The sequence below is a fragment of the Stegastes partitus genome, unplaced genomic scaffold, assembly GCF_000690725.1.
Source record: "Stegastes partitus isolate 25-593 unplaced genomic scaffold, Stegastes_partitus-1.0.2 Scaffold2078, whole genome shotgun sequence".
In the NCBI taxonomy this organism is placed as follows: domain Eukaryota; kingdom Metazoa; phylum Chordata; class Actinopteri; family Pomacentridae; genus Stegastes; species Stegastes partitus.
Window position 1 is genome coordinate 18,640 of NW_007579809.1, and position 70,389 is coordinate 89,028.

General features: G+C 41.7%; 6 protein-coding genes across 6 annotated transcripts; 3 read left to right on the forward strand and 3 right to left on the reverse strand.

Annotated features, from left to right (window-relative positions):
• Positions 1-10,080: 10,080 nt before the first annotated feature.
• On the reverse strand, positions 10,081-19,238 carry klf5a (Kruppel like factor 5a). Its single transcript, XM_008303836.1, has 4 exons — positions 18,873-19,238; positions 16,652-17,780; positions 15,312-15,371; positions 10,081-12,378 (listed from the first exon to the last, which is right to left on the reverse strand). The coding sequence occupies exons 1-4, from the start codon at positions 19,035-19,037 to the stop codon at positions 12,200-12,202; spliced, it is 1,533 nt and encodes a 510-aa protein (XP_008302058.1). The 5' UTR covers positions 19,038-19,238; the 3' UTR covers positions 10,081-12,199.
• Positions 19,239-21,219: 1,981 nt separating this feature from the next.
• Positions 21,220-40,391, reverse strand: pibf1 (progesterone immunomodulatory binding factor 1). Its single transcript, XM_008303837.1, has 18 exons — positions 39,847-40,391; positions 39,317-39,417; positions 37,861-38,059; positions 37,638-37,757; positions 36,424-36,557; positions 35,538-35,646; positions 35,315-35,434; positions 35,150-35,211; positions 34,773-34,898; positions 34,236-34,334; positions 30,222-30,387; positions 28,954-29,104; positions 28,504-28,594; positions 27,534-27,636; positions 25,300-25,430; positions 23,648-23,732; positions 21,714-21,893; positions 21,220-21,407 (listed from the first exon to the last, which is right to left on the reverse strand). Exons 1-18 carry the CDS (start codon positions 40,111-40,113, stop codon positions 21,354-21,356), a joined length of 2,298 nt encoding a protein of 765 aa, XP_008302059.1. The 5' UTR covers positions 40,114-40,391; the 3' UTR covers positions 21,220-21,353.
• A 495-nt stretch (positions 40,392-40,886) lies between these two features.
• Positions 40,887-48,828, forward strand: dis3 (DIS3 exosome endoribonuclease and 3'-5' exoribonuclease). Its single transcript, XM_008303839.1, has 21 exons — positions 40,887-41,166; positions 41,484-41,641; positions 41,790-41,986; positions 42,096-42,169; positions 42,320-42,487; positions 42,676-42,840; positions 43,102-43,215; positions 43,375-43,512; positions 43,710-43,856; positions 43,967-44,083; positions 44,175-44,276; positions 44,702-44,766; positions 44,939-45,023; positions 45,204-45,331; positions 45,479-45,565; positions 45,705-45,861; positions 46,833-47,047; positions 47,211-47,379; positions 47,489-47,647; positions 48,238-48,360; positions 48,453-48,828. Exons 1-21 carry the CDS (start codon positions 40,948-40,950, stop codon positions 48,519-48,521), a joined length of 2,856 nt encoding a protein of 951 aa, XP_008302061.1. The 5' UTR covers positions 40,887-40,947; the 3' UTR covers positions 48,522-48,828.
• A 127-nt stretch (positions 48,829-48,955) lies between these two features.
• bora (bora aurora kinase A activator) lies at positions 48,956-53,593 on the reverse strand. Its single transcript, XM_008303840.1, has 12 exons — positions 53,516-53,593; positions 53,094-53,248; positions 52,682-52,788; positions 52,485-52,530; positions 52,307-52,385; positions 52,124-52,168; positions 51,961-52,017; positions 51,604-51,869; positions 51,051-51,213; positions 50,331-50,911; positions 50,035-50,175; positions 48,956-49,862 (listed from the first exon to the last, which is right to left on the reverse strand). The coding sequence occupies exons 2-12, from the start codon at positions 53,241-53,243 to the stop codon at positions 49,842-49,844; spliced, it is 1,656 nt and encodes a 551-aa protein (XP_008302062.1). The 5' UTR covers positions 53,244-53,248; positions 53,516-53,593; the 3' UTR covers positions 48,956-49,841.
• A 73-nt stretch (positions 53,594-53,666) lies between these two features.
• On the forward strand, positions 53,667-57,165 carry mzt1 (mitotic spindle organizing protein 1). Its single transcript, XM_008303841.1, has 3 exons — positions 53,667-53,964; positions 54,109-54,254; positions 56,607-57,165. The coding sequence occupies exons 1-3, from the start codon at positions 53,913-53,915 to the stop codon at positions 56,628-56,630; spliced, it is 222 nt and encodes a 73-aa protein (XP_008302063.1). The 5' UTR covers positions 53,667-53,912; the 3' UTR covers positions 56,631-57,165.
• Positions 57,166-64,862: 7,697 nt separating this feature from the next.
• On the forward strand, positions 64,863-65,495 carry LOC103373835 (dachshund homolog 1-like; the record flags this gene model as incomplete). Its single annotated transcript, XM_008303842.1, has 1 exon — positions 64,863-65,495. A coding segment is annotated over exon 1 (584 nt), but the record flags the coding sequence as incomplete, so codon positions are not given.
• Positions 65,496-70,389: the final 4,894 nt, after the last annotated feature.

The window sequence follows — 70,389 nt, forward strand, 5'->3', positions numbered from 1 at the left end:
TAAAATCTGATTTCACACTCTCCGTTGCACTTCTATAAATATCACCTGTCAGTATACCACCTCCTGCTCTACTATGTAAGCAAACCAAAGGTGATATTATGTAAAACATTAGTCATCTGAAATATAAAAGTACGACTACAATGGTGTTTTGTGCGAAGACGCTTTCTCAAGTTTATAACCTCTGTCTCCACAATGTCTGGAGTCTCCACCCATCCTATGTGTGCAAGGTTATGACATTCTCAGCCCACCCTCTTTTAATCAAGCTCTTAAAACCCAGCACGCACACACCTCCACTGTATGCCATTATGTCGCAATCAGTGGTCCTAATGATTATATTTATTGTTTTTCTACTGATACCTTTGCGCTGTTGCGTCACGAGGTGTGCATGTCCTCTAACATTGGGCTCAAGCATCCCCCCTTTTTTCGCGAAATCACTTCCATCGACGTCTTTTTGTTTGGTTGGTTATGCATTTATTTCTCAAAGAAAGGAGCTGATTCTTGTTGATGTACAATGATTAACCACGGGTCCCCTTGTCTTCTTTTTTTTTCTTTTTTTTTTTTTACACACTGGCTGCTGCCCTGTTGCGACACAATTACACGTGCCCCGAGAGGAGGACTGTTTGGAAAATGTCAGCCACGTATTTTTGACATGAATTACGATTTCACCAACGAAAGGCCTTTGCGCTTTAGAAAGCCCGTGCAGATAAGGCCGCTCGTGGACTTTTGACACGGGCAGGGATGATGCTAATTAGTCCTCCATAATAATGAGTTCTTCCTTGCACAAAGGTGTCGAGAAAAACTCTCCGCAGGCTGCATGTAGTCTTTTTTTTTTCCAGTTAAGTGTCAGGAGTGTGTGTGAGGGGATCTAACACTTCTGTGCCATGTTTCCTGGTGGTTTAGTCATGCATGACTCACTATCCTTTAAATAGATAGATAGATAGATAGATAGATAGATAGATAGATAGATAGATAGATAGATAGATAGATAGATAGATAGATAGATGCTTTCTCATGGAAACAATGGCTCCCAGCTGTAGTGTTCATGTGCGTGTGCTGAGGGAGCCTCTTCTCTCCCACTCAGGTCACATCTAAACAACAGGACAGGGTCAAGACCGTACAGATTAAACTGTTACCATTATGATGTTAGTGGGACTCGGGGGCGGAATCATGACCAGCAGTTATGAATACCAGGTTTCATAGAAAATACTTAAAATGACGCACAGCTGCCAAAGGAAGAAAGGGGAGAGAAAAGACGAGGGAGGAGGAGGAGGAGGCCGAGAGGTAGGGGATGTGTGATTCTTAGCATCTCCCCATGTGTGTGTGCGCGTCCGAGCCATGTGTTCAGCGACTGTGTGTAGGTGTTAGGGGATATTTTGGCGGCAGCAGGGGGATTCAGGCATGAGAGAGGCCTACATCATATAATAGGATAATGTTTTATCGCAATCGGAAGAAAGGGGGAGGGAAAGGGGCGGCAGGGAGGGTTAATGAAAAGGGGTGAAAGGGGCTGATTATTTTCATACGCAGATGTGCCACGGTTGTCCACCCACAAGACTTCACAACCAGTCGGACGTGCCTTCAGCTAATGCACGCACACACGCTTTAGGATTAAGTACACGGGGTATCTGGTCAGACAGGTTAGGACAAGCTGAAGGAACTTCTTGTCATTATGTAACATCTATTCACGGTGAGAATTATGTGCTTATCCTTTAGCTACAAGAGGCTGCATGTCTGCAAGCGTGCATGCTGCCAGTTGACGTTCTTTCCATAGTTTGATTGTAAATCCATGTAATTAAAGCTGAATGGGTTGATCATGAATTTGTACCCATACAGCGTCTTGGTGGACAAAGTGGCATTGCCACAGTCGGATACCGGACACTCCCTCCAACTGTCAATACTCTTCCAGGCCAGAGCTATAAATAAAATTTTTTAAAAAGTGCTCTTGGTCAACTGGTCTGGTTAATGGAGGACTTTTAAAAGTTTCTGTAACAGGAATGTTAATACTTTAAAACCTCTTTTGTACCTTCTTTTAATCACTGGACAAACGTTTTTGTGGTCACACCCCCTTAAAAATGAATTTGTCCATTTACACACAGGTCAAACAGGTCTTTCAGTTTCGCCAGTCCAACCAAAGCATCATTGTTCTTGGTTTATTTCAGTTTGTTGTGTCTGAAAAATGTGGCATATAATGTTAAAGCATTTCTATATTGTGTTTGACATTTTCCTCACTATGCCTTCGCCCTAAGTCAGCTGGAATAGACTCCAGCTCCCCCTTGATCCTACAGAGGTCAAAGTGATGTATAGATAATGGATGGATGGATTTTACACTTTATTTAAATATTTTCTTAAAAAACAAACAAACAAACAAACAAAGAAAACGGACATAAAAGGAAAATAACCATACTTGTAATTATGAATCTGACAGCAGCCCAATGATGTATGGAGTCCCACAAGGATCAATTCTTGGGCCCCTCTTCTTTAATCTATACATGCTTCCACTTTTTAAAATTTCCTATAACTTAGGTTGACTTATCACAGTTACGCCAATGACACCCACATCTACCTGGCATTCTAATCAGATGACTATGGTTGTAAAGACATGCTTTGTCTTGAGGATATGAACAAATAGACGCAACAAAACGTCCCTCAACTGAACAAAAACAACAAAACACTGAAATAATTATATTTGGCAATAAAACAGGACTGTGAGTCCAGGACACTAAAAACCAATATCCAGGCCAAGAATGTCAGTATAATCATTAATGAGGGTCTAAATTTTCCCAGCCATATCAAAGCTGTAATTAAATCCTCATTCTGGTATCCTAAAAACCTACTGAAAAACTCTGTGTCCAAGCCAGACTTAGAAAAAGTAATTTATGCTTTCATTACCTTAACCTAAGACCATTAGACATTTGTAACTCATTCAAAATGCTGCCTGTGGAATACTGACAAACACCAAGAGGAACTTATGACTCTAATTCTTGTATCTCTGCACCGTCATCCAGGAACTGGTCAGTTTGTGGGTGTCAGAGATACGACTAGACAACGTGAAAATGGGGTTTAGTCATCATGCTCCCCTTGGAACTTTCAAGAGAAAGTGGAATACTGTTCACTTTTTCCTCTGCTTTTAAGCAAACATTGTTATTAGACAGTCTGGTTGAAAGTGCCTGTACATTTATTAAACTTGTCTGCACATTTATTCACCTAATTTTAATGTTTTTTTATCTTATACTTTGTCTCTCACATGCTCTATTTTTCTCATTTCTTTTCTTTTTCAGCTGTTTTAGTTAGTTTCAGGTATTCTACAAATCGGCGAGCACTTCACCCAACTTGTCTGTACTGTTTTTCATTAATTTAATTTATTTTTAATACATGTTTTATTTTATTTCTTTTCTCTTTCTCTCTTTTTTTTCCCACCTTTGTCCATACAGCACTTTGAATACCCTCTGGATATGGTAAGGTATGATATAAATAAACTTCCTTGCCTGCTTACTTTTCTGTAATCTTTTTTTGCAAGCTGTTTAAATGGTTCCAAACCAAGTATTTGTGGAGCTGAAAACGATTTGAGTCCGTGTCACGTTAGTATTTGAATGACAGCACAAACCAGAATAACCAGTTTGAGCTAGAAAAGGGTGCTAAAGCAAACTGAAAAGCAACTCATGCAGGCAACGTGAAGCATTTCATAAAACATTAAAATCACTGTGAACTCATATGAGACACTTTGTCATCTCATTGTGCATTTCGCAAGCAGCGTTTCTCTATTTACTGATAAATCCTCCCACGTGTTTTGCTTCTATACGTCAAGATAAATACTTTCTGTTTCTGGGAAAACAATGGATCATCTCTGGTGAGAACTCTCAGCAACAAAGCCACATTTTTTTAACCTCTCCCATAAAATTACTTTGGTTTTCCCACTAATATCTCTTTGGTGTGCAGTTGTGAATAATGCCTGACCGAGCATATGTTTCAACTGAAACACATCAAATTATAAATGTCAGGTTGTCTCAACAGTACTGCCTCACTGGGACTCTAAATTTAAAAATGAAGTTTGTCTTCCAAAGAAGAATGATTGGTATTAATAAAAAGGACTTAACAATGGCACTGTTGTATTTTAAAAGCGTCTGTGGGGTTTTGTTATGACAAGAACTTCAGGTTTTCCCCACTGAGATTTACTCTGAGACAGAACAATTAATTCCTCTCAATGAAAACAAAAACAAACAATACAAAGCCCAACAAGTCGCAGCTTCGAGTCATCATCTACTGTATGCTCATACTGACAAGTCACTGACCCGCTACTGCATATCGTTTCCCTCACACCCTTCCATTTATGAATATTTGAAGCTTTACACATTGCAAATGTGTGATCGCATGTTTCTGATTAATCAACTGCAGAACTGAAGAGGGTATAGTATTGCATTGTGGGGTGGGAACACACAGCCACATATGCCTGAGAAGGTCAAGATGGGATTAGTTATTTGACACTTATAAAGCATGATAACTTGCTGGAATAAAATACAACCATGTGCACCAAGATGGAGATATTAATACCTAAAATGACGATTTTGGTCAGTATTCTTTCTGTCCAGTCATGCCATTGGTGTATTTTGAAATGGAACAAAGTGGTAGCTAGTAATCGGAGAAAAAATGGTAATATATTACAAATGTGATGCCCATCTGCTTTGTCACAATCGTGACAAAAAGCAGCTACTTTCTGGGACACCACACAGAATCAGAAAACAGAAAGTACTGCTTTTGTTCATAAAATATATCTGTAAAAAAAAAATCTCATTATTACACAATGAAGCATGGGACCACATGAATGTTTTAATACAACTTTTCCGATGCATATGTTGGTTTGTTTTCAATGTCAGAGAATCTAAATGTTCTAAACAGGAGACTGAAATATTTATTTAAGTTTCAACCGCTTTGATGATTTGAGTGACTGAGTTGAGGCTTCACATTTACACCTGACCAGTGGAGGAAAAGGTACTTCAATAAAAGTGAAAAATACCACTCTTTTACAGGTTAGTAAGCAAGTCCTGCATTTAAAGGGCTGCTTAAGTAAAAGTACAAAAGTATAAGCTTCAAAATATAGTTAACGTGCCAAAGATAAAACTACTCATAATGTAGAATACAGTGGATATAATTTCACTATAATATATTGGATAATAATTGATGCTGCGTCTGGTAAAAGAAGCAATTTGAGTTGAATTGTTTTAAATATTGTTGGATAGTTTGTGAATTTCTGCTTAAGCTAGAATAAGAATACAATTTATTTTTGAAGCACTTTTCAAAATGCAAGTTACAAAATGCTTCATGAGGCAGCTAAATAAAACATGCAAGTCATAAAATCATCAATTTAAAAGACGTGTATCGAAAGCATTACGGTATTGGAAAAGGTGAAAACATTCTGTAAAAAAATAAACGAAAAATGTAAAGTCAAATAAGATCAGTAAGGACTAGATAAGTATGTACCAGTATATATGGTGCTAAAAGGTCAGAGGTATGGCTGGAAGAGAGGCTTTAATACATCATCATTTATTTGTTGATCACACTTGGTCATATTAACGTAAATCTGCAGAACAACTAAAGACATCAAACACATTTAGTGAAGTAAAATGTACAATACATTTCCCTCTGAAATGTAATGGGAATGTATAAAGCAGCAATAACTGGAAATGAATTATCTCAAAACCATATTGAAAGCCAGCGATTGAGTAAATATACCGAGTTACATTCCATCATCAGCTGACTGTCATGTTGGACTGAACCAGTGAGCTTCCAGTTATGAGACGGAATGACTAACCAAATGGTGACCACATGTGCTTCATCATCTCTAATCTATGAAACCATAAAACATGTGAGAAAACAAGTAGAAACTGTGAGCTGTTTGGTCAGGGAGGCGTCCAGAACAGTCGAGAAGTTTACAGCGAGCAAACAGCTTTGATTAAGTGTACGTATGTGGACGATTATATATATAGTCAGCTTTTCTTTTTCCATAAAACATGATAAGAACACACAATGAGGTCCCTACTTCTACACATCATGTGTGAAAGCAAAAGGGTTTTGTTGTATCCTCTAAAGGCCCACTCAGGGTGTCACTCTGAGTGTTTTGCAGGTGCGAAGATATTTGCCTGATATGAAGCGAAGCCTAATGGGTTTGTCCTTTGAACTCATTTTGCATGCTGTAGAACTCACCCGGGGGGGACGACAGCATACGGTGACTCACTGCTGTCGTAATAGATTTGTGACAAAATAGATAAATTATTACCAGAATATTCATCTGAACACTTTTATCAGATGCTGTGGTTCTTGCTGCAGGTTTATCGTTTGTAGGATTTGTCATCTTTTTCTTATTAGTCATTGTGGAGTGATGTTGAAACTCCTTGACAACTGATACCACATTGTTATGTTTCAAACAGTGACGCAGTAACAAAAATGTTAACTTGAGGAGCTGGATTAATAAAACAACTCGTGATTCAGACTAAAACAAGGCTTCACCTTTCAGAGCAGCAGCTGAAACATCAGGGGTATTTTGCTGTCAAGGTATTTTATTTAAGAAAGAGGTTATTTAATCACTACAGTCATAAAAAAAAAAAACCCAACAACTCTGGTTTGCCGAGAGTGTATTTCAGCTGTCTGCTGACCTCTTTCATGTAATGTGTGATTGGTGAAGCAGTTCTGATTCAGTATTGATCATCAGCCTCCACATGATAATGTTGATGTCACGGAGGGATGAATCTGTTGGACCAAGAAAGAGCTATAGGCCTGTCAAAAGCAGGCTGAGTTGCAATTTTGTTTTCAATGTTTGGTCCGGTCCAACACTGTTTATACGTTTGGGAGGGGTGGTTATATTGTCCTAATCAATCAGTAATGATTCCAACCTGGCATCCGTGCAATTTACACTCAGTTCAGACGGAGAGATTGCAACTTCTAGGAGCAGTTTGTCTAAGAAAATATGCACATTTAGGAATTTTTACTTCTGCAACGCTGTGACAACCTGTAAGTTTGCTGTGTCTGATTCACGCTTGTCACCCTGTTTATTCACTGCACTACCTTGCATCTCGGAAAACAGCTGTCAGTGAGGACAACGCTGGACGGGTTTGAATCCCTGAAATTCAAACCATCGGGTACAGAGCACATGTCAAACTAACTCCATAAGCCAACTTCATTTGCTTCAAATAAAGTTTAAGGGTTGCCATCCTGGACTACAAGCTGATCCCATGACAGTTGCTATGTGGTTGTTCCAATACAAGTATACTAACATCAACCATGTAAGCGTTATGTCAACAGGAATAATGAAGGCTCTTTGCAACGTACAGTTCTGCCCTTTTGTGTTTCCCTTAGTCACTGTAATGTCGGAAAAACCTGTTCATTCCACCGTGTGTGACTGTACCGCGTATACGACACCGAGTCAGATTGGTAAAGGATAGGTTGACAGTTTTTAAAGCCCCGGTGCCCACATGAACTTTGAAATAGGTTTTCCTTGCTGTCGGTATTTCCCTTATCATACTGCTCAATAAAAAAATCACCGTTTCTAATATAATTTCAGGTGTGTCTGCCAAACCCTTTCAGAACAATCTTGTCGCCTTTTATTACTGTCATCCCACAGAACAGCATCTGAGGAAACACAAAGAGGGAGTTTTATATTTAAAAACTGCTCCCACGGACGATATAGTTTGTCTGGTGTCGAAGCTTCATGTTAACATTTTTGTTGTCCAGCATTGAAAACACATTAAGAAGGGACTTTTCAATCCATTGTAAACATGAGGAATGATTACACAAACAGTTTTTTTCCTGAAGCTGAAACTTTGCAGAACTATCCTTTAAACACAAAACTCATTCCGATATCTTGGGTTTTGATCTCTGGGATCGCCGCTAGAATTTAACAATCACTGTGAATATCGAGGCTGTTTTTATTGTCTCCCAAGATAGAAAACTGGTCCAGCAGCTGGCGTCTACTTGTTAAAGGGGGTTACAGTGAAACTAGACACAGGGGCCCTCTGAAAGAAAAGGCTGTGATTAGGTAAAACATTCAGGAGCCACCTGCAGGCCCTTATCATTTTGCTGAATTTGCTTCATTGGTGGATGCTGACTAAAAGCGATCCTGTTGGGTTTCAGGAGAGGAGTGGGGCCTTGATGCCCTGTTTAGCCCAGTTAACAATTCTCCTTGAGTTGCACTGAGTTAAGTGGGACAATGTGACACTCATACACACACACAGTGATGCAGCGATGTGCCCTGGAAGGTGCAGGTCTAACCATCAGAAGCAATTTGTGTCTCATAACTCAGGACAGGTATGATGCAACTCTCGGATTGTCTTTACCCTCAGGCACTTGTGTAAGTCCTCGTGGTTTCTCTGTAAGAGACTGGAAGTTGCAGTCCGCACACAGAGAGCCACTACAAGACCGGGCTCGGAGATTTGATTTCAAATCCGTACAAATTTTCTTGAACCACCGAGCAGTTCACCTGAGGCAAACATTTCTGAAAACGAACGTAACGTCTTGTAACGAAACCCTCCTCAATTCCCGATATTATCTTTAACTTCGCGTCAGCTGTTCTGCTATCGCTTCGATCTCTGATAACAGCGTGTTCTATTCTGAGAATATTGCGAAGGGGGTTGATTTTGGAGGGGAGTTTGCAATATGTGTGTGCTTAAAGTGTGTCTGTGTCTATCTGGGCTCCCCGTGGTCATTCTATTGGTCTTCTGAGTGGGTGGTCTGTTCCAAGAGAGGAGCACTGGAAACATTATACCAACATACACACACATGCAAACACACACACACACACACACACACGCTTAGACACACACAAAGGGAAACTGGGAATCACACCAACGCAGCACAGCGGAGGGTGGAGCAGGCAGGAGCCTTCTTCCAGATGTGTGACATTAATTTAGTTGATCCAAAACATGAACCGGTAGCTCCCACTCACTCATCACCACTGTGTGTGTCTGTGTGTGTGTGACATTTATTCTAGTTTTTTAATAATCACATACTCAGTAAGCACCTGCAACCCCACATTTTCATATGTTCTGTGTAATCTGAAGGCTTGGCAAGAGACAGAATTGATATTTTTCTTTTTTTAAAAAAACGGTGAAATAAAATTTCTCCTCCTGAGTTCAAGGTGGAGGAAAAGATGGAGCACTTAACGGGAGAAGAGGTGCATGATTCAAAAGGAGGAAAAAGCCGAGGAGTGGAGCAGGTTATGAGAACAGTCTCCACTCTGACCCGCAGAGCAGCGCCCCTGGACTTTCATACAATACTTTCCACCGGGGAGGAGAAGGGGGATACGGTGCATGGAAAGACAAAGAGCAGAAAAGGAAAAGAAAAAAAAAACGAGAGAGAAAAAATGAAATTAAATAAGAAGCGCGGAGGAGGAGGAGAAAGGAGAGGAGATGTAGGAGGACGGAAGTGGTTGATTGGTTCCCCCCAGAGATCCTTTTGTTTAGATTGTTCTGCATTTCACTTCTCTCACTCTCTCCCCTTCCACCTCCCTCTTCTCTGACATCTGAGGTAGATTACAACAGAGACCCCGGGTCACATTTATGACTTAAACCAAGAACATATGGTGTGTGTGTGTGCGTGTTTGTACGTCCATTTCGATGCAGTGGGATTCCCCTCCGGTCCCCGAGTGGTGGTCAGATTTATTTTCTTGTCCATTGTCTCTTGCTGGGATATCAAAGGACTATTGTTTGTTGATCAGCAAGGGTGCTGCAGGTTACTTGCAGGTCCCGGACGAGAGCAGCGCTTCGCCTCTCCTCCACATCTTCTTATCTCCTTCTGCTCCAGCTAAAATTTTTAAAGCATGTCGGGCCCCACCGCAGAAAAATCCCAGACACAAGAGGATCAGCGCTTCCACAAAAACCTTGTTTAGATTTGAAGAGATTAAGTGCGGTTATGTCTCGTTTGTTTTATTCAGGCCCTGACGAGGCTTGTTGTTAACGTCCCACAGGCTCCCAATTCGAACGGCGTGGCTTGGCTTTGATATAAAACTCTTAACCGTTACCACACATTTGCATGGCTGTCACACAGATAAGCAGGTAAAATAAAGTGAAACCTCATTAATTCCAGCACAAGAGCACATCTGTAAAAGTGTCAGTTGACTTTATTAGCATCGGCTTCACTCAGTTGAAGAAAAACAACTTTTGTCTTTGGAACGTTTACCATGGAAGAAAAAAAAAAAACAACAAAAACAAAAAGGATCTACAAAATAAGTTGTTGGAAGGACAATATATAAAACAATGGCATCAAAATAGATTTGACAAGAAAACAAAACCAAAGAAAAAAAAAATAAAGGCTCAAATATTTTTGGGATGCGGGGCATTTTCCTCTTTTTTTCTTTTTTCTTTCTTTGCCCTGTCGTTTACAAAATAATAACAAAAGAGGAAAATAAACAAAAAAAATATGTATTTACAGTGCATATATTTACATTAAGGCATTTTTTTTGCTGGGGAGAAAGACGGTTGATCTGATACAACCCCCACTTCTACACAATTAAATAAATAGTCAGATTTACCATGATACATTACAGTGCTATATTATCTTTATGCTACCTGCAGTGAATGAACAAATACAGTTATAGGTGAAGGCTGAATTACACCATCAAATGGACGTTCGGGGTATTAAAGGAAAGGTTCACGCTGTTTCCGAAACACTCACGTCCATATGTACATTAAAAGAGTTTGTGTGCCTATAGAGTGATTTTAAATTCAAGTGATGAGGGACAAAAAATCCATGTTCTGTGGGAAAAAAAACAACAACTTCTAAACTTCAACCAAGGTTGCTGTGATAATAAAACCACATGGATATCTTCCAAAAGTGAAGTGAACCTGTCCTTTAACAAAAAAAAAAACACACGTCCATGTTTGATTGAGCCGAGTAAACTGTGTACAGAGTCAGAGAGTTGGAAACCCCTCAGAGAATGGACTGTCACTTTAGTTAATAAGAAAAAAAAAAAATTCTACACGATGTCCGTGAAGTGGCCGGAGCCGAGCTGTTACCGTGATATTTTTTTTTCTTCTTTTTTCTCAACGTGAGTCTAGAGATTTCAGTAGATTAAGAAATAAAAACAGCACCATGTGTGTGTTTAACCGTCTACGCTGATCACAGCTCTGCTACCACACAACGAAAACACATGAACCAGAGAAGGAGGCACTTAATAAGGTGTTGACGACGACGACGGCGGCGGCGATGCTTTGGTTCAAAGAAAAAAAAAATAAAAAATCGAGATGTACCGTAGCAGTATTCTGAAAAGTTCACATGTGTGCATCAAATACGGTCTGTTTTTTTTTTTAACATGAATGAATTCTAGGATATCTATGGGTTCTGCTTACATTTCTGTGGTTGGAAAGCCATCAAAGGACAACCTGAATAATTCATCGCCTAATTGCTGCTCTTTAGCATCCATCCACCTCCCTTTGTTTCTCCTCAGACCTCCTCTCTCTAAAATCAAAAATCTTTCTCTCTCTCTCCATCTCCACCCCTCTCTCGTTGTTTTTTTTTTTTTTTCCCCTCCCTGCTCTATCTTCCCTTTGTCTCTCCAGAGTATAAATGCCTTCAATTTTTAATATCTGAACAGCAGTGATTTGTGTGGCGAGATCCAGTCCAGTAGTGATAATGATCGCTCCAGTGGTGAATGAGATACGTGGGCCCGTAAAAAGGCTGAGATTTAGATTCCCAATTTTAGTGCAAACCTAAGGATTTGGTAAAAAAAAATCTGGATTTTCCAGTTATATAAACAAAACAAACAAACCAATGAGTAAACAAAGATTTGGCTTGACTAGTTTTGCAAACAAAAGCTTCTCCTGTATAAAAAAAAAATGAAGTCAGTTCTACATATGTTAGAATAAAGACAAAAGATGTTGTTTTTATTCCAGTCACACAAGAGTCCAAATGGACTGGAAACACATTTTGAAGCTACCATTTATTTTTTTTGTTCTTTTTTGTTCTTCTTGTTCAAAGAAATCTTAACCTGGAGGTACCAGGAACTTTTTCTGGTCACTATATTCCTACTTTACAACCTCCATATTGTCCCCCCATGTGGGTTAAGAGCGACACGTTTGTTCGGCTACCGTTCGGCACCAGGAGGAGCCGCTCAGCGACGGGCAGCTTCTAAACGTTGTACTTGCGGGAGACGGAGTGAGTGCTTTATGTGTGACAAGATAGTGCTTGTATACGTCTGCGGCGATGTGTGCAAATGGCGCTAGTTCTGGTGTCTCTTCATGTGCAGGGCGAGGTGGTCGGACCGGGAGAAGGAGCGCGAGCAGACGGCGCACTGGAAGGGTTTGGCGCCCGTGTGTTTCCGGTAGTGGCGGGTCAGCTCGTCCGAACGAGCGAAGCGCCAGTCGCAGCTGTCCCACGTACACCTGTACGGCTTCTCACCTGCGGGACGAAGACAAAACAGCGTCAGCAAACAGTAGTGCGGAGCTGCAATTCTTGCTCAATCACATGACAGAGTGGAGTTGTGTCAATACCCGAGTGCTGATAGTGCTAAGGACGCTGATTACCATGAAAAAAAACGTAGGCTAATGCCCTGACTTAGATGATTCATGCAGTTGGGCGGAGGAACTGGGAAAACAAGCTCTACTGACAACTCCAGTCGTCCAACAACAAATACAGTCATAACACTGTCACACACAGGCATTCATCAAGCGCTGAAACACCTATGCTGCACAAGTTTCTCACGGCGACTGATCTGTATTGTCTGCCTTCGCTTCTGGGCATTTTACTTTGATGGATGTGACGTGTTTGTCTGTCACTCTTTCATTCCAGCTGCAGCCTCGGGCGCTTTGTGAAACCTAGCGTGACCTCTCGCCTTCAGGGCCACGGCCTTGCAGGTCTCGGGCCGGCGACTCGGCCACCGGTCCAATCCCACCGGGGGGCCTTGAGGAACTGATCTTTTGTGGTCTATCTGTGCGTCGACCAAATGCAAATTACAGAGGAGGTGAGGGGGAATTTCATTTGTGGCACCTGGATTTAACGACGCCATTCTAAAAATGAAACTGTACAAGTACATTAAACTTCAAAGGCAAGACCTTACAGGAACCACAGTGACATAACTGGTACATATTCCATGGTTCTTTGTGGACGCTTAAAAATGTCAACTATGGAAAGAACCTGAGTCTTTCTTAGCTGCTGTAGATTCAATTTAGTTGTATTCGTATAGCAGCAGATGACAACAGAAGTCATCTCAGGGCACTTCACATAGTCACGCTAAGAACTTATATTATAGAGAGAACCCCAAGAAATCAGCATTTAGTGATAGTGGGAGGAAAAAAAACACCCTTTTTAAAACCTCCAGCAGAACCAGGATCAGTGAGGGCGACCATCTGCCTCCACTGGTTAGGGTGAGGGTAAAGATCCCCCCTTTTAGCTTCATCTTTCTTTGGTTTTGCTCATTTTTTGTTGCATTTTAGAAGATAAATAAGATCAAATCCCACTCTAATGAACACTTTCTATTTTCTTTTCCATATAACTGATGAAAAGTGACTGTCAGCGATTGTGTTCTCAGAGATAACCACAGTGAGATCTGAAACAGAAACCGTGATTTCTATTTGAATGTTGCTTCTTCTTCTTCTCCCCCTCCTTGCCTTGAACATGTCTTTACATATTCAGAATGATCAAGACGTGAAATGGTCCCCATTACCCAGCTTCTACTGGCTTGAAAGAAATTAGCTTATTGGGTTTGAAAAGGATGAAGCTAATAATAATAATGATTGGAAAAATTTTCAACATATAACTCTGTTCACCTCCAATTAATTAGAGCAGTCGCACGAGAGAGATTTAATAAAACACGCAAAGTGCGCCTTTGTCATCTAGGTGAGCTTTAAACAAGCACAGCAGCGTTGTTAAAACAGCCACAGCAAACCTGTTGCCGAATTAACCGCAGCGTCGCCAAACTTAGAAACACACACACACACACACACACACACACACACACACACCTGAAACTGAACACAATGAGGAGAGACAATGAAAAGACGGTGAGAGAAAAAACAACAATAGAGCGAAGTGAGCGTTCACTTCTCACAATACACCCACAAACGCATCCATACATACACACACACACACACACACACACACACACACACACACACAAATAGACACAGTAACAATCAGGGTAATGGATGTTGATGGAGATTAGAGTGGGAACTCCCACTGGGACCCAAACGCATTAGGAATCATCTCATACAGATTACTGACAGGTGTGTGCTGAAGTGTCTGTGTGTGTGTGTGAGTGAGTGTGTGTGTGTGAGTGGGTAAGTGTGCATTCAAGCAGCTGAATCAGAGAAACAGAATGAGTAACAGGCAGTGGGGAGGTGGTGGGGGGTTCCAGGGAGGGTTGAAGGTGGGAGGATGGCACAAAAAAAAAGCAGAGTAGAGGATGATTAGACGAAATGAAAGGAGTAGAAAAAAGGAGGAAAATAACTAAGCAAGGCTGTCAAAAGCAGGAAGGATAAGCAGTTGCTGCTACACAACTTCTTTTACATGTCGTGCTCTCATCTTGCGGTCTGTAATAACTGCAATAACCACAATCAGCCTGCAGCACGAATGACGCCAGATCTAATTGTCTTGTCATGTTCCCAATGCTAAAATGCGAGGCACGCACACCCACACCGATGTTCTGAACAAGGAGCTCAGATTCACAAACAGAACACATTCTGGGTAAGAGCGAGTTGAGTGTGTGTCCAGATGAGTGAGGAATGCGTAGATATCAACAGAAGCCATGTTTTGTTAGCTGGAGTGAGGTGGGGCCCAACACCTAAGCACTTGTTTGTTGACTTTTTTCTCATCCAAAACCAATACCCGAAACGTAAATGTGCAACAAGCATGTACACGGAATAAAACCAGAGAATTAAACTGAAAGTCCGCACGGTGTTGATTAAAGCGGAGGGATCAGAAAACGAGACGAGCAAGATGTTTGGATCCGCGCAGGAACATTTTGAGTATATTTATAGCGGCAAACAAGTCAAACTAGTGTCGGTAGAAGCGTATTGAAGCATTCGAACAATTTCCGAACGGGCAAAGGAATCCTGGGAAAGACGGCACCACACGTCTCGCGCCCACCGCATAGTCTGAGAGTCATCCCCTGGCAGAAGTGTGTCACTTCCACCTGTTTTGATGGAATAGTATATTGGGCAGAGGATGGGAATGGGGTAGGATACTTTTACACACACATGCCAAGAACACAACACTCTGCCTAGCAACATGGTGCCAGTGCAGATACTGAAACACGAGTCCTGTGGGCAGCGTGGCTCTTTTGACGGGTCTTTTTTTTTTTTAAAAAGCGGGCATTAATTAGAGGAACACCTTACCCGTGTGAGTCCTGAGGTGGGCTTTCAGATGGGACGACTTGGTGTAGACCTTCTTGCAGCCTAACGACAGACAGACAGATAAACACAAACAGACGGCTTAATCCAAATAATTCACATGTGTCAGATATGTATTTAGCCAATAAGCCGAGCTGTGGTATGCGAGATATTTGGACTAATGAAGAACAGAAGCAGTCTGGAATGAAATATAGTAAATGTTTGTTTTTGTGGAAACTCAAAAAAGTGGTATCCTGTTCATCGAAACGTGTTAAAAAAGCAGTCGGATTTGGTATCATTCAACCGCAAGCCACTAATTGCACAGAATCCTGCTCGTCAGTCTGACGTTAAAAGTTAAGATAGTTTCGACAGTTTGCTCGTGATATTTCACACAGTGTCAAAAAGGTCATTAGGGTTTTTTTTTTCTTCTTTTAAGACGTTCTTCAGATTTGTTATGACTTTAAATAAGGAAATGATAGAATTTCATGTATTGCCAGGATTAAACTGTGAGCAGCTGCAGCAGTGTGACTAATATACACTTGGGTGAAATGTGAATCTGTGGATATGATGGATCTGCTTCATCTGACTTTAAAGAAGTTAGACGTGCGCTAACATGCTGCGGGAGTCTCTGCTTAAGCCTATTTTACATGCTGCCACAGGCTAGTTGACATTACATGTCCTACAAGTAGCTGCACATCATGCAGCTACAGCGTGTGTGTGTGTGTGTGTGTGTGCGAGTGTGTGTGTGTTCAAGCCAGTTAAAAAAATAAATACTTTAATCGGAGCGAGCGATCTCAAAGGTAACTGTATGCAAATGTGTGTGTGGGAAAAAAAGATCAAATGACTCCAGGAGAACATCTATCAACCCCACACACACACACATACACACACAGACACACACACACGGAGACAGGTTCATTCCACAATCATACCAGCGATGACTTTAAAGCCACAACATTGTGTGAGAGCTCGCGGTTCAGAGTGCCACGGCTGCATGAGGTGCCATAATAAATGCAAAGTACTTTTTAGCCAGATAGCTAATTGAAAGGCAGAGACGGACTGCATGGCCAAAATATTCTAATTTCAGTACAGCATGTTCTGTGCCGTGGCTGTAGCACACATCGTGACCCGGAGGCCTGGGGGAAGTCATTCAGAGCGCAACATATAATTTCCCAAAAATGCACGGGTGTCTTAAAATAAAGCTGGTTTTCATAAAGCTGACCTTTGTGAGTGACCAGACAATCACCTGACCACAGTTCAGTGAGAAAAAAAAATAAAACAAACACAACTACGGTGACGGCACACAGTGAGCACACACAGCGGGAGACGTGTGGTAATCTTCTAACCTGGGTAATCACAGTGGTGGATCCGTCGTTTCTCTAAGTCCGGGTTGTTCCTCCGGTTGTAGCGGACAGGCACGGCGTTCTGTGCTGGGGTCGGGGTTGTTGCGGGTGCTTGGGGAAGGACTGCCGGTTGGCCTGGGACCGACGTGGGACCTGCAGTGTGGGGCAACGCTAAGCTGCCTGGTCCCGGGCCGGGTCCGAGTCCAGGGGTGCTACCTGCCAGCTTGGAGGCAATAGTGGCTGCATATGAGGGAGGAGGGGACATGGTGTGGAGCAGCTCCTTCTGCCTGTCGGGGCTGCCGGGCTCCGAGCTCGGCGGAGAGGGCGGCAGGTATGGCGCCTGCTGCTGGAGGAAGTGAGGGCGCGCCTGAGAGTGAGGATGCGTGTAGACCCCACCGGCCAGGCCGCGGTAGGCAGACTTGGCAGTTTGCTCTTGTTGAGATGCCGAAGACGCTACTGGCAAATCGTGGAAAGGCGAGTGGATTGCGGTCGTGGAAGTGTGTTGTATCTGCTGCTGTTGATGGTGGTGATGCTGATGCTGGGCCTCCATGCCATTGCCGTGGTGATGATCCAAGCCGGAGTTTAGGAGCTGAAACAGCGAGCCGCCGTTGTCGTGGTGGTGGAGGGCGTGCTGCTCGAACTGCGGCGACATTTCCTGTTTGACAAACACTTCTGGCACCGAGTCGCCGCCGCGGCCGCCTCCCGACTGGTTGAAAACACTGGTGAAGTCCGGTAACCCTGTTAACGACATGTTTATGGCTGAGGTTTCCATGGCGATGCTGCCAGGGCCGTGCCCAGATGTGCTGCAGCTACTCGTGGGCGTAGAGTTGGGGCAGTGAGGCTCTAGGTTGGGGGAGAAACACGAGGAGGCGGATTCTGTTTTGATGTGGGGGAGACCTGCGTGGTTCTGGTGCTGAGGGGGCCGCGCTTGCTGGGAGAAGCCCATCCTCAGGTAGGCGACGTCGGGGAGGTAAAGATTCATGTTGAGGGTGTAGGGAGCCCCGGTGAGATCATCGGTGAAGAAGTGATCCACGGCAGACGTGCTGTCTCTGTGCGACTTCTGCTGGCTGTCTGCAGGAGGCGGAAGGTGGAGAGGCTGAGGCGAGAGGTACCGGTCCATCTCACACTTGGCCTGTGCACGGAAAAGTTAGAAAAAGACCAGTTTAGGAACAGAAAAGTGAAGCAAAGTTGGATTACATGAAATGCACCCCGCTCTGACTCCCCTTCGTGCTTCTCATGAGCAAGCACGAAACTATTCCGGAGCACTATTTTGAGAAGACAAAGGTTTGATAGGGGAGTCACTGCTGAAACATTTATCAAGTAGTCATCAATAGGCGGTTGCCACATTCCCTTTCTGCCTGCAAGGCTGAACTCAAAAACCTGCCAGCTGTGAGGCCAACGGTCCAGGATCAGATGTTCTGGTGTAAATAGAGAACCTAATACGTGCTCTCATGCAAACACGAGGAAATCTGCACATGGGCGCTTGTGATAAGACTTAAAAGAAGCAGCCCGATCAAACCGGGAGCGAACAACTCATGCCTAATTCATTTTATTGTCCAACTCCTGCGAATCTGGAGGTAAAAGTTGGAGGAGCCCTGCAGCAGAGGATGAAACAGCAACATGAAAGGGAATGGGGAAACACCCATGCCTCCCTGTCCGCTGCAGCAGCAGCAGCAACAGCAGCAGCAGCAACAGCAGCAGCAGTCTGGGGATGGGCTGCTATTTGAGGCTCCTGATCCTACCAGCTGTTATATAGACCTCTCACTGCTGCTGCACAAGTTTGCTGCTAACCGGGGAAGAGAGAAGGGGGGTGAAGCAGGGAGAGAGGGAGGGAGGGAGGGAGGACAGAGTTGCCGGGACCTTTTCTAGTCCGAAGTCAGTTGTTGTCAGCGTGGTATGATGGTGAGAGTGGACGCCAAGAAGAGATCCAACAACTGGTGGCCAACTGGCTGCTACAGAAAACATGCAGTGAATGCGTTTGCAGGCGGATCAGCTCGACTACGCGTCCAGCTGGTCGCAGTCTGCTCGCTTATTACCGAAAATAGTGCAAAAAAACAAAAGTGATGATTAAGGGGGTCGATAGGAGGAGGAGGAGGAGGAGGAGAGGGGGAAATCTGGAGGCCAGCAAAAAAAAAAAAAAATCAAGCAGGGTTTACAACCAATCTGCCACGCCCATTCAAAGAAACACATCACTAAAAATGTGTGATTTCTAGCCGGGGTTTACCTGCGTGTAGTCACTTTGTCCGCTCTTGTCCGCGTCGGGGATCTTGCAGTCCAAGCCGAACAGCGCCGAGTCCTCCAGGGGGAATCCGGCGGCCAGAGTCGCCTTCTGCAGCGGGTAGAAGGGGTCCTCCTGCACGCCGCCGCTCATCGTGAGTGTTGCGGCCATGAAGCTCCGACGCAGCGCCGCAAATGATCGCTCGTCGGTTGTTTATGCAAAAAATAAAATAAAAAATAAAAAAAAAAATAAAAAAAGAGGGGAGGATGCTACAGAGAGAGGAGCGGAGCCGACGAGGTGTAGTGTGGTGGAGCGATTAAAGTGTGCCTGTCGGCTACATCTCCTTCCACTTGTTTCATCCCTCCCGGCCCACAGACAGTTTTCTATCTCCCGTCGTAGGGCGGAGCGGGCTCAGTGTAAATACAGAGCGACGCGCCGCCCACCGAACCTTTAAAGCGCTTTGATCATTCATTCACTGGCCACCGCCCTACGCTCCATCCAAACACATTAACAACACTGTCGTAAAGCGTGCAGGACCGGCCAGACCGCAGCACAGCGCGCTGAAGGTTACACTCGGGCACCAGCCTGCTTAAGCGTTTTTTTTTTTTCTTTCCCCCTCTTCCTTTTTTATTTGTTGTTTTTGTTTTGGTGTTTAAATTTGAAAAAACAATGCATGAATCTGGAATTTGCTCCAATAGGAAGAAAGCATAAAAATAAATAAATAAATAAATAAAATCCTCATATATTGAATTATATGCATGTGTAATCCAGCCTCTAAAGTCAGCCTTAATCTAATCCAATTATCTACAAGATCTACTATTACATCATCATTTCTGATTTGAATATGCTTTGTGTTAATAATTACACTTAAGCAACTGTGATAATTATTATTAATACTGTAATAATTAGCAAGATAAATGTACTGGAGCAGAAGTATTAAGCAGATTAGGATGGAATTACTCAAGTTAAAGTATTTCTAAACTGTAATGAAGTACTCGAGTACATGTAGGTACAATATTTTAGAGTAAATAGTTAAGTTCTGAGAAATTATATAACAATAATTTAGTAAAATGTGTTAGATTAGTGTAGAGGAGCAGCAGATTAGGATGGAGTTACTCAAGTAAAAGTATTTCTAAACTGTAATGAAGTACTCGAGTACATGTAGGTACAATATTTTAGAGTAAATATTTAAGTTCTGGGAAATTATATAATAATAATTTAGTAAAAGGTGTCAGATTAATGTAGAGGAGCAGCAGATTAGGATGGAGTTACTCAAGTTAAAGTATTTCTACACTGTAGTGAAGTACTTGAGTAAATGTACGTATATTTTTAGAATTAATATTTTTAATCTTCATTTTTATTACACAGTCGTATATTATGGAGAGTCTTCTAATTCCATAAAATTGGGAAGTTCCAATAGATACCTCTTAAAATCAGAATGAAAAAACTGGATTCTATGTTTCTCAAAATCTAATCCAAACTATTTATTCCACTCCCATCGCTTCATTAAGGCCCATTTCTTCAAACACCACACCTCCAGTTTGTCACGCAAACCTCCAGTTAGACATTTTGAATCTCAAGTTCAGGCTGAGATGATTTATTTCCTCTTCCAGAGCCGCAGACGACTTAATACCACAATTTTCCCATTTTGCCTTTAATGACAAGTCAGCAGAACTTCCTCTGCAAAATTGGTGGAATGCCCCTTTAAAATGTGATCCTGGGGTATTTTAAACTGTTTAAGTTAAAAGCCCTCCCTCGGTTATGAACTGGATGCTGCACAGCGGTCTTTCTGCGCGGTATGAAGTCCTGTCACGCCAAGTCAATATCATTTATATCCCGTATGCCAAAAATCACACATTTATCGCACAAAGTACAGTTTATGAAGTAAAACACCCTGTGCTGTGGCAACTTGCAGGTAGATAATGTAGGCTTATTTAGAGGGTAAAAAAACACGCTAAAAAGAGGCAAACCGGCAGCTTCACAGCAGTCCTCTGGCCGAGTTTAATATGACACCAATAAGAACACGGTCTGAAATGATGAAGGTATGCCTACTATGTCTATATTTAAAGCCAAAGGAGCCTGAGCTCGCGCAAATCAAAGGCGGAGGTTCCTGCAGTGTTGTTTGTCTGTAACGACCAGTATCTGCAAACCTGGAAAAGATGAGGAAATAATGATAGACAGACCTAATAAAATAGACCACTGCCAAGAAAGAGGAATTTTTGGGCAGTCAGTTAGCGAGGAATGTGTACCCTGTGGAAGGGAGGTAATACCTCTGATTTCTGGACCAGGACAGAGAGAATTTATCCTCTGAACAATATTTAACCAAGCGTGAAAATAAAACAAAACACTCATATTCTGTTTGTGCTTTTATATTTGAAAAGGTAACATCTAAAAAGAGATGTCATTTACAAGTTTAAAGTACAAAAGCCTTGATAAAAAAACGACAATATTAAAGTCCTGAGTGAGCACCGGCAGTTACACAAACGTTCATTTGGGTTTCTGCCTCGACTTTTGGTACCAATCTGGAACTTCTTTATTGGTCTGTAAACAAAAGAGACAAAGAGGAAAAAATGATGTTAGAAAAAGTATGAAGTGGGTGACAGGAGGAGCTTTTGTTCTTTCTTGAAGATAATTTAACCTATTTGACTTTCTCATGATTCCAGCATATATATCACAACATATCTTTGCTCAGCTGACTGCGATGAAAAGCTCAAATCAAACTAAACGACAAAAAAAAGCAATTTATCATTTCCTGCCAGCCTCTAGCGCTCCTTTGTCTGAACCTCTGTCCGAGCAGGTTAAGGTTGGTGTGACTCATAAAAGGGTGTTCCCGAGTCAGACACTTACAAACACGGTGGGTTTAGGTTTGTTGGGCGATTCTTCTTCTGCGATCCTGCTGATACGTTTGGACTGCTGTTTTCCTGAACCGGCGCTCCTGATACCGGTTTTATCTGTTTCCAGCAGGTTCAGAGCGTCTCCCTGTCCGGATCGCATGCTGATCAGGACCTGTTTCATCACCGCTAACTCCTGGAGAATCACACGGTTCATAAAAATAGAGATATGGAAGCACGGGGAAAACAATAAATCAAGTTTCTTTAAAACATCTTGCGTGAGTCAAAGTGCTGCACATGGGAAAAAAATATGAACAAAAAGCAAGAGAGAATAAAGAAATCAATTTGTAACAAAAATAAAAAAAAACAAACAAACTTGTAAGATCATTTTTTTTAAATAATTAGAAAAAATTAAATATTAAGACCATTTAGAGCAAAGTAAATTCCCCGAAAACATGAACTTCCTGACATGTTTCTTTAAAATGTCAGTGGAGGAGGTACAGTTGATGAAAAGAGGAAGTCTTTGGAATCCCTGGATAACAAAAGAACTGGTAGTGCTAAAAGGGACAGAATTCAGCTGCCTAACAAGTTCGTTTTTGACTTAAGTTAGGGTGTTGGTGTGGTTATATTTAAAAATGAAATATTGATATCAAGACAATAATACATATATGATAATATTAGAAGGAATCCAGCACCAGTGACAATCTGGTCACACTCTGAAGCAGGAGCAACACACAGTACAGGTACAGACTGTCTCCCTACATTCATATTTGTAATTTATTTGACAAAAAACACGACAAAACACACAAGACAGTTAAAGATGAACTTGACTGATAACATTATTTAAAACCAACATTTCCACAATATCACTCTCATGAATTTTTTTTTTACTCCCATGTTTTTGTAGTAAATATCTGATACTGTTAAAACTCTAAACAGAATGAATGAATGAATGAAAAATACTTTCTTCATCCCAGAAGGGAAATTCAATTCAACAGGGCTGAATATGAATTTCTATAATAAATGTGTATTCTATCTTATCTCTTTTAGCAATTGTAAAAGATCTGCTTCAAAACATTTGTTTTCAAGAATTCCTATTGCTGATTTCTGGCGACATATTTGTCCTGAAACTCGGGCCGAGGCAGCTGACCTCTTGATGTCCAACTATGAGACGGCTTGTAATAAGTTTCAACGAGCTCAAGGGTCTGCGGGGGGGAGCAGCGGCGGGGCAGAGGGGAGGACTCTGGGCCATTTCACGGTTCTATTTATCACCTCTGAGGACATGAGCCCCGGCATGTCAGGAACACGCACGAGCACACACGCATACACAAGAGCTCGCACACGCAGCCTGGTGGCATCTCAAACAGCCAAGCGGAGGAACAGCTGTCTATGACAGGGCACATACTTCATACAGCAAACGGCTGGTTTGGGGGGGAAACACTCTGACGCGCACGCACACGCGAGCACGGACAGTCTTAAAGGAAATATATCAGCACGGTGTAACAACTTGTCTGGTGTGAATATGAAAAAATGACTGGTTCAGTTTAGCAATTAGGTGATAAACAGACAATTGAGCATCAACCAATTTCAGAATTGATTAATCTTTTGTCATTTTTTTAGGGAAAACATCAAATAATAAAAAGATGAGTGATGTCAATTGTGAGAACTATTTTCTGTCTTTAATTATAATCAAATATGTTTGTCATCTTGAGCTCTGGAATATTAAGACAGACATTTTAAACCGTTATCTAATGTTTTATAGCTGTAACTGATGATTCATTGAATTCATTTACAACAAATCAAGCAATCTGAAGATGTCTTCCTGCGCTTTCTGAGACTAAATGAGTATTTGAGAAAATAATCAGCAGGTTATTTGATAGGGACGACAATCATTACACAGATCCTAAACATAGGGAACACTTTAACGTCAAACATCCAAACTGTGTGTACCTCTCGATGGTTGAGGAGTCGCTCCAGATCAGCAGCCATGTTGTTTTTCACTTGCTCCAGAGCACTTCGCTCTTTCCTCAGAGAACTGGGGTCACATCCGAGAACAGGTAAGGACAGAAGAGATCAGATCTTGAGGTAATACAAAACATAACTACTAAATTCCTTGGTGTTCAGTGTGTTTTACTTTCGTTCCGCCTTACTCGTGTCACGTTCGATATTGTACTAACTTTTTAATGCTTTACCGTCTTGGCCAGGTCTCACTCGAAAAAGAGATTTTAATCTCAAGGGACTTCCTGGTTAACTAAAATAAAAATCCCTACAGTTATTATTATAACAGAATTTCCTCATAGCAGTTTTTTTGTGAAACTCATTAACATACTTGTGACTTTAAGTAACAGTATTCAAAGCTTGGAGAAATAATGTACTGTTCTTGACGTAGCAGATGTGAACTGTTTTTTATTTTGCTTTCGGGCGGGGTCAGGTGAAGGTGGACACGGGATTCAATGTAAAGGTGTGGTGTACTCTGTATTTTGAATGTTATTTCACTTGTCTGACTTGACTGATGTGGAAAAAAAAACAAACAAAATGTGGCTTATTTCTATATGACCAACAGTCTGAAAGGTAGCAGTTTGGTTTCCCAACACTGAGAGTATGAATCACTTGCATATAATCATCAACAGCCATGCAATAAATTGAAAACATATGAGTCACGATTTTCTAAAATATTCAAAAATAAAATCCTTTAACAAGTGTGTGAGGCTTAAATCTTTCTTCAGTCTATCCAAATGTTCTTTCCTGAGGCTGTGTAACATACAAGCAGGAGCTTGTAATGGGGGTGCTTTAAAGCAAATCACCTTGCAGATCTTGAAATAACAGATAGCTTCACTGCTATTCACTGAGGACTCTCTGGGGAAAAAGAAAAAAAAGGCTTAAACTTCTTTTGGCCTTTGCTGAGATCCTGATGTTTGCCAATTTAAGCTGCGTGAATTTTGAATATCAACAAAATGTCAATACAAATAATAAACCGCAGACGTAAGCAAAGATGAAAAACGAGACTTTAGTACGTAAAGTGAGAATCTCCTGTGAGCTGCTGACATACAGATCGTCCCGTGCAGCCACAGGAAAACTTCAATATCTCTGTCAGATGGGGAGGTTTGAGAAGCTTGACAGCATTCAAAGGATTCCCCCCCCATCCCTCTCCCGCTTGCCCCAGGTGAATGCTCACTGGTAGTGAGCAGCAAGAGAAAACCTGCAGTCTGTCAGTTTGCATATTTGTCAGGCTAAAATCCAGAGGGCGACAATAGGGCTTCACAGTAGGTCAGTGTCAGGTAGCTGGAGGTGTGCTGATGGAACAGCTCACTTCTTGGGCAGAGATAAAGTCATGTGTGCATGCCAGAAACAAAAAGAGGGACAGAAGATGACAAAGGTAGATAAGGACAAAGTAGAGACACCCAAGGGTGGAGAGGGATGGCTGCGTGCTACCGTCACGAGTAAATTGCAGGATACAAAATGGAACAACTGAAATAAACAAAGAAAGTTTGGCAAGCAACACAGAAGGCTTAATTGCATTTAATTAAGCAGGTCGTTGATTTTCTTCTATTGCGTTCCAGTTTTGTGTAGTGTTTTCTTTCTGTGTGTGTGTGTTTGTTTACCTGACATCGTCCTCAAGTGAGGTGACTCGCTCCTTCAGCATGCTGATTTGGGAATCCCTTTGTCTCACCGTCTCGATCAGATAGCTATAAGGCTGCTGCGTCTGCTGTAACAGTTGGTTGGCTGCCAACAGCTGAGGAACAACACATGTACTTCATGTACTTTATACAGCAATTATGAAACTATTAATTTCATGCTGACCTGGATTCTTTTCCCTTCGCTAAATTATACATCTGCCAGTCAGGCTGACATTTTCCACACGTACGTGACTCATAAAAATTGGGGTGAGTTTTGTTTGGTGCAGCACCGAGAGGTACACACCTGTCATCCTGAAACTGAACAAGACTTTAATATTTGCGTGTAAAGGCTGATGAGGAACACTCTGAAACACATTTTCATGCGGTTAAAAATATGAAATAGTGCAAATCTGGCAATATTTGTGAATGACAACTAGAGTCAGTGGGTCCTTATCTCTGAAGTCATCAGGGGCAGCTTGAGGAGCCATAAATACGAGCTTTTATGAAGGCCTATCTAAGCTGTATCCTTTTTTGTTAAAAGCATATACAATATTGCTCAGCCAGTATCATGCTTAAAATCTGCTAAACGTAAGATAAAGTTCGGGTGTTACACATTAAACCGCTTTTACAGCCAGCCAGTAGTAAGTCGAACTGGGTGGGAGGGGAAGGACAATAGTTAGTTAGTCAGGGCATTTGTGTGGGTGGTTAAGTGGTTAACACCCTTGTCTTTCTAGTGAAAAGGAAGTATAATTTTTCACCCTTTGCTTTCATACTCAGTGAATCATGAGGTATTCCCAACGAGTGCCAGTCAATCACGGCTGACAGTTGAATGGCTGGCTTATTTAGTCTCAAATGTGACCACCTTCTCTACTCCGGCTTGCACAACCTCTCCTCTCATTGACATTATAATAAGGAGCGCGAGGAGAAGCAAGCGCACTGGCTGCCAGAGCTGCCATTCTCATGCCATCGAATCTTACTGGATGGCTGTCGGCATCGTTGCGTGAGGGGCAGACACGTGACGGCGCAAAGTCGTATGTGGACAAAATACACACGCCCGAAATTAAACTCGCTGTAAAGCACATGCATGTACATGGTGTGCCAAACACAACAAAAGCACAATGATTGGCGCAGTGAGTTGTTTGGAGAGTGAAGAGCATGGCCGTCATGGTTTTTGGCATTATTTCACGTTGTGTCAACAAGTGTGACAGGTACTAAAACTAACTTCATGCTGTTCTCATACGAGTCTGCGGTGTGTGTGCTGTCTGCTTTCGAACAACCTGTCATTTTCCTGGCACGTCTTCAAAAGCAGACTTAAGGATTCGACGGGGCCATTGTTAAACTTGGGGGACACCCTCGCCTTTGAGCCTTGCAGTGGGTTTGATGGTATCTACTGCTGTGTGAAAGTTTCACACAGGTGACGATGCTTTCAACAAAACAATGCCAAAGATGCATTCATCTACTACGTTCACTCAGACAGCAGTAAACGGATAACAATCTAAGTTAATCTATATTTTTAAACCAGCATCATCCCTGCTATGTAGATCTGCTTGCATTTTTTCATGGCACACAGCAGGCAGGTTGTTTTAAGGATCTTGCAGAGCTTACCGCAGTTTTTCTGTGGATTAAGGCTGTCTCAGTTGCTTCTGTCTCTTCATGTAATCCCAAACTGACTCAACAACATTAACCTCGTTGCTCTGAGGCGCCCATACATTTGTATTTCTAGTCACAGGCAAGAGTGCTTTATTACCCTGCCTGTGACATAGGGGTTATTATCATGCTGCAGCTTGTAACGTCTCTAAGGTTTATGCACAGGACTGTATGCGGTGACGGGTTTCACAAGCTGCCTTCATGTCACTCATTTTGAGAAAAGTCACTCGGCTATATTTCAGAGGATGTGCTCCCACCGCTGACCTTCACCGTAGATGGTGTGAGAAGGTAAAGGATGGATGATGGCTCTACAATAATGACTCTATTATGTCATGAGGGAGAGCTAAAAGCCAGTTGAAATAAATCATTATGACTTTGATAGAAGCTGTGGAATAACCGTAACCTGAGTTGCTGTAGGACAACTGTGATGGTGGGAAAACAAATGTGATAGCAGGTGCTGACATGCACTACTTGGAGTTTTTGTTTAAAGTGAACACTAATTAAATTCGGCGTACTAATGATGGTCCCCGGGCAGACACACACCCGAAGATTGTGCGTCTGTGTGTTCGTACCTCCTCGGATATCTGTCCTCTCTGTGACTTGTGTGTATCCAGCTCTCTCCTCAGTGACGTATTCTGCCTCTCGAGCTGCAGCACCCTGCGGGCCAGGTGAACGCTGCACAACAGCAAGCACAGTTATGGAAACCCCAAAACATGAAAACACCAACAAGTTTACACTAGTATGTATTTCACCGTTGTGGGTTCAATTTAGGTTCTTGGTGCACATTCAAAATTCAAATCAAAGACCGAATATATACACTGACTATTACACACGGTTTGATCCAACTGCAGGGGTTCGTATTTAATAATAATACATTTTATTTAGAGGCGCCTTTCTCGGCACTCAAAGACACCGTACAAACATTACACAAAAAATAAATAAAATCACAAAATTAAACAGAACAATAAGCTTCAGGTGGAGTAGGCAGTCCTAAACAGATGAGTTTTAAGTTGGGGGAGTGAATGGATGTTTCTGAGTTGGGATGGTAGTGAGACGGGCAGAGGAGACGGACAGGTGTATGGAGGAGGAGGATCTGAGGGAGTGGGAGGGAATGTGAACATGGAGGAGGTCAGAGAGGTATTGAGGCGGGGGGGAAGAGGTTGTGAATGGTCTTAAATGTTAACAGGAGGATTTTGAATTGGATGCGGAACTGAACCGGAGGCCAGTGGAGCTGTTGGAGGACAGGAGTGATGTGGCGGATCGAGGGGCTTCGGGTTAAAGATGTTTGTGACAATATTACAGCATGAAGGGTAGAAATTCCCCAACATAAGAATTGAAGAAGAAGAAGAATGCAAGTTGGTACAAACTGCAGGTTTCAAAAAACTGAAAACTGTGTTATGTAGGATGGTGAGAAAAGCTGAATATTCAAATACAGAAAATACCATTACATTTTGTTAAGTCTTCTGTGCACCAAGACGCTTTTTTTAACATCACCACTCAGAATGTGCCCTCTCCTTAAAATGTGAAGGTGATCTCATGTACCTCTGCTTTAGTCTCCTCTTGGCCGTTGTGGGAACATTGGCTCCGTAGCCGTACGAGAACAGAACTCTCTCTGCCTCCTCTTCATTTTCAACTGGCAAAAAAAACAGAATCACAAGTACATATAGTAAACATATGGCAACATATGGTTGATTTTTATCGGTCTTGCTCATGCCAGGCATTGAGAAATATGCAAATCCACTCAATAAAAACTGTAGTAAAACTCTGTGGCTTCACTTTACATTCTTTGTCAATCTTAGAAAAAATTTGGCTACATTCTGAATCCAATATAATACTATCTGTCATTTTAATTGCACACATTATCCGATGCCAGACTCCAGTTCAATGCATCTGAAAGAGATCGATGTCTGTTTGTTTATGCTTCTGTCATTCTGACTTCGCAGTAATGTGTTTAGTGTACTGGCTGCTACAGAGCTACTGCTGCCTTCTTACTTTCAGCAGCCTGCATGGTGATCTGGTCCAACTCTTGCTCGAGCTTTTCGTACGTCTCCAGTCGAGATGCCTGCTCGGCATTCTGAGCTTGCAGCTCCGTCACCCGCTTCTCCGATGACGTTTGTAGCCTGTAAAACTCCTGAGTGAGGAGCTGGGGGACGGGGGGGAGAGGAAGAAGAGAGGGGGGAGATAGAGAGGACTGAGTCATTTTCAAGTTGTACAAACATACAACCCTGAGCAAATGATACACTACATTTATGTAGGTACTGCATTTTATTCCTGATCATTTAATACTTGATTACTTTATTTTGCATTTACTAGAAAACAGGTTTTCTCTACCATTCACCACTCCTCATTTTCACACATATACTGGACAAATGCAGATATATATAAAAGAAGAGGCAGACAAAAGATAGAGAAAGTAGGACAAAAAGAAAGATTTAATATAAAAAAAAAAACCCACAAATTTTACTACTGTCTTTCCTCGTCTTTGCAATTTTAATGAAGAGTGGACTCGAGCCTTAAGAGTTTCATTTTAGAAATGAAATCCTCAAACAAATTCAAAGCTCCCCTCTAGTCATGTTTTAAGACAGAGAAATACTCTGCTTTAAATAATTTGATATCTTTTACGCACATACACCTCAAATACACAAGAAATACACACTCAAATCAGAGTACAAAGAAGTGGGAAAAAATCAAGTGGGTGGGTTATTCTCTTTGATGAACATGAAACAGGCCTCCACAGGGTGCAATGAATCTTGATTTAAGAATGCTGGGAGGTGTAAGTAATTATAATCATTTATACAAATGGCCTTCATCGTCCAAGTAAAGCATTTATCTTGTCAAATGCAGCAAAACATCATCTAGTATTCGACCACTAATTGCACCTGTATAAGAGCAGAACCTCAAGCACTGTGTACACTACGACATTTGTATAATTAACGAATATGCAATAAAAAATACGTCAAAACATGACGATAAACCACATTACGTGACAACATTGCACCACATTTTCGTTTTCTTTTCCAGTAATAATACTGATTATTGCTAAGCGATGAAAATGTTTACAGTAGGGTTAACTGGGATTTCTTATTCTGTTAATGGAAAAAGTGCAGAAATTGTATTATTTCCATTAAACCATCTGCATGCTGGATAATCAAGTTGTCTAGGCTTCAAACTCAGGAGCAATGTCCACACAAAGCGAGACTGGATCATAATACACTGGTATCTCACTGCGCATCGTCTCGCCTTTTTTTAAATCTCAGTACCTCCAGTTTCTTCTGCTGTTTCTCACACTCCACTTGACATTGGGCCAGTGTCTTCGCTGTCTCATCCTTGACCATATGGGCGCGCTCAGCTTCGAAGGAGTGCAGTTTGGCCTGGTTGGACAGTTCTGCTACCCGGCTGTCGGTACCCAGCTGGAGCTGACGAAACCTAGAAGACGGATGGACGGAGACAAACAGACAGTCACTGCTCAGCTCACTGAATACGAATGCAAGTATACGTGCACTTAAAAAGTCAGATTCTGTGTTGAGGTGCAGATATGCGCAGTAGGACTGGACCCGAATAGCCGAATAGCCGACTATTCGTTCGCTGTGCTGGAATCCGGATATCAATTTTGATCTCCGAATATCCCCCTCCTCCAGTGGAACGAATACTCACCAGCCACCCCCTCCCAACTATTCGTCACTGCTTGGGCCGAATATCCGGAGAAAACAGAAAATGCCATTCGGACCAGCCCTAATGCACAGATAATAAATTAACTGTGTACACCTCACACAAAGGGTAAACTCGGATGTAGGCCACCGGTTGAGCTCAAACATGTCTGGTGGTTTTAAACAAATGTTGCAATCCAATTACACATGACGATAATTCGCTCGATAACTTGCTTGTTTGGAAACCGACAAGCAAGCGATTATTTGGTGAGCCTTGCGCAACGAACAGTTTATGAGTTTTTACGCTCAAAGTGTTCCGTGGCACCGTACAGTTTGGCAAGTACAATATTATTCTAAGCCACCAAGCAGGAAAGCCAAGTGCTAAATCATTTCGTTACAGAGGAGTATTTCCCAACGGCGCTCGCAGCAGTGTTTGGTCTTGTTAGATCTTCAGTGAGTCTAGTTGGCAGCAACAGAAAGGATTTTCTATTTAAGAGTTTACTACCTGAAAAAGGAGAAAGAAGGACACAGAACATTTTCTATAATGTTTTATATGATGCATACGTAATATAAAGACGACTGGAAGCGTCTTGTTTTCTAGAAAGAAACGATTGAGCAAACCTTCTGTGTGCTCAAATCAGAAATCCAATCAAACACTGACAGAGGTGCTGGATCATTTTAATAATAGCTTAATCTTCCAAGTAATTTATCAGGTAGAAACATGCCAAATATTTGTTAATACCTTCTTGCCAAATATGAAAATGTTCTACTTTGCTTTGTTTCACATCATCTTACATTTATTATCTTTGGCTTTTGGATTTTTAAAAAATTATCCAAAGTTTATGCTCTTGGAATTTGTGAATGGCTTCTTTTTGGGGGGTTGCGGGGCTCTTTAAATATTTTAAAGACTAAAAAATGAATTGTTTAATTTCAAACATAATAAACTGATCAAGAGATGATGAAAATAAGAGTTTGCTGCAGCTCTAAAACTACAAGGACAGGCAACGGTTTCCGAGCCCAGTGCTCCTCAGACAGCTTTCAAGCGTGCACACAGACTATCAAGCCATGGAGGTTGGTTGGATAATATTAATAACTCTCGATTACAGCTGACCTGATAAGATTTCATCATCCATAGTGCGCAGGCCTGAGCTATGCGCTCAGTGACAGACATGTACACATGGCCGACATTTTATGCCTTCTTTTATTAATGGTGGCTGCAATCTAAAAGCAAAGAAGCAACATTTTCCTCAGAAGAATGCGACTTATTTTTCCAGAGGGCTGTAGTCGGCCATGGTCTCTCTCTGTCCTTTCAAATGCCAGATTTAATGGCAACATTTACAGCTACAGCAGGTGAGAGAACCTGACTCTGAGGCTCCCCGAGGCAATTTTGTCACAGCAAGTTTAGGTCTGCTGGGGAGGTGAAAACGGAAAACTGTACTCAACACTTTGCCTTTGTTTTGGACAATTTGATCGCCGTAAATGGCCTCTTTAGCCAGTAATCTGAAATAGAGCGCCGAGATTCAAGCTGGCCCTCTATACTTCAATCATCTGACGCCATTTCAAGCTTGTCCCCCTCATTCTTTGCCCCAAAAATAGGGGCATGCGTGGGGTTAGGGGTTAAGGGCTTGAGGCTAGCATCTGTCGTTGCTGGCTTGCGATGCGACGCGGAGAGGGAATGTGATCGCTGCAGAGAGAGAGTGCAAGAGAGAGTGAAGTGTGTGTGTGTGTGAGTGTGTATGGAAAGACCAACAGCTGGTAGTTTGGATCTAGAGAAATGACTGGCATGTAGTAGTAACCCAGGACAGGGACACTACTACTGCTGCTGTTGCTGCTGCTGTGTGTGCGTGTTTCTGTCTGCCCGACGCAGACACAATAAAAAAAAAGTTAAAATCAAAAATGCTTCAGATTATTGAAACAAGAGAGAAAAATGAACAGATGTTGAGGAAACACATTTCTCTACGTCATTAATTTCTAAACTTAAAACATGCATTGATTCGAACCGTGTGTGTGTGACTAAACAAATCGGATGCAAATGCACAGATTTGCTCATAATGACACACGTGTACGTAAGCAGGAGAACTGAAATGCCTCCTCCAATAGGAAATAAAACGAAGTCTTAAAGTATTTGTGTGGGTGCAGCAGGGCTCACAATCTATCTGTTGCAATTTCCATGTAAGATTTGAAACTTCCGACAAGGCCTTGACCCAGAGGCACCTTTGGAGGCTATACCGAGATGGGCATTGTTGCCTGGAGCTGAGATGAAGACACAAATCACGAAGTGTGGAATCGGAAAATAACTAAAAAGCTAAATTAATTTTAAATACATATTTAAACTCTGGGAAAAAAAAGTAAAAAACTGAATACCACAATATACTCTATTTAAAATCATTCACCACAGTGTGATGAGTTTTCCTCAGCATATAAACTATCTATAGCATCTTGTCTCTCGTTTTGCTTTCAACCCGAAGTATTTCACTCCTGAGACGCAGACAGCCAGGACAGTGTTACCTATTAGGACTAAGCTGACTTTAGGTGAACTCTGACTTCCAAGCGACCTTCTGATCCCTCGGTTACAGCAAAGAGTTCATGTGATCTTTAGTAAGAGACGGTGAACCACAACCGCCAAAGTCCTGCCGCGCCCACAACATTCGCTAATGACAGCCTGCCACTGGCTCACACATCAGCGTCAGAGCAAGAACAAGCTCACAGCTTTCAGGGAAACACAAAGGAATTCAAGTGGAATAAAAACTTAAAGGTTATAATGACACACACATAAACAGCTTAGTCCCAAAAGCAGCAGTGATGCTTTATTAATCACTCTAGTCTTGCTTTGGCCACCCCCACGCAGACACACACACACACACGACATACCAGCAGTCGGCCAACAAAGACAAGGAATGAATTTAAAATATGATGCTGGTAACTGTGACGACAGATAATTGTACCAACTGTCCTCGGTTGCCCTCAGGTGAGGTGTCTTAATTTTCCATTACAAATTCCAAGTAACCTACTTTTGAGTGAAGCAGTTGCAGCTGTTGAACACGAGGGAGTGCACCGTGTCACATACTGGTGATGAAACGCTCTTCCTCAAATAAAAGCAGCTGCCAGTAGTCATAAAACAACTACGCACAAGTAATTAAGTACTGTACTTATTTAGGTTTTTAGATCATTTTTAGATACTTGGCCATTTGTGGTATTGCTAATTTCACTTAAGTAAGTAATTAAAATACTTCTTTTATGTTGTTTACAGTCTCCAATCATGAACCACATTACCAAAAACAGATTCTCAGTAACTTCTAGTGGGTATCTGGCACATGGGTAGACGTATTTGCCCCGTTCTTTTTTAGGTACCTGTTGCTTTGTTCTTCCTCCAAACCAATATAATACAGGCTGACAGAATTTTGTTCATCATAACAAAATAAACCTGATTTATCTGACGCACAGCTGAATACCACTAAAGTGAGAAACATGCTATTGTAAAATAGATGACCTAATCTTTGATTGACAACTTTATTGTGTGAAAAAAAGCCAAGTGCCTCTGTGTCATGGCTCAGTGCATATCAATGAAGCATTGCGTAAACTGTGTGTAACAAATTTGTATGTGTGTGTGATGAGTGGGAAACTCACTGTTCCAGCAGTTGGTCATATCTGGACTGAGAGTCTCTCTCGGCAGCTACTGCTCTGTCCTTCTCCAGCACCGCGTTGTCTCTGGCCTCGCGTAGATTCCTGGTCGAATACAAACACGGCAAAGAAAAAAAACATCCCTATTCCAAGCAATTGCCATATTCTGTGATGCAGTACATTTAAAAAAAAAAAAAAAAACTTTGAAGGTCTGTTCGTAATCCTTTTATTATGAGGCTGCTATAAAACACAAGCTCTTCCTCCTCTTAGATATTTACATATGTGTGATTTAATTTAGCAGCTCCCCTATTACTAATGATGAAGTAAAACAGAAAAAGATAGTTTAGACATTAACTTTACTAATTCTAGTAGGTGCACAGTTCCCATCTTCCCTAACAGAGTGCCACAATTTGTAAATATACACATGAATGCTAAAATCTTGCCTGAAAATCTGTCTAATACTTGATATGCTATCTTCAGAATGTGTGCCTTCCTCTGATTTTCAAACATTTTCTCACAAGTTATATAAAACAAGCTTTCTACCTGTTCTCCCTCTCGTACATCTCCCTGGAGGTTCTCTGCAGGTTGTCTATCTCCTGGCTGGTTTTCAACCTGATGTTCTCCAACTCCTCTCTCAGCTTGGCCTCGTACTCTGACTTGTAGTGGTCTCTGTGGTGGGAAGAAGATGAAAAAATAATATGAACAGAGTTAAGGAAGGAACATTTTCTTTAGATGTTTTCTTCACACGGGTCAGCTCACAGGAGAGATCATAATGCAGCTGGCAGATCTTCATGTACAGCAAGACAAAACTTTGTGATTTTTGAGGGCCGTTGTTCGGCGTCAAACTGACATTTTCAAGTCTTTCAAATTTAAAACACTAGAACATTTGCCGCTGATGGTTGGGGTAAAACAAAACTAACCTGGATGCTACATATCTTTCGTAGGCGTCCTCTCTGGCTTTCTTAGTGTCTTCTAATTGTACCTGGACCACAAAAACAAGAAGTGAGAGCGCAATAGATGAAACATTCCTGTTACTGAATGCCTTTTTTATTAGATGAGCATCCTAGTTATTGAACTGTATGGACCTGCAGCCTCTCAAGGCGGTCTTCTTCGTGTGCACAGCGGATACTGAGCTCCATGTTCTGCCGGTGTAGGTACTCCTTGTCCTTCTGCAGGAGAGTAGCTGATTGCTGCAATGTCGCCACCTGGGGGACAAGAAGAGAAAATGTAAAAGAAATAATAAGAAATGTTAATGAGGATTATGAAGAATGAATACAGTGAGTGGGTTTGTAGGTAAGTGTGATGCACCTCTTTGCTGAGTGTGTTTCGTTCTCTGGTCACTGCAGCGTGGCTCAAGTCAACAGTCTCATATCTCCTCTTTAACTCCTTCAGCTCTGCTTCGAAGTTGTCACGCTCTCTATAAATCACAACAGAACAGGTTAAAATACTTGTAGCACACAAAACCCAAAGCAAAACCAGCTGAGTTCAGTAGGTCACCTACGACTCTGGTCACACAGTAAAACTAGTCGGAAACCAATTCCAAAGAAGAATACAGTAACACAGGATTGGTTCTATAGGTTTGTTTTAGAAATCTGAATCTGTGTTTATACACTGCAGCTTCATAGTGGAAATGCTCCTCCATTGCAATGGCTGCTTATTTCGCTCTTCTTTGTGTTATTTAACATATAGAAAACCACCATGGACACATTAACAAGGGAAAAATAATGCGATTTTCACCAGAGGAGGTATTTGAAAATAAGAAAAATTAAAGTCATTATGTTCCATTTGGGGCTGCAAGGTGGCGCAGTTGATTAGCACTGTTGCCTCGCAGCAAGAAGGTCGCTGGTTCGCTTCCCGGTGGGGGCACTGCAATTTTTCTGCGTGGAGTTTGCATGTTCTCCCCGTGCAGTGTGGGTTCTCTCCAGGTTCTCCGGCTTCCTCCCACACAGTCCAAACACATGTTGAAATTCTAAATTTTCTGCACAAACAAAAACTGACCANCAAAGGCTTGTGACTGCCTATTTTTCCTTCACAGTCATTATGTAATAAACACGTTTTGTGGTCCATAAAGTGTTTGATGCAAGAATCAAATAGGAAAAAAAAAACTGTCCATACATTGATTGACCCGTACTTTAAGTCGCCAGATCAACAGAGGAGTCACCCTTTTCCTTCTGCCACACAAACACACACACACCGTTTAATGTTTGGGTAGTTCTCTCTGCGATAGTCTCCCTCTTGGATCTGCTGTTTGGTATCAGCCAGCTCTAAAGTCAGTCTCTGGCACCTCAACTCCAGATCTGTACGTAACCGCCGCTCCTCCTCGTAACTCTGTGGATAATCAGAGGAAACAATGGCAACATTATACAGAGTGGAGTGTGTTATTAAATGCTACACAAACACCTTACATTCTCCCAGACAGACATTCAACAAGAATCACTGCCTAGTAAACGTCCATCAGCATCTTGCTCCATGCTGGCCTTAACAGCCTTACACAGCTCCTACAGATTCTCAGGTAGCAAAATCAGGCCCTATTCTGGCATCCATCTTGTGCTGATGGGCAATTTCTCTGCTGGACATTTCCACGTGAAAAAGGAAAGTGGTGACAACCGAGGAAAGCACCTGTTCAGCAACATTGTTAAGATGCTCTATGGCAATCAAACGAGGCTCATTTATCCTCAAAGTGTCCCACGAAGAAATCATTCTCGGTGCTATTATACCGCCAGCAGCCTGTGCCTGTATTTATGTGATTTTTCTTCACCATATTCTCACCCTGCCTTCAGCGTGTTGCATCATTATCTCATCAATGTGTCGTTTATGCCTGCAGGGTAACTGCTGACGATATTGACAGGATGGATTTTGTTGCAATTCACACTACTCTCAGCCTAAACACCGCAGGCTGTGAAAATGACCATTTCAAGGACGCTGTAAGTGACACTCTTAGCATGAAGACAACATGCTTTAGATGGTTTAAGCCACGTGTCCATTTCACATTTTCCCATGTAGCTTGAAGGTGACCGACCTTCTGAACCCTCCGCATTCTTCGTGTCTACGCTTTGTGAATAAATGACCTCAACCTGAAAGTGTTTGTTCAAAGCGTTTTTGTTCTTGAGTGTTTGAAGACAACTGACCGGTATGCCGGACTTGTTATACTACAAACACGTGAAAAGGTGACAAAGTGCAGCGCCTTGTAGATATGCTCCACAAACAACTTCGACAGGTCTGTTTACTTAGACTGTACACACTTTATGATTTGAACAGCGATGAAAGAGTGACAGACAGAAATGGTAATAAAGTAAATAATAATGCTAGACGTGTAGACGATAATGTCAAAACACATGAATAAGAAAAGATGAGGGATGATGAGAAGAACATGAAAGTGCAGTACAAGGTTGTGCATGTGTGCTGTACCTCCATCAAAGCCTTCGTCTTGGCCCTGTGTAAATCCAGCTCCTCGGTCGCATTACCATTTTTCACGCTGAGATCAGTCAGCTGAGCCCGCAGAGGAGTCACCGCCTCATAGAAACGCATCTAAACATACAACACAAAGAAAAGTCACCGTGTCCCCTGATGCAGAGGATCTCTAGTGATGATTAAAAAAGGGGGGTTGGAGTGAAGAGAGAGCTCAACTTACAGCTACGTATTCCTGTATGGAGATTTTGTCCTCAGGGAGGTCGCGGAGCTCCTGGTACCTGTCCTGGGAGATGTCCAGATCCCTGAGAGACCTCCGCAGCTCTCCGGCCTTCTCACACAGCTGGCGGTTAGTCTCCTCCAGCTGCTGCTGCCTGAGCAGGATGGCCTCCATCTCTTGCTTACGGAGAGCCTGCTGCTTCCTGGTGATGACAATCCACATTAAAAAAAAGAGTTCACATTTTGATTGACAGGACAGATAGTACTGGTATAGTTTTTGTAGTTAAACATTTTTCTTTCATGCTCATAATATATATACATCACTGCATGTGCTTTCCCTGTTTACACATGCAGTATATATGAATAGGCAGGGCTACCACTCATTATCAATCATTGGATCATTAGTAGCAGTCGACTTCTTTTATTTGCAATATAAGCTTCATTTCAATACTTATTGCATAATAGATATAAAACATGTGATGGAGCATTACCACATGAAATGCCATCAAAGGAGTGACAGCTCTATAGGGAGGACAGCAAGAATTTGTAAAACCATTGAAATAACATTTTAAACTGTTAAGATGTGCTGCATAACATCTATCTTCAATTGCAGCTTTTGCAAATTGCTAATTTTATTGCTTCAAATTACAATTTTGATTTGAAAATGAATGATTATTTCTTGTTCAGACATTTTCTGACTCTACCTTCCTCACTGAGTGTGCGCATTCTTCATTGGATATGACTTTGTGTTTAGTCAGATGCGCGTTAAAAGTGGTTGAGCGTGATGACTGTCTAAACACTACATGACTATAAAGCTGAACAAAATTACTGAAATTAAAAAAACGTGGGCTGCAGGGTGGCTCAGTGGTTAGAAGCAGCTAGAAGATCGCTGGTTCGCGTCCCAGTGAGAACACCCTGGATCTTTCTGCGTGGAGTTTGCATGTTCTCCCTGTGCAGCGTGGGTTCTCTCTGGGTTCTCTGGCTTCCTCCACACAGTCCAAAAACTGTTAATTAAAGGTTAATTGGTGGTTCTAAATGTGCTTGGTTGTCTGTCTCTAAGTGTAGCCCTGTGATAGACTGGTGACCTGTCCAGGGTGTCCCCTGCCTTCACCCTAAGTCAGCTGGGATAGACTCCAGCCACCCGCAACCCTAGTGAGGATTAAGCAGTGTACAGATAATGGATGGATGGATATCAAATGAGAGCCATTCTAGTTTTGCTTAAATCGTTTAGGTCTGTTCACTTTTGTGCAATTTTGCATGTTTTTCAAATAACTGCACACTTTCACAGTCTTGCAAATGACTACTTTTCTTTGGGAACATTTATTGATATTTCAAGACAACAACAGAAACCACATCAGATGGAACTGTGTCAAACTAAAGCCGATAAATCAGCAGTAACTCTGGAATCTCAGCTTTAGTTTGTTACAGGATTCTGTCCAGCAGGAGTCCTCCTTTCTCACCTGTTCTCCTCCTGAGCAAGTTTCAGCTGGCTGTCCAGCCTCAGGGACAGCACTTGTTTCTGGTGTAGGGTGTCATTCAGCCTCTCCTCCAGCTCCTCAATCTAAAACATGAGACATTTCACATCAACATACACATGCATGGAAACAATCACAAGATCATTACTGCAACAGTGATATGGCAGCCTCTGTTTCTCCTAATGTTACTGATATAAACTAACAGGACAACCTGGGACTAAGGTACACCCAAATATTCACATCAACACTGTCCATCGTTGATTAAACTCAGACTGTGCAGCATCCCTGTCTTCTACAATAACATACAAAACTGTCCTTTCAAGTTATCCTTGAAATACTTTAACCACAGAAAGAAAAACAATCCAGATTAGGAAGCACAAAGATTCAATTAAAAAACTGTTTCGCAGGTGGAGTAGTTAAGGTTTTTTTGCATCATCATGTGCAACATTTGATTGAAATCAGTATTTTAACTTTTTACCCAGTGTGTTTGTGCTTAGTAAGTTCATCTCTCCTACCTTGGACATATGGTCGGCCTTCATGTTGTCTATGATGAGATTCTTCTGAGAAAGCTCGATTTTCAGCAGCTGGAGGTTGTGCAGCAGCTCCTTCCTCTCGATCAGCTGACGGGTCACCTTCTGGGAGCCGTCCCGCTGCTCGTCGGATGAGGACACATCCTCGGTGGTGGGCACGGTGGTCTCCAGGCTGATGTCCTCAGACTCCAGGTCCAAGGAGCTGGAGACGTTGGCAGCTGTCGGCTTCAGGTGCAGCCTCTTCGGAGGCATTTTGTACCGGTTGCTGGTCCTGGACTTTGAGTCCTCCTAACTACTATTAAGTGGCAAGCCAAGCAACCGGTTACTGCAGCATTTTATTTTATAGTAAATCAACAGTTAATCGAAGACATCGCGATATGTGGCACTTAAATGTTACTTTGCAGCCAGAAGAAGCGAAAACAAACCCCGATCGAGCACGTTTTCTAGCTAAATCGTTTAAAAATGGCCACCAACGCACTCCTACCTAAGTAAAAATGATATAAAAACCCAGTGTCGCGTTAAAGTGACAAGAGTACACGGTGAATTGTTTTTATTTTCAAGGGTCCCGCTCCCAGCAGCCTGCTAACCGCCCAACGGCTTGCCTGCTATGTGGCGTTAGCTACAGCGCCCTCTATGCCAACACAGGTGCAGTACAATCAACGCCCTCTCCACTACAGATCATTACGACGCAGGTTCATGCAGTACCACCTCCGAACACAAGAGGCGCTGTAGCTTTTATGAACATGTCCATTCAGTCCTTCTTCTGCTGTCATCTGCTTTGTTTTCATCAAACAACTAGATGGTCAACCAAAAGTAACTCAAAACGTTATTAGCATTTTACTTGAAAGACGAAAAATAGCACTGTATGTTTTTAGCCACAAGTTACGATTTTTTTTTGCTAGGAGTTACTATATAGGAAATATATACATGTTCTAATATCTATATGCAACTTTGCTAGTTTTATAACACTCGTGGAAAGTTCTGTCGGCCCACTAATTTAGCTTACACATGGGCAGCTAACTGCGAGCCCAGTGGAGGCGGAATAAAAACACCGGGATTTAACTTTTTGAGGCTTTTATCGCCATCATGTTAAAATCTAAAACCTTCGTTAAAAAGACCCGGTCGGGTGGGGTGATGAAGATAGTTCGTGAGCATTATCTGAGAGATGATATTTGGTGTGGAAGTGAAGCTTGCACTGAATGCCAACAGGAGTCCACGGTGTTGCAGAAAGACGCATGTATTGAGAGCAATCTCTGCTCCTATCCACATTATCTGATCCCTGACACGAACGTGGTGCTGCATCAGGTAATTTTTTTGCGTGTAACTCAAACATGAGGGGTGTTTGTACCACCAAGAGGTCTAATGATGTCTTGATGATATTCATATACAAATGAATGACACATCTTCTAGTTATTTTGATGTTAAAAGTTTCCCTTTTGACACAGCCATGCATTCTACTTTCTTTGTCTTTTCATGACTGGCATATTAACCAGTTGCAAGAGAGATCTAACTAATAGTGATTCCTGTTACTCCAATTGTATCATCCCTAAATGCACATCCATCCAGTGGAGCTGTGAACCTGTCTGATTCTGTCCACCTTGTGCTTCTAACTTGTCCTGCAGATTGACGTGCTGGAAGATCCTGTGATTCGTAATGTGATTATCCTTCAGACTGTACTGCAGGAGGTTCGCCACCGCAGTGCACCAATCTATAAACGCCTGAAGGACATCATACATGAGAAGGAGAAACACTTCTACACCTTTACCAGTGAGCACCACAGGTACAAGGACACTGGAGACTTTTGTTTTACTGCATCACAACATCCTAATTGCACAGTTGTAATATGTAAAAACATGTTGTTCCTTTATGGTGCACATCCGTTTCCATTTTTGCATACACATTTGTTCTTATAATTTCTCTTTCTTCAGAGAGACGTTCATTGAACGTGAACCAGGCGAGAGTGCCAATGACCGCAACGACCGTGCAATCCGCGTGGCAGCCAAATGGTACAGCGAGCACCTGAAGCCATTGGAGGCAGAGACAGATGGGCTGAAGGTGGTCCTCCTCACCAATGACCAAGGGAACAAGCAGAAAGCAGAGGAGAGTGGCCTGCTGGTGTACAAATGTAATGAATCAATCTTTAGCAGGAGAAAGGCTCCTGTTGGATACAATCATACTTTCAAATGCATCACTTTTACCACTTTGTCACAAGTATTTATTCACTTCTTTTCTAGTTGAAGAGTACATCAAGGGTCTGATAGCGAATTCTGAGCTTGTGGATCGTCTGGCTTTGTCCAATGATGACAAGGTAAACACTTTGTAGTAGTTATGTATATAAATGAATGCTATGTCTGGTTTTGGATAAAAATGGAAGATTGCTTCAAATTTGTCCTCACATCTATGGGACATCATTCTCTGTCTTTTCTCCTTACCTTGCTTTTCGTCTTTCCTCCCTCAGAATGAGGTCACTAGTAGCAAAGTGTTGTTTCCAGAGCACCTTCCTCTGTCAAGGATCCAAGCAGGAATTAAGAGTGGCTCATTCGTCCAGGGCACCTTCAGGGCCAGCAGGGACAACTATCTGGAGGCCACAGTCTTTGTCCAGGGAGAGGGGGAAGACAGCACAGAGGTGTGTGTTCTTTTGATTCAGACGATACAATGTTGCAGAGATCAGATATTCAAAATCTGGAGAGACAGGGACATTCCAGGCCTCCTTGGGATTTGTAAGATAATTACGACAAGTTAATTGACTGTCAAAAATAGTAAAGTCCATGCATATGCTGAAAGCTTTGTACTGTCCTTTTGGCTTGCTGCCAGATTCTCATCCAGGGTCTTCAGAACCTCAACAGAGCAGTGCACCAGGATGTGGTTGCTGTACAGCTGTTGCCGCGGAATCAGTGGGTAGCACCCTCCTCAGTCGTTCTTCAGGACGAAGGCACAGCGAAGGATGACGACGTTGAAGAGGAGGAGGAGGAGAAAGCGGTGAATTTGTGTTTTACTTAAGAGTAATTAAACAGCCTCTGTCTGTGCTTACATTTGGAGATGTCTATGCTGTATCAGTCCTTATAGCTGGAATTAAATTCAGAAGTGTGTTTAGTAGTGTGTGTTTAGGCAGTATCTGGTTGCTGTGTTTCAAAGAGAGAAAGCTTGTAATTTTTAACTTTGCAAATTAATGACAGCTCTGATTTGGGTTTTGTGGCTACAGTGTCCTAATGACCTAATTGTTCCTGTGTGTATGAGCAGCTGAGGATATCAGCAGCTGAGGCAGCCAGGAAGACCACAGGGAAAGTAGTGGGAATCATCAAAAGGAACTGGAGACCATTCTGTGGCATGCTCAATGTCTCCCAGATCAAAGAGGTAAGTTTACTTTATATTCATGGTTTGAAAATATGAAGCTGTCCTCAAAATGAGTATGCATGTTTGCACAATCTATATACCTCATACTGTAAAAACTGTCCAGCAATTTGTTCTCTCAGCATCACCACTGACAGTCCCTTTTCTTTCCTTTTTTTCCAGTCCACCCGCCATCTTTTCACTCCAGCAGACCGCCGCATCCCACGCATTCGCATCGAAACACGACAGTCCTCCACACTGGCAGGCCAGAGGATCATTGTGGCCATCGATGGCTGGCCCAAAGACTCCAGATATCCAAATGTGAGTTGGAATTTTCAGATTTTCAGGTCTTTGAAGCTTTGCATATCCTACTCTGAGTGGCTACATCACCACTCGCCATAGTTTGACAGAAAACTAATCTGTTTGTGTTTTCTACATTTATATGAAGTCACCGTGTTGTAGCTGGACAAACTTACACATGCAGGGAATTTATTAATTTTTTTATTTCTTTTTGTTAGGGTCACTTTGTTCGCAGTCTGGGAGGTGCAGGGGAGAAGGACACAGAGCAGGAGGTTCTGCTACTGGAGCATGACGTTCCACACCAGGCCTTCTCTCAGGCTGTGCTCAGTTTCCTTCCCAAAATGCCGTGGGCCATCACACCAGAGGTAACTGGTTTTCTTGAGACACACTGTTATAGTTTCATTTATAAGTCTATAATCTGAAAGTACATACATATAGGCCTGTGTATAAATTAGCGTGAATGTGTGCGATATAGGACATGGTGAAGAGAGAGGACCTGAGGCAGTTGACAGTGTGCAGTGTGGATCCTCCGGGATGTACAGATATAGATGATGCCCTGCACTGTAGAGAGCTGGAAAACGGAAACCTTGAGGTACGTGTATTGATACCGTTAAGTAACAGTGTTTAGTTATTTGTGTCTGTATTACACTTGAGTCTGTGAACATGTTATTTTTATGCTGTAGGTGGGCGTCCACATCGCAGATGTCAGTCACTTCATCAGGCCTGGCAATGCTCTGGACAAAGAGGCTGCCAACCGGGGCACCACTGTGTACTTGTGTGGCAAAGTAAGAACGTCACACTAACAAGTTTGCATCATTGTGTTGTCACAGTTTGAACGTTGCTACAAGCATGCTCCAAGAGAGAACAACAGCAAAATGAATAAAACATAAAGCCATGTCTCTGTTCCATTAGCATTATGATTTTTACATGGAAAAAGTTGTGAACAAAGAATCTGTTTAGAATATACGTGATGGTTTAAGACTTCTGCCTTATTTTTAGCGTTTTGACTCTATTCCAGTCCTCTCTTTATCTCAACATAAAATGTCTAAAGGTGCCAAAAACATGTGATGACAGTTTGAATGTTTGTGAAGTCTGTCTTTGGATTTGATCACAATTTATGAGAAGATATTTGGATATAATGGAAATTTTCACATAGATGAACGCATATCAATTCTAACTCTACCAAATTGTTTAATATTCTCTCCAACAGAGGATAGACATGGTTCCTGAACTGCTCAGCTCCAATCTTTGTTCTCTACGCTCCAACGTGGAGAGGTGAGGGATGAATACACACACAAGTTTGCACAATAATCCATGTTGTCAGTTCCAGTGTGTACATAGATCAGTTCAGTGTGCACACTTGAGCATCAGCCTAAACCCTCTGTAGCCACTACAAGCGAAATGTTTGTTTCTGATTGTGCTCACTTTCCTATTACTTTCTCACCAGGCTGGCTTTTTCATGCATCTGGGAAATGAACCACAAGGCAGAAATTCTGAAGACCCGGTTCACAAAAAGTGTTATTAACTCCAAGGTACAGTACGGATATACAGCACAGACAATTATATATTTTTGTATAGAGGAGCGTGTATCAATTTTCACCACCTTGCTTAATATTTTCATAGATTCTACAACACAGGGTTAATATACTTTGAAGCATGGTTTCTATTTATTTATGCTTCTTTCTTTTTTCCTCTGCTGTTCGTTGGTTCAGGCATCTCTGACCTACGCTGAGGCCCAGATGAGGATCGACGACACCAGCAAGAGTGACGATATCACCAAGAGCTTGCGGGGTCTCAACAAGCTGGCAAAAATCCTCAAGAGGCAGAGGATAGAGAAAGGGTGAGGACTAGTGAATAGTAACGAATGGATTTATAAAATGTCATGTTTAAATGCTATGTGTTTGGAAAATGCAGTTACAAGAAAAGAATTGTAATGCTGTATATTTAAAATGGTGGTAATCAACATAATTTGTGTTTTGTCATTCAGGGCATTGACGCTTTCGTCCTTAGAGGTCCGTTTCCACATCGACAGTGAAACCCATGACCCCATTGACCTCCAGACCAAAGAGCTCATGTGAGTAACCTCAAAAATATGCATTCTGTGGAATCCGTCTCTCTCCAAAGCTCCTCTTTTTAATATATTTTTTCCACATGTATCTGTCGTTCTGCTATATTTTGGATGTATATAAATAAACCCATTTCTTTTTCATTAGGGAAACCAACTCCATGGTAGAAGAGTTCATGTTGCTGGCCAATATTTCTGTTGCCCAGAAAATTTATGATGAATTTCAAGAGTGTGCTCTGCTGAGGAAACATCCAGCACCGCCTCCATCCAACTATGACATCCTGCTTAAAGCTGCAAAGTCCAAGGTGAGCAGAGACAAACAGTCGTGCTTGAAAAAAATGTGGAAGTCAAATGCTTGTTTCTTGAGCTCATTTAATTCATTTGTCCTGTTAACAAAGAGGGATGTTGTTAATCAGTAAACATACTAAATGTGAGCACAATCACAAAAACAAGGTGCTTCTTCCCAGGCGCCTAAATCACTGTCCACATCTCAAATTTGTTCAACTTGTTAGATTTAAGAAACTGGCCTAAAGTGCTGAAAACAGATGCGACACAGCTGAAGAGTACAAATCTGTTCAGAGACACAAGTGAACATCTTGACAGCCAGGATGTACAAGCACCTCTTTGTCATTAGATCATTCATTTGAGCCATTTATCCAGTACTTGCAAACTATAAGAGCCATTTACCTCATTTCTATGTTCATTTTAGCAACTCTTTAAAGTGTTTATCCGTTCATCCATTTCAATCCTTTATCTACCGTATTAACAAACTGCTCTGCTCACTTAGCACCTAGGTTTCAAGCACTCGTAACACATAGAGTGGACTTTTTTTTAGAAATTCAGTTTGAAATTTAATTCGTTTATCCACTCTGGCCAAACAGTTAACTGATTTCAAATTGAAATCACACAGACTGCGGTTTATGTTTTACAGGGTGACTGACGCAGGTTTCAATCTGGTGTTTACATGATTCTACGTTGACCATCATGCTTTTGATGGCGTCTCATGTTGTAATGCTCTCAAACATACTCAAAGCCATTCGAGCGTGAATATTAAACTATAGCTTGACTTTCAAAAAAAATGACTTTGCATTTGAAAATATCTGTCAGAGAAACTGCAATATTTTAGCCGTTAGCTGTAATTGCAACTGCAGAAGTATCTCTGGTTGGGAGTCAGTGCAGTATAGTAACAACAACTGATATATTGACAACAATGCTCAAGTTTTCTGTCATAAAAATATCATAAGATGTCAACATTTTTGTTTCCATCTCTTATCAGGATGTGGCCATTCACACAGACACAGCCAAGGCACTGGCTGACTCCCTGGATGTGGCCAAAGTGGACGGCTTTCCATACTTCAACACTCTACTGCGCATCTTGGCAACTCGCTGCATGATGCAAGCAGTCTATTTTTGTTCTGGCATGGACAGCGATTTCCACCATTACGGCCTTGCTTCACCCATTTATACACACTTTACATCACCCATTAGGAGGTAGGAAAACTGATATTCTCGGCATTGTGCATAATGGGCTGGGGAAGGCTTTTATAACAAGGAAATGTGCGCAGTTAGTTCTTTCTAACCTCCTGATGCCATCTCTCGCCTCTACCTCCTCCCTTCTTCCCCCTACATCCTGTTTCTCTGCTCTCCTACACAGGTACGCAGATATCATAGTGCATCGCCTGCTGGCAGTGGCCATAGGAGCAGACAGCACCTACCCGGATTTGATGGACAAACATAAGCAGTCAGCCCTCTGCAACAACCTCAACTACAGACACAAAATGTCTCAGTACGCACAGAGGGCGTCTGTTGCCTTCCACACACAGGTAAACACATGTGGACCCACTGGGCTGAACTGGCTTGAGGTCTGCATATGAACGACCCACAGTGCTTAACCACAAATTCACGCTTTTAATACAAACCGTCTCTTTCCAGCTGTTCTTCAAGAGCCGAGGCATACTGAACGAAGAAGGATTTGTTCTGTTTGTGAGGAAGAACGCCATCATTGTACTCATCCCAAAGTTTGGCCTGGAGGGGACGGTCTTCTTTGACACCAAAGACAAAGTGTCCCCAAGCGTTGTTTTTGACGAAGAGGTATGAACACTTGGATTGTGTCCGAAATCGTTCACTCATTCCCTACTCACTTTATAGGGACCACTATATATAGTGAACTATGTAGTGAGGAACATTTCAGACACTACTTGAGCTAGTAGTTACGTCACTCACTAACAGTGATTTGTACCGTAGCAGCATAGTACAAACACACCAAATTCACAGTATAGCACAGAGAAAAAAAACGGAAAAAAAAAAATAAAAAAAAACAAAAACGAGATATCGCACACATTAAAAACAAAAGTTCACGCGCTCACGCAAATAGAGTGCACATCCCCTTGCACACAGCACAAGAGGCCACATAGCGCAGAGACAACAGCCGCTACACAACACTTCACACAGCACAGTGGGAGATATTGAAAGCAAAATATAGAGGGTAAAACATTTAAAACACAACACAAAAACACCCACAAAAAAGCAAAAACACCAAATAGAGCACAATATAGAGGATAGAGGAGGAGATCGGACACACAACCTAAAATTTTTTTGCTGCCACATTTATATAAAAAAAAAAAACAGTTTGTGTTTCTTTGATTAACTGAACAGCATTTATTTCTTCTGCGTATGTGCAGGGTCCTGCTCTGACTGTACAGCAGCACACGTTCCATATATTTGACAAGGTAAAGGTCACCATCAGCCTGGATGACTCCAATATTCAGCACCAGAAGATCCGCATGGCTCTGACTGAACCTGTGGTAAGGACAGACTAAACTGAACAACTTTAATTGTAACCTTACAGATCTCTACTCAAACATTTTCTACAACAGAAGCATATGTTGTGTTTTAGATTCCTGGTGTGAGTGTTCCAGTCCCAGATGCTGCACCGCAGGCCAAGAAACCCAAACTGGACCGCTGACAGAAAAAGCAGCTCCATAATTCACCTGAACCACAAGATGAACCACCAGATCAGAAATCAGTCTGTAAAAGAACCAGTTTGGACTATGATGCATTGACACAGTTAACTGTTATGTTTCAGATATTCTGTTTTTCATTTTTATTTTTTTAATAAATCCACCACAGCAAAGACACATTGTTCCAATCTGACCTGCACCACTTTGTTGTTATACTTGTAATTTTATTAGGATTTGAAGCAGGATAAATGCAGTGTAACCTGTCAAACAACAGTGTAATATGCAACGGTCATTAAAATGTTTTTTAACACATCATGAGTCTGTGCTTTCTTTAAATATATAAAATCTCCCACTAAATTATTTTTGTCTCACAACATTGTGAAATCTGCCCTCGCGTGAAGTGATAATACATTTTACTGATTAATTAGAAGCTCAGTCCCGAGTGATACATTTTTATTTCTGGACCATTGATAGGGTCAGTGAGTCAAAAATACTCCTTTACTCAGAACGTTCAGTACTGCAAAAACACACTTTACAAAGATCCAACTCAAAAATCCATCCTCAAACCAGACAAAGACTTCAAGTTCATTTAATATGACAACAATCCAGCCAACGCTTGTAAGTGGAGAAAAATTGTGAAGAAATGGCTCAGTCAGCTCTTCATTCACTAGTGGCATTATTCAGTGTCTTATTCTGTAATAAATAATCTAGTGATATGAATAAGACCTGCAAGTAACCTGAATATTAATTCTTATTCTTTCACTAGAGGAAAAATAAGCTCTTGTCATATAAAATCAACGTGATAAACGGTTTCATAAAAACATAAATACAGTACAGATCTTATGTCATCTAGGACCTAACAGGTTAATGATGTCAGCACCAAATATGATTGAAATGATGTATTAATACAGCATTCACTGAGATTCTTGTGCAAGTTTGGTACAGAAATCATGTTGTTTCCCACTCCTTTGTTACACCAGTATACTAAATCCAAAAGTATTGTTAGCTTTCAGTGTCTTACAGTGAGGCAACGATGGTCTACGGGTCAGATTATCCTTTGTTAACCTGTGATAAAACAGTGTGATAGAGCATTTGCCAACAGCCAGGTAACTTGAACCTTAACTCTCAAAGGAACCAAAAACCACTTGTGAAACCCCTTGATCCTATTCATACTTCATTTAACAGTCAACCTCAGTCAGTCTAACCAAATCACTTCCCCAAACATGCTTCAAACATAGTGTAAACTTTGTTGTATTTGATTGCAAAATAACCATCACAAGCTTCCCCTGGAAGAGGCGTCCCTTTAAATGCATAAATCAGTTGGCTCAGTGGTGAGGATAAAATACCTGGAAGATAAGAAACTTACTTTTAGTTAAAGATGAAAAAGAAAATGAAAAAGACTTTCTTCAGTAACGTATCTGAACTATTAAATTATCAATTAGTATTTTTTAGAATTAGATCAAAAGACAAACTTGCATATCTACTACCCAGTGATTGTGTTTAAAGGGTCAACATTACCTTTACTTTAGTGTGTCGAGAAACTGGGAAGGCTTCTTCCACCAGATTGGAACTGAAGGACTCTTTGCTGTGACAGTCTGAGCTCAGACCATCAATAAGACTAGCAGTGCCCACTGAGGTAGTGTTATAGCCGCTGTCCACCTAAACACACACAAAACGCAGTCAGTCGCAAATCTTCAATTAGAAAAACATCAATATGAAACGACCAATTAGAAGTACTTCATATAAATTAAATTTACAGTGACATAAAATACAAAAAGAAAACAGTCTGCCAGGGTGAAACTGCTTTCACTGACCTGCATGCTAGAATCGTAGCGTATGCTGCTTCCCTCTGCCAGAAGAGACAGAAACATCTGAGAGCTTTCTATTGCTGACACGTTCCCCATTCGAGAGCTGGTCAGCTGTCCTGAGGGCCTTCCACTTTCCTCCTCTTCATCCTCCTCATCCTCCAGCCTCACTTCTATTCCTGCATCCTTTCCTTCTTCCATTTTCACAGGTTCCATAGGATCCAAGGTAACTCTTTCATTGTCAATAGGGTGAGCGTCCCTCACCAGGGGTGACAATGGATCTAGATCCATAGGGAGGAGAGAAGAGGAGGAAGATGAGGAGGAGGGGAGTGGTTCTTCTGCCTCGTCATTGACTTGGAGTTTAGGGTTGAGGATCGGTGAGATGAGGGGAGGGGAAGCCCAGCAGCGGACTCTGGGTCTGGGCTTGGGTCTGGAGGCATGGTAGGGCTCATTGTGGCAATGGAGCTGGTGTGGGGAGCAGCTACGAATGGGAGAGCACCCTTCGACAAATGGACTTTCATTGAAAGATTTAACATCTACGTCCAGGGGAACACCAGGTGGGGTCAAATTGCTCAGCTGCTTTCTTTCAGCTAAAGAAAGAACACAGATCCACATTGAAGAGATAATTAGTCAACATTACCACAGTGGCTTTTGAAAAGGTTATTTCCCCAATTCTGCTTTATTTGTATATTACGAATTTGTGTACGAGTTACAAAGCAAAAAGTCTACCTGAGGTTATAGGTGTGCGTGCTGCATGTGCAACAATAGGAGAAATTGTGGGGGAGACGAGGCCAGCAGGAGACGATCTATCAGGAAACATAGGACTGCTGATGCTGCCCAGGCTGCAGTCCCGGAAACAGCCATGCTGGATGGGACTGGACGAGAACTGACCCTATGAAGAAAACAATGTAAATCTATTATCGTTTAACAATTTTAATGCTGATTTAACTTTACTACAAACACAAAAAGCCCTGCAATTTCTTGCTAAGAAGCACCTGAATCAAAAACATTAGTTTTGAAGTTTAGTTGCAGCTTTTGAGGCAGACCAACAGTACAACAATACTGCAGTACTCCTGTGCCAAAAACATTAATCAATCAGTTCATCAGGAGATGAATTCAAAGTAAAGGTTTGCTGATAAGAGGTTCACAGATATCCAGAGGTGCTTGCTTTCTTCAGTTTCATGTTTGTAAATGTGATACTTTTGTTCCTTTTTGGCCTGACAAATGGATATTCAGCTCCATGTGTATGGCAAAATATCATCATATGCATCCCTACACTCACCGTAGAAGGAGTCGGAGCCGACACACCACAGGACAAAGGGGAGGAGAAGATAGAGGATATAGCCTCAGAACCTTCAACAGCTCCCTCTCCTCTGCTGAGAGATTTCCTCTCCTGTCTGGCATGGCTCCTCTCTGGGCTTGGTGGACTCGAGCTATCTGAGCCGCTGTAACTGCCTTGGCCATCGAGGAACAGTTTTCTTCTCAAGGAGGAGGAACTAAGACTCTCCTGCACAGCATCACACGGTTCCTCGTAACGATAATATTCTCCTGAGGGCGAAGAAACAGACAAGGTGATTTGATGGTAGAACACTCTGACGTTCTTCAACCTCTATTCTACTGGCACTGAATAGAAGCTTACCTAATACTTTTTCCAAATCAAAAGCCAAAGGCAACGAAAGGGTTGTCTGACAAGCAACTGTAAATCAAGCAACAAAAACAAGTTAGTACAGTTTTTAAAAAATGAGATACGGGGGCACAGATTATAGAAAGTAACGTCAAACTGCCTCAATAAGCACACAAACCTGAGATTTTTTCAGGCTCCTCTGCAATCATTGCAGACTTAAAACCTGCAAGTGCAAAGAAACATGAACATAAAATTAGAATAAACCTACAGTACGATGACATAAAATCAAAAGGCAAAAAGGAAAATGGGATCTATAAACAACAAAACTTCATGTCATCTTTTAACAGGAGTTACAACTTACTTTTCTTATAGAGCTGAGGGGCTTTACGGATGTCTGGTGCTGCCCAAGGGGAAGGCACAATGGCTCCTTTGGTAAAAAACTTTATTGGAAAATAGGGAAATGACATAATTACAAATCACCAATGTACCAAAACCTCTATCATGATGCAATAAAATGAGATTAGATTAGATTTCCAAACCTGCTCAATAGCATTCTGACGTTTTTCCTCAATGTCAGAATCCGTCCTGAAACATAGAATAAGGACATTTTATCACTTACATTTTCATTCTCCAATACAAAAATGTGACCATATGTAAGTGAAGTAACATTGCTCTAACTTAAAGAATTTCAGTTTTGTCTACATACATATACTTATTATCAGTTTACAGTACATACCTTGTCTGGCTGAGGTAAAAAGATTGTCGCTGGATTTCCTCTGGGTCTATGTGTACAGGTAGAAGACTGGCCATTTCATCGATAGACCAGTTAAACTTGGGTGGAGTCTGAGGACGAGACAGATGAGAAAATGAATAAAAGACGACATACACCATTGAAAGAAGGAAGTGCTGCAGGATGTTCACAAGAAAAAAAATGGGAACATCACGCAGCAGCAACTTACTACACAGTATTTATGCATGTGCCACATTCTAGTAGATCTAAAAGATACAGTCTCATTTTCCCAGACATCAGTTAACAGAAAATCAGTTTCAATGAAGATCTACATTGATTTTGTTTCCATTAGTCTCACACTAGGTTTAATCCATGTGTGGGAAACTATCTGATAAGTGTGAAGTGTGTTCAGACTCACAGTTTTACATGGCTTGGACTTGAAGACCGAGGGGCTCGGAACCAGGGCTTCCCGGAGATGGTGGTAGTCATTGGGACTTTCAAAGGGGTTTCTAATGGAAGGTCTGCCTGGAGTCTCTGGGGTGATCTGTAGCTCAACATGGTCCCCCATCTTAGCTGACAAAAACAAATTATCCAGTCAAAGACATTTCAAACATACAATTATAAAGGAATAATCCACAAAAAGACAGTCTCCATTTCCTCGTAGTGGTTTGTGTAGTTAGCTCGATATGTAAGTTACATCAAACTCTCGTCGTTTCTATACGTTAATTAGCTTTCGAAAGGAAACCACGACTACTGAGGAAGGAATCTGGTCACAGCGTTACACTTTACTCAAAACTACGATAATATATGAGCTATATACGTTGAGTCGTCGGTACTTACAACTGTTAATGGGTCGGGACTTTGAACACACAGCTAAAAAACAATCCTCATTGAAGACTCAGCAGCAAACAATCAGCAGGGACAGTTCAAACGTTTATTTCAATTTCGCTCACCGGACCCGCCAGCCAATAGAAACGAAGCAGTCCGTGTCGTCACTTCCTGCAGCAGTTTCGTTAGTGAGAGTAGCAGGCTAGGTGGCTAACTAGCAGCTAATATTGTGCTGTCATGAGTGGACATTTCTAGTTTTTTTTCGGGAGCTCTTATCTAAAATGAATACGACACGTTTAAAGTCTGACTGAACTGTTGTGGTAACTTAATTGCCTTGTGTGGCGTCCTCAAGTTTCTATTTGTTAGCCACTTGCTAGTAAGCGTTAGCTAACTATATTCATTCATCACTATGGCAAGTGCAGCAAATGCAAACGTAAACGCAGTCCGGGAGACAATGGATGGTAAATATATGTTAAATACAAATGCAGTTGATTATTAGTGTGGAAAATAACTTAAAACTATTTTGTAAAATAGACGGGCTTTGTGGTGAACCGTTAGCTTGGTTGTAAGAGTTTTGTCTTGACACTTTCTTCTTCCCACAACAGTGCTGCTGGAGATCTCCAGGTTGCTGAACACAGGTTTGGACATGGAGTCTCTGTCCATATGTGTGAGACTTTGTGAGCAGGGCATCAACCCAGAAGCTCTGTCTGCAGTCATCAAAGAGCTTCGTAAAGCCTCCGAGTCCCTCAAGGTACAAAAACACAGAGCCATTCCTTTCTTATTAGTGAGGATACTGTTTTTAGATGTGGCATGTGAGGTTCTAATCCTGGTCACCAACAAGTGTCACTGCTGATCAATTTGTTATTTATAAGAAATCGTGTCACGCCAGTGTGAGAATCCCAAACCTCAAAGTGATGTCTTAAATTGTGCTGCCTATGGAACAGTTCAAAACATTGGATCTTAAAGTTGCAGTGACGTAGTAAGGGGATGAGCAGAAAAGATAAAGATAAAGATAAAGATAAACTTTATTCATCCCGAAGGAAATTGTTTTGCCTCACATTTGAGACGCTCTAACTAATTTCTTGTGAAGTGTTTGTTTTTCAGGATAGGATTTTTTTTAAAAAAAGATCATTTTAAATTGTAGTACATTAAATCAGTTAATTAACCAATTATAGTACATACTCAAGTTTTAAACTGGCAACTGCGTACACCAGCGCTGAAATATATTAGTAGTAGTAGTAGTAGTAGTGCTATTACTTTGAACAAATTAAAAGATGCTTTTGGGTTTTTTTTGTTGTTTTTCTTTTTACACAAATGTGTTGATGTACATGTACCAGGCATTAATTATGCTGCATTAAAATATAGATTTTCATCTAGTTATTCTATCCATAGAAAGATATTTTAGTGACCTTCCAGAAAATTTACTATCCTTCAAAGGTCCCATCTTGTGCTGTTTTGCAGCAAATTAAGGAAAGTGTCTCTGCAATTTTTTTAAGCTCAATACACTGAAAAGTTGATTAATTTTGCCATGGCTGCCCCGTTCTAAACAGGTTGTTAAAGTGTCTGCAGCTTTAAATACAAATTGAATTGCTGCTGTGGACACCCCCTTCAGGAAGGAGACTCTCTCTGTGTCTGTGATTGACAGCACAGAGTGAAACTGTTGATACCTCCATTGCTGACATAGACATGAAAGTGTGTGTGAGACCAAGACTTTCTGTCTCTGAAAGTCCCTTGAGATTAAAATTTCCACAGGACCCTGACCCGGGGTTCAACGATCAAAGCTGATGGTAATATCTGATGCATTCGCCGCACAATGTGCTAACATTAAGGATTTTTCTGTTGTGGTGACATTGCCATCAAAAATGCAAGTAGGGCCTTCAGTTTGTCAGATACTGGAGTGCAGGAAGACTCTTATGTTCACTCTTGTTAACAGCAGAGTATTTTGCAAGCTTTGTTGGTGACTGAGACATTTTAGAGTTAGCAAAAGCAACTGTAGAAAGTGAAGAAAACCTGGTCGACTGTGAGGCAGCTGCTTATTCTAAATAGTCTTGCTTTGCCAGCCCATTCTGTAGTAATAGGGGACAAAAGCACTTGTATTTACGTAAACCAATCACAGTCATCGTTAGCAGGGCTAAGTGAAGGATGCAGCTTCGATGTTCACTCAAAATAGTGATGGGCGATAAGCAGTGTCATTAAAATAGATAATCCACCGCAGAAAACTAGCAAGGCTGCCTTACTGCACGATCCAAATCCTCAGCAAGAACTTGGAATTTTATAGTGCAGCAGGCTGCTGCTCTGACGTTATTGTGGTTGTTTCCTCATTGTAAAGAAAGCAGTAAAACAAAGATAGCGGAAGGAAGGACAAAGCGGTGACTTTTACATTCATCCTACATCTGGTGAATCAGACTACATACTAAATGACTCACCTCACAGGCAGCAGGCAGTGAGGGGACAGGATTCTATATGTTTTTAACCGGAAGACTAGTGTCTGCGTAGAAGCTGAATAGAACTGTGACTGGCTCATAGCCTACCTAGTTCAAAGGGGCTAGAACAACAGCAGGAGTAAGTATCTTCATTTTGTCACAGCTTTTATTTGGGACATACAAAACCTTTATTATATATCATTGTCACAATATGAAATTGCAGATACACAACATGAGTGCCAGTGCAGGGCCCTCTTTTAATATGGTTGGGTACAGTACAAGTTTAATTTAGTTTTAGGTGTTCTCCTCGTACTTGTCACCTTCTGTCAAGAGTTTTCCTACCTTCATATGTAGTGCACTGTATACTATACTTGTCCTTTTTGTGCTAAACAAAAAAATATCTGTTATTTCTTTTTACTTAAAGTCCATATTTAGATTCTGGGGTTGTATGAGAATCAAAAAAGGAAATAGTTTAATTTCTGTTGTGTACATTTAGTAGTAGGAAAATATCTTAGAGAGACTAAAATGTTTTAATAATCATGAGTAATATTCATTCTGATGTAGCTTTTCCACATGTTCATTAATTTTCACTCAGTTTTGCAACCATATTGTTCACTTTATTATAAACATGCAATGAGTTATGATGATGAATCATAAGTGTGTATATTCTTTTCTTTTAGGCTTCTGAGAACTGCACAAACTGAAGATGAAAACGAATCACCTCAGTTTGGGACTTTTAATGGGATCATGCTCCGTTCCTGGATCTGTACCTACTATGGGTTCTCCAGGAAACCAGATTTCTCTGTATTTTGACACTCTGTCCTCTTTGCCTCCTTGTTGACTAATTTGCTCCTGTTCTGCGCTTTGACTTGTGTCATGTTTTTGTTTTTTTTTCTTCTTCTTCTTTTTTTTTTTCAGTCCTCGCTCTAAACTCAAGTCTTATTCTGTCATTTTGCCTCAAAATTTCGGTGCCCCAAGTTTTTCCTAACACAGTTTGTAATGTGTTGGTTCAGGTTTGCATTGACATCCCGCCTTAATTTAAGAGCAAACTTCTGGTTTCTGATCATCAGCTTGATTTGCTCTTTTCATGATGAAATGTTTTTATGGTGTTTTTGAAATGTGTATGATTTGTTAAGCATGGTTTTGTTTTTTTATTTGTGTTCTTTTGCCATTTCCATTTTTCATGTGACTATTCAGGATGGAAAGTCTAAATTAAAACGTTACAGTCAGTGGCCACCAGATGGTGTTGTGTATTTCTTATTCCAATCTGAGGTCTTCATTGGGTGTTGGGTAACTTGCACGGTTACAACCCATCTCATGAGTTTTTCTGATGATTCACCAGCTCTGAGATTGTATTAAGTCGTTTTAAAAATGACGTTTCTCTTCTTCGTTTGTCTTTTTTTGTTATTGACTTTATCCAAATTTTGTATCCACCAATAGCATTTTTTCCAAGTGATATCATTCTGACGGGCTTCCCCTTAATGGGAGCTAATTTTTTTTGAGAAAGATTTTACAAAGGAAATGATCTTTCCTGTCGGACTAGGTGAAAGGGACAATGATATTGCCAGAACATTGCACAATACAATACAAAAACAGACCACGCATGAGTGATCGCATCCACAGCCAGCAGCATGCTTCACTAAAAAATAAGACATGAACAAGGGTCATTCTTTACAGCAGGATGTCCTGTTGATCTGAAATGTTCTCTCCTTTATGTCTGGCCTCTGAAAAGTATTTGTGATGTATTGCAAACTTGACAAAAAAAACACGTCTTTGATCAACCAGAAATGAAACCCCTACATCATGTATCTAACCACGCAGCATTGTTTTGTTTCTCCGCTGTCTGTAAAATAGCTCTATTCATCTTCGAGACGAGGGAAAATGCTGAGAGCACAGAACATTCCTCCACAGGCCAATATACAGGCTAGAGGCGACCTCTTACCCACCCAGACTTGTATCAGTTAGTGTGTGTGTGTGTGTGTGTGTGTGTGTGTCCCTCTACGTGTGAGAGTTGAGGTGTTCACGCAAAGCTGTAGATGTCTACAAATGAGAAGCCCCTAAGCCATCTGACAGTAACGCCTCACCCCTCACAGGCTCACCACAGAGGAAGCCAGCGAGCGAGCAGCGGAGTATGTGTGCGTGTAAGCATTTCTGTCTTCTTCTGCTTTGTCTCGCCATCTTGACTGACAGGCTGTGAGTCTAAATCTCTGTACTGCTGCTTTGATCTCTTAACACAGTATCTCTCTGTTCCTCAATACCAGCATCGTGTTAGCCAAGCATGAGAGACATACAGATGCGGTGCAGTGGCTCTCCTTGATAGTCCGTAAGCCTAAACAACCCCTGGTCTCAGTGGGGGGGCGAGCTGCATGAGATGCTGAAGGAGGCAGACCCACACCGAGAATCCTTTTCCTTTTTACAAAGGAAAAAAGAGTTATGCATGGCTTGATTGGCTACTATGGGCGTGGGATTCGAGGATGCATTGCTCTCTGTTTGATGTGGTTGAAGGGTTTCTCCTTATCCAAGCCAGCTACTTTGATCTCTGTTAAACAAAATATTCCCAAATCCCACAGTCCTGACAGAGATTAGCGTCCATATATGCATAAACATCTAAGAGGTGTTCAACTAGGGCACTGGTCAGGTCACATGACTGTATCAACTTAAGAGGCAAGCAGGTCCTCGCATCAGAACTTCTAAAGGTGTTTATATTTGTATGTCTGATAATTATCCGGGGCGAGGATTATTTTTCTGATAAATGAGGCCAGTCTCATTTAAAAGTGAAAGACCTACTGTATGTGTGGCAATTACAGTTCAGGTGTGTGCAGTGGATATTAGGAAAATAATTAGACTGGACTGATTAGAAGTTCTTTATGTATAAGGAAACATAGTCTGTTGATGTTTTTCCAAACCTAAATTACAACCACATTGTCTCATGAAACCAAGAGCCTTATTTGAAGCAGAGTTTGACTAAAAGTCAAAGATCTCAGTGTGCATACTTATGATTAGGTCACTAATTACCATTAGCAATAAACAGGTTGGTTTAATGGTCTCCCTGCAGAGACAAGGCTTTGTTTGTCCATTTCATGTTTTATTGCGCCTTATATGATAATTTCAGGCCTAGAACTTTTAGTTCTACATAATTTCAGATGAGGTCTTCCACTTGGATGATGATAAAATGAGTTGGGACTGAAACAGACTTGTTTGTCTAAGTCTGACAAATGTTTCACCAATGCAGCAGTATTTTAGGACACTTGCATGTGCAGGAGACACAAACGGTGTCAAGTAACAAAAATGTTTACTCAAGTACATTTCAGACTTGTGCTTCAGCATTTTAATTGTATAGTAATTTTTTAGTTCTACTCAACTACATTTACTGACAAGTATTTAGTGGTTATGAGACATGCCCACCTAACATTGTGTAATTAAAAAACATTTTTTTTGCACCACAACAGCCAGCTCTGAGCTTAAAATTCTACTTACATGTTAATGCAAGTCAAAAATGATCCAGTTGGGTGATATATAGTGCTTTTAATGACTAATTTTACTTTTATACTGAAGTAAATTTTGTTGGGAATACTCTGATATTTTCCCTTAAAGTGAGATTTTACTGCCTTTTTACTGAAAACTGACACTTCACATTACAAGATAATTTCTCTTATTTTATTTAAATTTTCTTAAGACTGTTGCTTTAGTGGCTTCACCAGCAGACAACCAGACAAAGAGAAAGTGGAAAAAGATCTCAACAACATTGTCTCCTGTGTATGTACAGACTGTTTGCTTCTTGTTTTAAAATGTTCATCCATTACGCAAAGGTGATCAAATGAGTCAGTTTCACTTTTTGTATCTTTCGTAAGTTTGCCCACATTAGCTTAAATTAGTCACCATAGGATACAGGTCATACTTGACTAAATAAGATTTAACAGAAAATTCCTTGAGTTAACACTAGGTGTGATTTGTAAGAGAAATAATAAGTTATTTCTTATTTCAAAAGTTGGTCTTGCTTGAAGTAAAATTTTGATTGACGTTTACATTTTGATTTTCTCAATGCCTCTTCTACCCCTGACAAAAATTACCAAAAATAACTACCAAGAAAGCAGTATATTCTAATGTCCTGAAATCCAATTAATGAAACCCATACAGCAGTATGTATATCCTGGAGTCATCATGCTTAAAGGCCTGGCACTGAAGTGACTGATTTATCAGTATTTCTGCAACTGATCAAGCCTGTCTGGCCCTCATCCTTCAGCAATGTGAAGCTTCACCGACTGTATTTGCCCTGAGAGGAGTTCTGTGACCTTGTTAGAGCTTTTTTCCAATACACCACCGTTGATTAAATACAGGGCACACTCTTACACCGTAAGATTATACTGTTTAGGTCCCAATTAAATTCATAGCAAGGAAATTGGATCATAAACTCTTTAAAGGATCGTTAACAATCATTAGACAGGATAATAGCATGGCAATCAAAATATGTAAAAAGAAAAAAAAAAAAAACTTCCAAAGTCTTTTAGTGACTTTGTTGTTTTTGGACATTTTCCAACCTGATTAATGTAGAATTGATTGATTTACAGTTGTAATTAGCTGTACTCTGCATAGATGCATAATAATCATATATCTCCCTGCTTGTTTTAAAGTATTAATTGGTTTCATTAACAAAAGCAGTTAATTGAATAACAATTAACAAAGTTGATGATGGTATCAACGCAGCGCATGCAAACTCCCTTGTGTTTTCCCTATGATGATAATGAAACCACCTTTTTATCAGATTGGAATTTTGTGTGTTGGACTATGTAATGACTAATATGATATTGGGCTTATTAGTTTATTCGAGTGGCTCACTGAGGCGTTAAGCTGGTATTGAACACATTGTGTTTAACAGGTAGGCACCATATGCTGCCTTAATCAGACATTGGAATCACATTTGGTTGTTAAATTGTCTTCTAATAAAAGCAGGTAGTAAAACAACTTGAGCTAATTCAATTTCAGGCGAGTTTCGGCAAAGTGAACAGCTGTTCGTATTTGTCGAATTGTTTTAACAATCCACCTCTTCTCTTTCTCTTTTTTTTTTAAAGGTTTAACTCAAACAGCCTGTTTGTTCTTCAACTTTTCTTGTAGAAAATAGAGATGGAGGGTGGACGAGCTGTCCACTCTCCTTAAAAGAAGACAATGCCAGGCATATTGTAGTGACAGCTTGTATTGTGTGTGTGTGTTTGTGTGTGTGTGTAAGAGAAAGAGAGGGAGAGAAAGGAGAAGGGAGAGAGAGAGCATGTGTGTGTGTGCATGTTAGAAAAACAGAAAAATATAGAGAATGTGTGTATGTGTGTGCGAGAGTGTGTGTATGTGTGTGTGTATGTGTTGCATGTGTGTTACAATGACAGCTTGTATTCTCCGTGATTAATGATGTGCTGTGTGACTTGATAAGTGCTTCGGAGGACCAACGCTTGTTTCAATTAGACCTTGTGAAGGTCGCGACGCCGCGCCGGCCTCTCATTATCATATCCATAATCAATCCACATTATCATAGGGGAATGTGCAATGGATGTGTGATATCTTGGTCATGCACACACACACACATACAGAGATGTACACACACACACACACACACACACACACACGACACCTAATCACATACCAAAACACAATGACATACTCTCTCACTCACAAGAGCACACACACACACCCTTCACTCCAAGTTGATTTGAATCATAACAGTGGCTGTCGGAACGGATTGTCTGTTCAGATTAAGAGTGTGTTTCTGAGAATTAAGCAGCATTGATGGTGGTGGCATTTCAGATCCCCTCTGCAGACACAAATGCCAAAACATCATTCTGTCACCCCCCCCTCCCCTCCATAACCCCCCCCTTTTCTTTCACACAACCACATTTATGACCACACACACACACACACACATACACACACACAAACACACTTAACTAGGACCCTGGGGCATTTTTAATAGAGGCGAAGTGATTCGTATGTTTTTACTCCTCTAATGAGAACAGATTGAGTGGTATTTACACTTCATCGGCTGATCTAACCACCTACACATTTCCCTCATGCTTATGCTGCTCACTGGCCAAAACAGACATGTGGAAAGGACCAGAGCTTGGCTTTCGAACAGCGACACAACATGAACATTATCTTTGTCTCTTTGGCTCACGGTGGCACCTCGGCAAGATGTTAAAACAGGGACAGATTTGGTTTCTTTAAGGAAGCTGCGTGTGTGTGTGTGTGTGTGTTTGTGCGAGACAGTAGCACGATAAGGAAACGGTCCCTGAAACCGCTGGTCCAGGGGGGTCACCCACTTGGGATCTGACTGTGGTTTTTTAAAAATTTTATCAAAAAGTGTACCTGAGATAAAAAGCCAGCTAAAAAAAAAAAAAAAAAAAAAAAAAAAAAGGCAAAGAATTCCCCCAAAAAAAAAACATCCAAAGCAACAAACTACTAAAAACTATATGATACATTAAAAATGAAGCGAGGCAAATGTTGGAGGTTAAAACTTAATCATACACTACTGGAGCAATTAGAGGAATTGAAGGAGATATAAAACATTAATTAACTCAGTGAAGTGGGAATCTTCCCAGGCGGTCAAGATAGATAGGCTTGCAAAGTCTCACAGAGGAACTTAAAGAGCTTCAAAGACAAAGAATAGGCTACTCTGCTGATTTACCATTGAAATCTGATGACACTCTCAAACCTTAAAAAAAAAAACTAAGATAAAAATCAATGCAGCAAGGTTGTCTTTTTTTTTTTTTAATTGATGCATCTCTCTTCTTTTTCACCTACATAACTCACAATGCAGCTCCATCAACAGTTTGGATGTTTCTGGGGCTACGGGGGTCTCTCCAGACCTGCAAGCATTCTTTGATTAAAACTGGAGTGAAGCATGAATTTGTTTCCGTCTGCATGGCACGCTATGTTTGTTTTTTTTTTACACCTCACTAACTGGAGAGATTTTTGCATTAAGCATCAGTTGTTTCCTTTCAGGGGAGTTTAAGCACAATGGCTGCTGTATGAATTAAAACTATGACCTTCCTGTTGTGAGACAAAGTCACTTCCCACCAGGGCATCCTGCAGCCTACTGGTAGTGGTATTCTCTCAAATACTGCGGCTGCTTACAAGATGGTGGATGGATGAACTAAAAAGGAAAAAATTTAACTAAATTAAAAACCCGGCATCCGAGGGTATAGCTGCAAATCATTCCTTTGAGCTGCCGTATTACTCATCAGGTCCTTGTTTAGGTCACTGTTTTCTGTGAACTCCATTCATTTTATATCAGAAAATCTGTTATCAGATGATGCCACGAGCCTTAAAAGCAACAAAGCGCTGGCCTGGGAGGGTTAAAAAAGAGCAATTTGCTACTTATTAAACACTTTAAGGTGGGAATTTACGACATGAATAAGCTCTGTTTAACACTGATGGCTTTATCTGTGTGTTTTCTACAGATGGAGAAAGAGAGTCGTGACATTTCTTTTTGGCAAGGAAAAGGCCATACTCAGCAGGAGTTATCAAAGGCAAAAAGTAAAAAGTTCGAGTTAGCTATCTCTCTCTCTCTCTCTCTCTCTCCCTCTCTCTCTCTCTCTCTTCCCCTGGAGATACTCATGTTAAGCATAATTAAGCAGATTTGATTAGCATCAAGCCTGGCTTCCTCTCTTGACTTTTAATGAATGTAAATCTACCATCTACATCCTAAAGATTAATTTCTGCCAATTAAAAAACACAAGAGGGCTTATTCGAGAGAGGAGGGGGGGGTACATGGGGAGGGGGGTGAGGTTGGGAGGAAAAAGAGTGTTAAAGTCCTTTGAGTTGGAGTACAGTCGGAGTTTTATCCTCTTCCCCCTTGTCTTATGGTGAGATGGTCTCTGGAGATCTGTGTCTCTCTCTCCCTCACGACCAAGATCATTATCAACACAATGTTCCGTGAAAGCCACTTTGAAAGGACTGCAAGCTCCATATGTAAATGATGGGAGTGTGTGCGAGCGTGTGAGAGTGTGTGCGTGGACTGGATGGGGAAGCAGTGCAGGGAACAGGTAAAGGGGTCAATTTGTCAAGCCAAGGTTACCGGCCTCTGTACCAGCTTCTCGTAGAGCCTCTCATCACTCAGATTCAGATTCAAACGACGTTGCGACAGACAGCAGGTGCAACATAAATTACCTGCACAAAGCCTTTAACATCTAATAAAAGGAGACACCTGATTTATTGTTGTTTTTTGTTTGTTTTTGGCTCATTCACCTTTTTCAAATTAGACTATTTTTCTTGTATTTCAGTTTATTTCCAAACAGAAAAAACTAATTGCGAAAGATGTCAAACCTTTAACAATGTATGTGTTGATTTGTTTATATTCAAAGCACTTAAATTGCACATAAAGATCAATTTGAATCCAACATGGGACCTGTTTTGAATGTTTAATTAAATGATTTTTCCTGTGATGAACAAGCTTTGGCACAAATTAGATGATTAAAGACAGACGTGGAAAACGTTTGCACTACAGTAGATGATATTTTTTTTCAAGGATAACAGTCATAAATAATAGTCTCAAATGCTGTTATGACAAGATTACACTAATAAGTAGATTTAAAGACTCCAGATTTGGTGCCACAGACGCACCAAGTCCCATCAGAGGCGTTAATGTGAAGGTGTCTTTTCGTTAGGCGTTCACAAATAGGCTTATCCAAAGTTTATGTAGGCTAATCTTTGCTCTCTCTCTCTCCCTCTCTCACTCTCTAAGAATATGCCCAGGCTCCTCCTCTTTATGATAATGTGACAGTAGCATCTCCAGCTCTGAGACAAGCCTCCGCTCATTCTGATTCAACTATGTGATCTGTTTTTCCACACACGGACCCTGTCTCCTTCTTTTATCCCCCCCTTATCTCCTCCTCGGCACACTCAATGCGCACTCCACACTCGCAAAAGCATCCGCCGTGTGTTCGCTGAAGTTACTTTCTTTTAACATAGTTTGACTTCAACTTGCTCTCCAGATCCTCGGACATGACCACTATGGCAACTCCTGCCGCTCCGGCTCTGCTCCCCGCCGCTCCGCTCGGCCACCACCCAGCGCCGAGTTCCGTCTCTCCGGCCACCAACTCTCCGCCACCTGCGGCCACCTCCGCCGCGTCCTCCCCGGCTCCTCCGGTGGCGCACCCGGCGCTGCTGCACCAGTTCAGAGCGGATCTCTTACTATCGAACGGGACCCCGTTGAAGAGCGGAGGAGCGCCGGTGTCCAGCAGCGCTAAGCCCGTGTACGCCACCGCGTCGCCCGTGGAGAGCACGCCGCAGAACAACGAGTGCAAACTGGTGGAGGTGAAAGGTGCCAAGCTGGCCTCGTTCACGGTGAAAGACACGGAGCTCATCTGCCTGCCCCAGGCTTTCGACGTGTTTCTCAAGCACCTGGTCGGCGGGCTCCACACCGTGTACACCAAGCTGAAGCGGCTGGACATTACCCCGGTGGTGTGCAACGTGGAGCAGGTCCGGGTGCTGCGGGGGCTCGGGGCCATCCAGCCCGGGGTGAACCGCTGCAAACTTATCTCCAGGCAGGACTTCGAGACGCTCTACAACGACTGTACCAACGCAAGGTGAGGCGGGTTTCTGGGTGGGTTCGGAGCAGGGGGTGACCCGGGTGATGGAGGGTTACCTGGGTCATGTCTGAGGGGGGGCGGGTGCAGCAGGTGGGGGTTAGCAGGTAGGCCCAAGAGATCCACAAGGATGACTGATACCTGCCTTTACACTTTTCATTTGATAAAATCTGTAGAGAAAAATTCAAAATATTCCAAATCTGCTGTATTAATATAGAGCTCATGTTGTGTTTTATACATTAAGAAATCAAAATTTACCAAATTTCTACTCATCTCTTCATGTGATTGCACAAAATTAAACCCAAATGAAGCGTTCTGTATGTGGGAATATGAATAATACATAAATATATATATTTTTTCTGAATGTATGATGTGTTTCTGAGTTGATATTTGATTTAATAATCACTGACTGGAGGTCCATTTGACCTCTTTTTTTTATTCGCCACATTCCTGCTGCTAGGCCTGTTACTAATTACCATTTTAATGGATGATAAACGTTGCGATGGTGATGATGGTGTTGATGATAATGAATTTTAGTAATCCTAATAGGAAAAACACTCTTAAAAGTTTGTCATGTTATCATAGTCTATGATCTCTCCCCCCTTCTGACACACACACACACACACACACACACACACACTCTCACACACACACACTTGTACACTCCTTCTCTTTCTCCCTGACACACTCACACATGCACACATTGAATCTGACACTGTCATTCTGAGAAATTGATTCTTCACAGAAATTAATTAATTTTCATTTGGCCCCAAGCGGCAGCTTAAATCAGGACAAGCTCACTCACTCACTCACTGATCCCTTTGCTCTCTCTCTCTCTCTTCTTCCCCCTGCCTCCCTCTCTCTCTCTCTCTCTCTCTCTCTCTCTCTCTCTCTCCCTCCCTAATAACTCCTGTCTTATCATATCAACACTCTTTAGCCCTGAGCATCAGAACAGAGGAGATGATTAAATGAATTCTCGGTATTTATGATGCGATTATGTAAATTAGCTGTTTTGCAGAACTCTGATGGTGACCAACTACATGGGTCATCAATCCAATGCGCCGCAGAGATGTTTGGATTAAGGGGCTAAATTGGCTTGGATTTGTGGTTTCCTGGTGCCTCAGTCTGCCGTTGTGCAGACCACATGCTCATAACAGCATGAGTTTGAATCCAGAGGAGTGTGGATTAGCCTTAGTTTGGGGAATTGATATTGTTTGATGGTTAATCCTTGCTCCTTGGAGCATGAATGATCCAATTTACACCTGCCATTAAATGCAGATAGAGGATGCATCAAGATGAGCACAGATAAACAGCAAAAAAAAACAGATTTTGTATAGTATAAACTACTTTCCCCCCTTTTTTTCTTTATGTTTTTGGGTCTAGGTTAAAATATTCTGGTGCTTTGATATGGGTCTGCTTTTTATCTTTGATTTTTAATACCAGGTGTGAGGGTTTAAGACAAGCTTTGACTTGTTGAGCAAACCCACAAACACTCCAGAAAGAAACAAAACTATTGTGAGAATCAAGCTTCCAGCTCCATGTGCGCGGATTAACACCTGCGCTTAAGCATTTGCGGCCCTCCAACCAAGACAAAATCCAGATGCATCTTCTGGCTGCTTTGGGATTTCTTCTGTGTCTGGTGTTAATGGGAACGTTGTTATACAACCCCTGAAAATACACAGCCTCTGCCGTCTCTAATTATCCACACTACACTCAAACAGCCTTTAGTTAATGAGATCTGAAAACATCACTCGTCTGAAATCTTCAAACAACTTCCGTGATTCTTTGTCTGAAGGCTTCAAATGTGCTGCGGTAGCCATTAGTATCAGCCCCGTGCATTAGAAGTTTTCTAAGTAATCCCTCGTGTGGATGGAGCAACATACAGTAGCAGGTAAAAAGGGAAAAAAAAAGAAGTGGGACTCAAGATGGTTGTCGTTAAAGCAGGAAGGCCGGCCGACTGAACCCAAAAGTTTCAAGAACGTCTCCAAGAATGTGATGATACGGATTTCTGACAGCGTCAAGGCTCAGTGAGGTTTTTGTTACTGATTAAGACAGCCATCACTTATTATTTTCCAGTTCAGCACAGTCAGACAGGCTGGAGGAGAAATAACAGCCCTGTCTGATAGTTTAACATGACTAACTGAATGCTTTACATGGATTCCTGCTGTTTACTCTTCTGGCTATTTGTTTATTCATTGTTTCCCTTTTTTTAAGATTAAAAAAACGAGATGTTTTTCAAGCGGTGGTTACGAAAACGTCCTCTGTTTATCATTGTCTTTCCTTCTCCTCTTTGTCTCACTCTTTTACGCCTGCTGTGCGCGCACACACACACACACACACACACACACACACACACACACACACACGCTGACCACTGACTCATCAAACCATGAAGACGGGCCGACTTCACCCTCACTCAAAGCCCAGTTATAATTCATGCATAGGTGGCACACAAACACACACTCGCTGTCATCCGCTGACACACACACACACACGCGCACACACACACAAACTCACATGGTCACGCCTGTGTGTTTGCTGGCTTTGCTGCTAAATGACATTAGTTCCACAGAGAGAACATGGCGTGTAGGAGGCAACCTGATCCTCCGTCCTTTTCTTTCTCCCTCACAAAGGAACAGTTTCATTCTCTGTTAGCAACACACATCAAACAGCTCGCTGCAGGTCAAAGTGTGTGTGTGCATGTATTTTACATATACATATATACAGATATATATATATGTTGTGCAGAGTCCAGTAATTCCACCTCTCACACATGTTACATAAAAGTGGTGTAATGTGACGTGGAGTAAGATCTCATGTTTAACAAAGCGTGTTTTTTTTTTACACACACAACCTGAACAAGATAGTTAGAAAAGAAAAACACCTAATATTTAGTGTTACTGTAGTTTTCTTTGCACTAAGATATTTGCATTGAGATTTCTTAGGATTCCAATCATATGGAGGTGAATGTAATTTTGTTTGTTGAAAAATGGCATTAAAAAGAATTCCACAGCATTCTTTCTTAATAAGAAAAAGTCCCCCTTCACTCTAGATGACAGATAACAACCACACTTTTCAGAGGACCTACAGCCTTTCAAAGAAATGGTACTTAGTAAAACTGCTGATATTGTATTATTTTGATGAACAAGAGTACCAAGGTCGCATTTTCTGCAAAATATCATTTTCCGAAAGCCGGATTCCATGCACTTCAATAATCTTCTGACAGAAACAGAAAATTCACAAACCTCAAAACTAGCAGATATTCCTTAAGGTAAACGGGAACCACTGGCTAACTGACCCTCCTCGGTTCACATGTGATTTTTATTTTTTATGCCTCTCTTGCAATCAGGGACGTTTCTACAAAAGCAGAGTCAAATATGAAGCAGGTGGTTTTTTTTTGTGCGTGTTCACACAGAAAAGTGAACAAACTCAAATGATGAATGATAAATGAGACGAAGCGGCCCGCGGAGCACAACAAAAGCCTCCTCTTTGTGCTTCCCAGTGGCAAATTTTCGGCCTTGCGAGTTGGCAGCGCCGAGCCGGTTGTTGTGTGTGTGAATGCGTGCGCGCATGGGAAGGTGGACACCTCAAAGCTGAGCCCCACTGCCACACCATAACTCACTGTCAGAGTCAGCAGCGTTGGGATGGAGTGGAGGAGGCCTGTGTGTACATTCATGTGTGTGTGTGTGTGTGTGTGTGAGGGCGGGGTGCTTAGCTCAACTTTAACCTCTGCACTCGTTTGATGTTTTATAGAGAAGAGCACGATGAGATAGAGAGGGCCTCTGCGTCTTCCACTGTGACAGGTTTTAATGGAGCACGCACAAGAGCGCTCACACACACACTCTGCACACACACACACACACACAGTCTTGACATCGTCTTGACCCTGGAATGTGGGAGAGGAATGCGAGGCGGTATCAGTTCAGGAGATCAGATTTTTGCCATGATCAAACGTCCTGTGTGCGACTCTGTGTGTGTGTGTGTGTGTGTGTGTGTGTGTGTGTTGTCCTGCCTGCTTCTTTCATGACATCATCACCCAGGCTTTCCTAATAACAATGGCGCATAAAGCTCCATTTTTTTTTATTTTTTTGTTCCCCCCCTAGCCCTCGATTTGAGAGGAAGATCACAACATCAATCTTTTCCCTGCCTTCTCTAACCAGCAACATAAGTCTTCCCGCGTACAGCGACGACGTTATGATTTATCAAACCGGACCGTGACGGCGAATACAAACCCATGTGGTAAACACAGATTGAAAGGATGGGAGCATGGGAGCTGTAAACCGCTGCTAATATATTCCAAACAAAATCTTGTTTGAGCAAGTTCTCTCTCTCTTTTCTCTCTCTCTCTTTTTTTTTTTTTTTCCTTTTTCCTACAACACACTCTCACATAAACACACGCACACACAGCTGCTACCTATCAGCACCTCAGTCCCTCCAAGCCAGTAGCTGTTCCACTGTTTTGACTGTAACACTTCCTCTTCTTTCATTACTTTTCTCTTTCCCCCTCAACAGAGTTTATGTGTGTGTGTGTGTGTGTGTGTGTGAGCGAGACAGAAAGAGAGAGAGAGAGAGAGAGAGAGAGAGAGAGAGAGAGATCTGTCATCTTTGTTGTGTTTTGTTTCTGTTCCACCTGTGCTAAGCTCCAGCTGCCATGTTTAGCGTTTCATGTTTCAGGTAACACACACACACACACACACACACATTCGCTGAAGCTTGGAGGGCAGAACTCAATGTACAGAGTACCTTTTTTTAAACAAATGTGTGTGTCCGTGTGTGTGTGTGTGGCCAGAGTGTTGGCATGAGGGAGGACGTCTGGGTGAGATTTTAATTAAAGTTTGAGACAAAGAGGTCATAAGCCATACACCCCCTCCTCTGCACACACACACACACACAC

Bases quoted from the DNA above. Each gene is read 5' to 3' on its own strand.
- pibf1 (XM_008303837.1), bottom strand. From the start codon at position 40,113: ATGCCTCCGAAGAGGCTGCACCTGAAGCCGACAGCTGCCAACGTCTCC. The intron at 35,647-36,423 runs GTGTGTGTGTGT...TGTGATTTATAG, and splicing joins AACTACCCAAACATTAAACG to AGAGCGTGACAACTTCGAAG. The intron at 27,637-28,503 runs GTACATGAGATC...GCTGTTGTGCAG, and splicing joins AAGAGGAGACTAAAGCAGAG to CGTTCACCTGGCCCGCAGGG.
- mzt1 (XM_008303841.1), top strand. From the start codon at position 53,913: ATGGCAAGTGCAGCAAATGCAAACGTAAACGCAGTCCGGGAGACAATG. The intron at 53,965-54,108 runs GTAAATATATGT...TTCCCACAACAG, and splicing joins AGTCCGGGAGACAATGGATG to TGCTGCTGGAGATCTCCAGG. The intron at 54,255-56,606 runs GTACAAAAACAC...CTTTTCTTTTAG, and splicing joins AAGCCTCCGAGTCCCTCAAG to GCTTCTGAGAACTGCACAAA.
- klf5a (XM_008303836.1), bottom strand. From the start codon at position 19,037: ATGGCCGCAACACTCACGATGAGCGGCGGCGTGCAGGAGGACCCCTTC. The intron at 17,781-18,872 runs GTAAACCCCGGC...TTCCGTGCACAG, and splicing joins GACAAAGTGACTACACGCAG to GCCAAGTGTGAGATGGACCG. The intron at 12,379-15,311 runs GTAAGGTGTTCC...TTCGTCCCGCAG, and splicing joins CCACCTCAGGACTCACACGG to GTGAGAAGCCGTACAGGTGT.
- bora (XM_008303840.1), bottom strand. From the start codon at position 53,243: ATGGGGGACCATGTTGAGCTACAGATCACCCCAGAGACTCCAGGCAGA. The intron at 52,018-52,123 runs GTTTGTGTGCTT...CTTGATTTACAG, and splicing joins GGAGCCTGAAAAAATCTCAG to TTGCTTGTCAGACAACCCTT. The intron at 50,176-50,330 runs GTCAGTGAAAGC...GTGTGTGTTTAG, and splicing joins GCTACGATTCTAGCATGCAG to GTGGACAGCGGCTATAACAC.
- dis3 (XM_008303839.1), top strand. From the start codon at position 40,948: ATGTTAAAATCTAAAACCTTCGTTAAAAAGACCCGGTCGGGTGGGGTG. The intron at 41,987-42,095 runs GTAATGAATCAA...CTTCTTTTCTAG, and splicing joins TGGCCTGCTGGTGTACAAAT to TTGAAGAGTACATCAAGGGT. The intron at 45,332-45,478 runs GTGAGGACTAGT...TTTGTCATTCAG, and splicing joins AGGCAGAGGATAGAGAAAGG to GGCATTGACGCTTTCGTCCT.